The sequence below is a fragment of the Bos mutus genome, chromosome 9, assembly GCF_027580195.1.
Source record: "Bos mutus isolate GX-2022 chromosome 9, NWIPB_WYAK_1.1, whole genome shotgun sequence".
NCBI classification, from domain to species: domain Eukaryota; kingdom Metazoa; phylum Chordata; class Mammalia; order Artiodactyla; family Bovidae; genus Bos; species Bos mutus.
The window spans coordinates 54,623,950-54,696,038 of record NC_091625.1 but is presented as its reverse complement, the minus strand read 5'-3'; positions in this window follow the sequence as shown (position 1 = coordinate 54,696,038).

The window sequence follows — 72,089 nt, the reverse complement described above, 5'->3', positions numbered from 1 at the left end:
TGCAGTGCACGGTTTCACATTGTGGTGGCTTCTCTTGTTGCGGAGCACAGGTCCTAGGTACACGGACTTCAGTAGTTGCAGCACACAGGCCCTATAGCAGGAGGGCTCAGAAGTTACGGTGGTTAGGCTTAGCTTTGTGGCATGTGGAATCTTCAGGGACCAGGTACCTGTGTCCCTTGCTTTGGCAGGAGGATTCCATTCCACTGTGCCACTAGAGACATCCTAATTTTGCTCTTTAAATAAATCCATTATTTGTCTCTAAATTTGATTAGAAGAAAACATAAAAGAAACAGGTAAAAATTGCACATAATATTTCCTGCACACTAAACACAATTATTTCACTTTTGTTCTAAGAATCTTTTAGAAATCCCATTTATATCTATCCCAAGCCTTTATCGTTTGCCAGGTTGATCATGTAACTCTGAGCAGAATATGGTTTTCTTTCTTTCTTTCTTTTTAAACAGAGCACTTTTCTAAGCACAGAGTCATAAAAATGATTGTTCTGTCCTAAAAAAAAATAATAATAATTTTATATGTATTTCAACAAGAGAAAGGAGCATACAAATTTTGCAAAATAGCTACTAAAGCAATCTTTCAAATACACTAAACCCATAAAGTACAACAGAAACAAATTTGAGTAGCAGATCAATATATTTAATATATTCTGGAGCCTCAAATTACCACTTTATTTTTAAAATCTCTATAATGGAATTAACAAGGAAATAGAACCCCTCTTCCCTAGGGGCCCTCTGAAATTGTTCAAGAATTATCATTTAATTAGACTCACCTCTGCAGTTAATTGGGCATCCCTGATGGCTCAGAGGGTAAAGGATTCACCTAGACAAGAGTTCGATCCCTTAGTGGGAAAGATCCCCTGGAGGAGGAAATGGCAACACATTCCAGTATTCTTTTCTGAAAAAAAAAAAACCCCATGGACAAAGCCTGGCCAGCTACGGTCCAAAGGGTCACAAACAATTGGGCATGACTAAGTGACTTAGCACTCACACTGCAGTTAACACAGTGTTAAGAGCCCAATATGTTGAAGTTAGCATTTATCCTTTGTTCTTTTATTTTTATAAACAAGTATCTTTCAACCAGATTTTTGTCTATCCATTAGATTTCTAGTATGTGTGTGCACACGTGTGCTCAGTCTTGTCTACCCCATGGACTATAGGCCACCAGGCTCCTCTCTCCATGGAATTTTCCAGGCAAGAATAGCGGAGTGGGTTGCCATTTCTTACTATGTATTATTATGTAGGCAATTAAAAAAAATAATCTGATGACTTAGGCCTAAATAAGTCAGTGAAATAGACTCAAGCTTATTAATAGAAGTTTCTTAGTCCATTTGACCCAACAGCAGGTCACAAGTGCCTTTAAAAATGACTTCTTATTCACTGTCAATCATCACAGTAATTACTAAACTAGGACAAATAAAGTGGGAAATGTTACAAGTGAAACCAGAAGTGAAACTCAAATTGTGCTTTAACTTTTAATACATATTCCATATCATTTAAAACTACATTTGTTTTTAAAAAATCATCTGGGACGACCCAGAGGGATGGTATGGGGAGGGAGGAGGGAGGAGGGTCCAGGATGGGGAATACATGTATACCTGTGGCGGATTCATTTTGATATTTGGCAAAAGTAATACAATTATATAAAGTTTAAAAATAAAATAAAATTTTAAAAATTTAGTAAACCTGGAGAATTAATCTAATTAAAATGAAAAGTTTCAGCCTCCAATAAAATATCAATGAACTTAAAAAAAAAAAATCATCAATGGCATCTGCAGGAGAGCTATTTTGCTAGTGTAAATTTCAAGGGAGCTGATGAATTTTGTTTATAGTAATTATATTTTTAGCATGCCACTTCTGAAAGAAAATAGATGATAAGCCATTGAGTACTAAAATCTTTCATTAAATTGTTTTCCCTCAATTTATAACTACTGGTACCACTAGAGGGCAGGCTTTACATTGTAATGAAACTCACTTTTGCATTTATTGTAATCCACTTTAAGTGTTTTAAAATTATAGTTTTGAGAGTAGAAATCTGACACAGTGTAACTTCCTTTTCTTTGAGAGGTAAATTAAGCTAAAGTCATATTTTACAAATATTACTTAAATGAGCTACTCAAATGCAGAGATGTTAAAACTTTTGACATAACAGATTTTTTAGGAACAGTGTTAGATAAATGTGATATATGTGATTCTATATCTTCATAAAAGTATGTTCAATACTAAATAAATGCTGTTTTCTAATGGTTAGTTCACAAATCAATTAGTGATTGAATTAATATTTGTGTTCAATTGGTTCTGTATCCTTAATAAAGCAGAAGAAATTCACCCTGAAATTTTAGCAATTGGGTTTAAGCAAAAATCTTTGTAATGACACAGAGTTCCTCAGTCATCAAAAAAAAACTTTGAAAAACAACAATTCATGGGGTTCATCATAAAATGCGTTATATATGGCATGACATTTCTATTTAACTGTGAAAATATTGTAGTGAGAATTGACAGTCAAAATAATCTTTGCACAAGGTGTGTATATGCCAACCTATATTAGACAGAGTGCCTGATGAACTATGGATGGAGGTTCATCACATTGGACAGGAGACATTCCCATGGAAAAGAAATGCAAAAAAGCAAAATGGCTGTCTGGGGAGGCCTTACAAATAGCTGTGAAAGAGCAGCAAAAAGCAAAGGAGAAAAGGAAAGATATAAGCATCTGAATGCAGAGTTCCAAACAATACCAAGGAGAGATAAGAAAGCCTTCCTCAGCAATCAGTGCAAAGAAATAGAGGAAAACAACAGAACGGGAAACACTAGAGATCTCTTCAAGAAAATTAGATACCAAGGGAACATTTCATGCAAAGATTGGCTCAATAAAGGACAGAAATGCTATGGACCTAACAGAAGCAGAAGATATTAAGAAGAGGTGACAAGAATACACAGAAGAACTGTACAAAAAAGATCTTCATGACTCAGATAATCACGATGATGTGCTGACTGACCTAGAGCCAGACATCCTGGAATATGAAGTCAAGTGGGCCTGAGAAAGCATCACTATGAACAAAGCTAGTGGAGGTGATGGAATTCCAACTGAGCTATTTCAAATCCTGAAAGATGATGCTGTGAAAGTGCTGCACTCAATATGCCAGCAAATTTGGAAAACTCAGCAGTGGCCACAGGACTGGAAAAGGTCAGTTTTCATTCCAATCCCAAAGAAAGGCAATGCCAAAGAATGCTCAAACTACCGCACAGTTGCACTCATCTCACATGCTACTAAAGTGATGCTCAAAATTCTCCAAGCCAGGCTTCAGCAATATGTGAACCGTGAACTTCCTGACGTTCAAGCTGGTTTTAGCAAAGGTAGAGGAACCAGAGATCAAATTGCCAACATCTGGTGGATCATGGAAAAATCAAGAGAGTTCCAGAAAAACATCTATATCTGCTTTATTGACTATGGCAAAGCCATTGACTATGGCAAAGCCTTTGACTGTGTGGATCACAATAAACTACGGAAAATTCTGAAAGAGATGGGAATACCAGACCACCTGACCTGCCTCTTAAGAAAGCTGTATGCAGGTCAGGAAGCAACAGTTAGAACTGGACATGAAACAACAGACTGGTTCCAAATAGGAAGAGGAGTTCGTCAAGGCTGTATATTGTCACCCTGCTTATTTAACTTCTATGCAGAGTACATCATGAGAAACACTGGGCTGGAAGAAGCACAAGCTGGAATCTAGATTGCCAGGAGAAATATCAATAACCTCAGATATTGAGATGACACCACCCTTATGACAAAAAGTGAAGAGGAACTAAAAAGCCTCTTGATGAAAGTGAAAGTGGAGAGTGAAAAAGTTGGCTTAAAGCTCAGCATTCCAAAAACTAAGATCATGGCATCTGGTCCCATCACTTCATGGCAAATAAATGGTGGAACAGTGGAAACAGTGGTAGACTTTATTTTTGGAGCTCCAAAATCACTGCAGATGTTGATTGCAGCCATGAAATTAAAAGACACTTGCTCCTCAGAAGGAAAGTTACGACCAAGCTAGACAGCATATTAAAAAGCAGAGACATTACTTTGCCAACAAAGGTCCGTCTAGTCAAAGCTATGGTTTTTCCAGTGGTCATGTATGGATGTGAAAGTTGGACTGTGAAGAAAGCTGAGCACCAAAGAATTGATGCTTTTGAACTGTGATGTTGGAGAAGACTCTTGAGAGTCCCTTGGACTGCAAGGAGACCCAACCAGTCCATCCTAAAGGAGATTAGTCCTGGATCTTCATTGGAAGGACTGATGCTGAAGCTGAAACTCCAATACTTTGGCCATATCATGCAAAGAGTTGACTCATTGGAAAAGACCTTTATGCTGGGAGGGACTGAGGGCAGGAGGAGAAGAGGACAACAGAGGATGGGATGGCTGGAGGTCATCACCGACTGGATGGACATGAGTTTGGGTAAGCTCCGGGAGTTGGTGATGGACAGGGAGGTCTGGCACGCTGCAAATTATGGGGTTGCAAAGAGTCGGACACGATTGAGCAACTGAACTGAACTGAACTGACTAACGTATATCCTCTAGTTCCTTCTTAGTTTATTTCCTGTGTTCTGCTGCTCAGGAAAAATGGACCACTGATGATCACGTTGCATATACCATACTTGATAATTGGGAATGGTTATTGAGCACTTGGTCTTCCCTGGTGGCTAGGACAGTAAAGAATCTTCTTGCAATTCAGAAGACCTAGGTTTGATCCCTGAGTTGGGAAGATCCCCTGGAAAAGGCAACAGCTACCCATTCTAGTATTCTTGCCTGGAGAATTCCATGGATAGAGGAGCCTGGCAGGTGACAGTCCATGGGGTCGCAAAGAGTCAGCCATGACTGAGCGACTTTCACACACATGCGTTGAGCACTTAACATTTAAATAACATAACTTAGTAAAAGGCACACAGTTTGTGACTGGTAAGGCTTAGATACCCTACTACTGATACCAGTCACCTTTCAAGACAGACTTATTTTTTTTCAAATAAATGTTGAAGGTCCAAGTAACTACCAACAAAGAAATGCAAGGTACTTGAATCATTAAAGTATAGTCTGAAGAGGGATGCAAAGAAACATAGGAAAACAATAGAATGGGAAAGACTAGAGATCTCTTCAAGAAAATTAGAGATACCAAGGGAATATTTCATGTAAACATGGGCACAATAAAGGACAAAAATGGTATGGACCTAAAGAAGCAGAAGATATTAAGAAGAGGTGGCAAGAATACACAGAACTATAGAGAAAAGATCTTCATGACCCAGATAAGCACAATGGTGTGATCACTCGCCTAGAGCCAGACATCCTAGAATCAGAAGTCAAGTGAGTCTTAGGAAGCATCACTATGAACAAAGCTAGTGAAGATGATGGAATTCCAGTTGAGCTATTTCAAATCCTGAAAGATGATGCTGTGAAAGTGCTGCACTTATTATGCCAGCAAATTTGGAAAACTCAGCAGAGGTCACAGGACTGGATTTCATTCCAATCCCAAAGAAAGGCAATGCCAAAGAATGCTCAAACTACGGCACAACTCATCTCACATAGTAGTAACGTAATGCTCAAAATTCTCCAAGCTAGGCTTCAATAGTACATGAACCATGAACTTCCAGATATTCCAGCTGGTTTTAGAAAAGGCAGAGGAACCAGAGATCAAATTGCCACCATCCACTGGATCATCAAAAAAGCAAGAGAGTTCCAGAAAAATAACTATTTTTGCTTTATTTACTATGCCAAAGCTTTTGTGTGAATCACAACGAACTGTGGAATATTCTTAAGGAGATGGGAATACCTACAACCTGACCTGCCTCCTGAGAAATCTGTATGCAGGAAAGGAAGCAACAGTTAGAACTGGACATGGAACAATGGATTGGTTCCAAATCAGGAAAGGGGTATGTCAAGGCAGTATATTGTCACCCTGTTTATTTAACTTATATGCAGAGTACATCATGAGGAACGCTGGGCTAGATGAAGCATAAGCTGGAATCAAGATTCCTGGGAGAAATATCAATAACCTCAGATATGCAGATGACACCACCCTTATGGCAGAAAGTGAAGAAGAATTAAAGAGCCTCTTGATGAAAGTGAAAGAAGAGAGTGAAAAAATTGGCTTAAAACTCAACATTCCAAAAACTAAGATCATGGCATCTGATCCCATTGCTTCATGGCAAATAGATGGGGAAACAACAGAAACACTGACTGACTATTTTGGGGGGCTCCGAATTCATTGCAGATGGTGACTGCAGCCATGAAATTAAAAGACGCTTGCTCCTGGAGAGAAAAGTTATGATCAACCTAGACAGCATATTAAAAAACAGAAACATTACATTGCCAACAAAGTTCCATCTGTCCAAAGCTATATTTTTTCCTGTAGTCATGTATGGATGAGAGAGTTGGACTATAAGGAAGGCTAAGCACCGAAGAATTGATGCTTTTGAACTGTGGTGTTGGAAAAGACTGTTGAGAGTCACTTGGACAGCAAGGAGACCCAACCAGTCCATCCTAAAGGAAATCAGTCCTGAATATTCATTGGAAGGACTGATGCTGAGGCTGAAACTCCAATACTTTGGCCACCTGATGTGAAGAACTGACTCATTTTAAAATACCCTGATGCTGGGAAAGATAGAAGGCAGGAAGAGAAGGGGATGACAGAGGATCAGATGGTTTGATGGCATCACTGACTCAATTAACTTTTTTGAGTAAACTCCAGAATTGGTGATGGACAGGGAGGCCTGGCATGCTGCAGTCCATGGATCGCAAAGAGTCGGACACAACTGAGAGACTAAACTGAAGAGAAGGGAGTGCCCAGGTATACTTAAGTTACAATCTGAAAGTATAATCTCCTTGGTAACTTGAGATATATCAGATATGCCTACCTAAACTTAAGTCCCTTTTAATATTTTAATGGAATTATACTACCTGAGCTAGATAAATGAAATAGATACAGATTCAATATTGTCAGATATATTAATAAATAATCTTCTCATTAAACTTCAATATTGGGGACCCACTGTGGTAGACTAATTGCACTAAAGTTCCCAGTTCACAGGCTTCTTGAGTCTGTGTCATTGGCAGTTTGACTGGGCTATTGCCATTTGATCACGTCTAGGCTGATCTTTGTGAATGAGCTTTTTGGTAGACTCATAAAGTGAGATACTTGGAGGAAAGCCAGAAACAAGCCCCCAAAGCAGAGCTGTCTGACCTTCAGTGTAGAGCCCTGAGGGGGTTAGCTGTGCGCAGCAGGTATGGAGAATAATGGTCCCCCAAGGATTGTAATTCCTAGAAGCTGGGGATAGGTAAGTGACACCTACATGACACAAAAGATGGCTCAGATGTGATTAGATTATGAATCTTAAAACTGGGAGATTATTCTGGATTATCTGGGTAGGTCCAATGTAATCACATTAGACCAACATGTGGTCAACACCAAAATCAAATTGATTATGTTCTTTGTAGCCAAAGATGGAGAAGCTCTATACAGTCAACAAAAACAAGACCGGGAGCTGACTGTGGCTCAGATCATGAACTCCTTAATACCAAATTCAGACTTAAATTGAAGAAAGTAGGGAAAACCACTAGACCATTCAGGTATGACCTAAATCAAATCCCTTATGATTATACAGTGGAAGTGAGAAATAGATTTAAGGGCCTAGATCTGATAGATAGAGTGCCTGATGAATTATGGAATGAGGTTCGTGACATTGTACAGGAGACAGGGATCAAGAACATCCCCATGGAAAAGAAATGCAAAAAAGCAAATGGCTGTCTGGGGAAGCCTTACAAATAGCTGTGAAAAGAAGCGAAGCGAAAAGCAAAGGAGAAAAGGAAAGATATAAGCATCTGAATGCAAAGTTCCAAAGAATAGCAAGAAGAGATAAGAAAGCCTTCCTCAGTGATCAATGCAAAGAAATAGAGGAAAACAACAGAATGGGAAAGACTAGAGATCTCTTCAAGAAAATTAGAGATACCAACGGAACATTTCATGCAAAGATGGGCTCAACAAAGGACAGAAATGCTATGGACCTAACAGAAGCAGAAGATATTAAGAAGAGGTGACAAGAATACACAGAAGAACTGTACAAAAAAGATCTTCACCAACCAGATAATCATGATGATGTTCTGACTGACCTAGAGCCAGACATCCTGGAATATGAAGTCAAGTGGGCCTGAGAAAGCATCACTATGAACAAAGCTAGTGGAGGTGATGGAATTCCAACTGAGCTATTTCAAATCCTGAAAGATGATGCTGTGAAAGTGCTGCACTCAATATGCCAGCAAATTTGGAAAACTCAGCAGTGGCCACAGGACTGGAAAAGGTCAGTTTTCATTCCAATCCCAAAGAAAGGCAATGCCAAAGAATGCTCAAACTACCGCACAGTTGTACTCATCTCACATGCTACTAAAGTGATGCTCAAAATTCTCCAAGCCAGGTTCCAGCAATATGTGAACCGTGAACTTCCTGATGTTCAAGCTGGTTTTAGCAAAGGCAGAGGAACCAGAGATCAAATTGCCAACATCTGGTGGATCATGGAAAAATCAAGAGAGTTCCAGAAAAACATCTATATCTGCTTTATTGACTATGGCAAAGCCTTTGACTGTGTGGATCACAATAAACTGTGGAAAATTCTGAAAGAAATGGGAATACCAGACCACCTGACCCGCCTCTTAAGAAAGCTGTATGCAGGTCAGGAAGCAACAGTTAGAACTGGACATGGAACAACAGACTGGTTCCAAATAGGAAAAGGAGTATGTCAAGGCTGTATATTGTCACTCTGCTTATTTAACTTCTATGCAGAGTACATCATGAGAAACGCTGGGCTGGAAGAAGCACAAGCTGGAATCTAGATTGCCAGGAGAAATATCAATAACCGGATATGCAGGTGACACCACCCTTATTGCAGAAAGTGAAGAGAAACTAAAAAGCCTCTTGATGAAAGTGAAAGTGGAGAGTGAAAAAGTTGGCTTAAAGCTCAACATTCAGAAAACGAAGATCATAGCATCCAGTCTCATCACTTCATGGGAAATAGATGGGGAAACAGTGGTAACAGCATCAGACTTTATTTTTTGGGCTCCAAAATCACTGCAGATGGTGACGGCAGCCATGAAATTAAAAGACGCTTACTCCTTGGAAGGAAAGTTATGACCAACCTAGAAAGCATATTCAAAAGCAGAGACATTACTTTGCCAACAAAGGTCCGTCAAATCAAGGCTATGGTTTTTCCTGTGGTCATGTATGGATGTGAGAGTTGGACTGTGAAGAAGGCTGAGCGCCGAAGAATTGATGCTTTTGAACTGTGGTGTTGGAGAAGACTCTTGAGAATCCCTTGGACTCCAAGGAGATCCAACCAGTCCATTCTGAAGGAGATCAGCCCTGGGATTTCTTTGGAAGGAATGATGCTAAAGCTGAAACTCCAGTACTTTGGCCACCTCATGCGAAGAGTTGACTCATTGGAAAAGACTCTGATGCTGGGAGGGATTGGGGGCAGGAGGAGAAGGGGACGACAGAGGATAGATGGCTGGATGGCATCACTGACTCAATGGATGTGAGTCTGAGTGAACTCTGGGAGTTGGTGATGGACAGGGAGGCCTGGCGTGCTGCAATTCATGGGGTCACAAAGAGTCAGACACGACTGAGCGACTGAACTGAACTGAATGTAATCACAAGGGCTCTTAGAAGAGATAGGCAGGAAGGCAGGGGAAGCAAAGAAAAAGATAGTTTCCAGGATACTACACAGCTTTGAAGATATAAGAAGTGACCATGATTTCAAGAATGCAGATGGGATCTAGAATTTGGAAGAGGAAGGAAACAGATGGTCCCCTAGAGCTTCCAGGAGGAAGACAGGTGTGCTGGCACTTTCATTTTAGCCCTGTTAGACCCGTAATGGACTTCTGACCACCAAAACTATAAAATAACAATCTGTGTGTTTTATGCCACTAAATTTGTGGTTAACTATTGCAACAGCAGTAAGGAACTGGTATACATCCTTAAGCACAGCCTGTGGATTCATGAGTTAAATAAGTAGTTGTTAATTTGATTTGAATTGTGTCTAGAGTGTTTTACTACCTCGTTGCTAACAGATATTCTCTTTGAAGTAGAGATTTTGTTATCTACGTATAGAAACATCCCAACTATTTTAGAAGGTGAGGTGCTGGGAGCCAGCACGGTCCCAGACAAGGTCATGTGGAGCAGACCTGACGGGCAAGGCGGATCAGGACTCAAGGGACTCTCTGGATCTGCTTGAGCATCTACCCTGAAACCAAAGTCTGTCTGTCTACTGTTTACTATATTATGCCTTTCACCAACTCTTCTGACATCAACAGGGGTCTATCCCCAACCACCTTTCTCTGAAAAATATCAACTTAGGGCTCTAGTTAATAAGTCTCCTGGGCATGAAAGGAGTATTTCAATTCAAACTTCTGTTGGCATTCTAGCTTGCTTGGCAGGTCTGTCCATACTTTTGCAACTAATGCACGTGATTGTTCACAACTTCCCAAACATGAAAGGCACGGGAAGCCTAAAGCATTCTAAAAGTCCTGATGGGCATAGAGCCCTTTGAGGGGTGAAAAATTATTAGATAATACTGGCGAGGGGCTTCATTGTTGAGCCAATGCTTGCTGCCAAGTCTCCCTATCCCTTACCCATTGTGTGCCTGGGAGTGCATTAGTTAATATAGTTAGAATGTAGAAAAACAAGTACTAGCCTTGACATTAGCAACATAAGACCTTTGAGTTAATAAGTTCTTTTTTGTTGTAACCCACTGCACCTTTGCTCCATAAGAAAGTAACTTTATTTAGTACTTTCTGAGGGTGACACTGATTGGAAAAATAAAGAAAAAACACTTTAAAGGAAAAACAAGTTTTCTGGTTGACCAACTTTTATCAGAAAAGGGCCATAAAATGTTAACAGGCCTCCAAGCCAGAAGATAATGACAAGACCCTTGTAAGTGGAAAGGTATGCAGAAAACATCCTGGTTTCGATAAGGGTTAAACAGATGTATTGTTGAGCTGACTCTGCATGACTCTACATCTTTCACTTCTGGAAATGTGTAACTCAAAGTATAAAAGATCTTTTTGAAAATAAAGCTGCAGACCCTGTTCCACCTAAGCCTGGTCTCCCCGTGTAATTCTTTTTTTCTTTCTTTCTCTCTCTCTCTTTTTTCAGGCTGATCCCCTGGAGTGCAGAGGCTCTCTGAGTTCACTTTCCTGCTCGGGCTTCTAAGACCCTCTCGAGAAACCGCTCTGTGTTTTCACCCCATCGAGAGGGCACCTGAGGCCTCCGTGAACAAAGTCCTGTGTCAGGGGCTTTACTGGCTTTCTGTGTAAACCAAGGAATATCAGCCTCTTTCTCTCTCCTTTACTTTCTCTCTCGCCGATGCTGTTCATCCTGAGGGTATCCCTGGATCCTGCTGGGGCTGGACCCCAGCAGTGAGGCATATGTTTGGAACCAAATATAAAATGTTTGCAGAGCAGGCACATGAGGAAGATAAGGAAAAAGAAGAGGAGGAAGAGAGTAAGCTTTATTACCAGCATTTTTTCTTTGCTGAATATCTTTCAAAATGGGCACACTATTTTTATTAATTCATAAAAAAAACATAATCTGAATGTTTCATTGCAAAAGAAGAACCTAAAATACAAATATAATATATGTTCCCCAGCTAAAAATGAGAGATCTGGAAACTGGATATGAGTCCTATTAATAATGGGGTTTATTACTCTCTAAACCATAGTTCTAAGAAAAATATAATATGACTTTAATATCATAAAACTAAGAATTTTTTGCAGTCAGTGTACAGTGTTATAGTAAGTCTGTGACCTTAGAGATTTATATGAAATTCTGTGCTTTAGAAATATGTGTTTTCCAATGAATGCTTACCTCTGTCAGAAATAATGTAATTATCGTGCAATAGCAGAATCAGAAAAATTTGTATCTGCTTTGCTTTGAATATCTATGTAAATAGTACTGAGTGTTAGAAAAAAGATAATGTTATAAAAGAAAAATTTCTGATTTTAAGACTAATGGTTTCTTTCAAGCCTTTCCTAAAGCCATTTTCATCAGAAACACTAATTCCAAGCATGAAAAAAGAAATACTAGGGTATACAGTAGAGTACCACTAGAGAAAATTTCACCTAGTTTTTGCTGTTGAATATATATGGCCTACATGCCATAAACAGGCATTGCAAAACACAACTAATTGTGATTTCCCTTATCTTTTCACAGAGTACTTCCCTCTTATAAATGTCTCCCTGAAAGAAACACTTAGCTTTGAACTGATATTTAATCATAAAGCACTGTTTCTAAGAGGAAAAAATTAAAGTAAGCAAATGAAATTAATATTAGTAGTATATTTCAGTTAATGTAATACATCTAAAAATTATTTCAAAAGGTAAACAACAAGAATTTATTATTTCCATTATTTTTGTACTGTCTTTACAGTATATCCAATTAAATGTTTATCTTACATTTATTTTATGTCTCAGTTCAGACAAGCCACATTTAATAGCTCAATAATCACATGTTGCCAGTAGCTACCATATTAGATATCCCATTTCTAAAGAGAAATTGTGAAAAAGAAAAGATATTTTGATATCACTTGGTAAATAAGGGAATTGAAAAAGAATTAGGAAACATCCTAATTGCTTTTGGGACTGTATTCCAGAGCTACTGAATTAAAAATCTACAACTGTCAGATCTAGAAATTGTAATTTTAAAAAACTCTCCAGATGTGCCTTTTCTTCAAGGCACTTGGTTTTGGAAACTACTGACATTGTGTTAAAAGGATTGTAGATTATAACTGGTTAACAATGTAGCAAAGATTCTAGAGTTGTATATCATTCAGGTTATGGAGACCTTGATTTAAAATCAGATTCATTGAATTATTGCCAGTAAAACTTGACCAAGTTATTTTGCCTTACTTCTTTAGCCTTGTTCGTTGAGATTGAGTATCTCATATAATTATTAATGGGATTAAATGAAACAATATCTTTGCATAAAGAGCATTGCAGAGTAACAAACAAGTATGGGTTTTACTAATTATAATATGGTGCTAATAAGCCCAAGTACCAGAATTTCATCCTCAAATGGGCCACTGTTCTATAATCCCTCTATAACCTCAAATGTTATTTCTAACTCTATGTTTCCTGAAGTACTGTCAGTATTAGACTACTTGGGTTGCCATTAAAAAAAAAAAAAAGGCTAGGTAGCTTAAAAACAGAATTAATTTTTCCACAGTTCTGAAGGCTACTGGTCCAAAATTAAGGTTCCATCAGGGTTGGTTTCTGGTGAGACATCTATTCCTGGCTTGTAGACAGCTCATTTCTGGTATGTTTTTAATAAGGCCCCTTTTCTCAGACAGAGCATTCTCTTGATGAAAGTGAAAAAGGAGAGTGAAAAAGTTGGCTTAAAGCTTAACATTCAGAAAACCAAGACCATGGCATCCGGTCCCATCACTTCATGGCAAATGGAGAGGGAAACAGTGGCTGACTTTATTTTTCTGGGCTCCAAAATCACTGCAGATGGTGATTGCAGCCATGAAATTAAAAGATACTTACTCCTTGGAAGGAAAGTTATGACCAACCTAGATAGCATATTAAAAAGCAGAGACATTACTTTGTCAACAAAGGTCCATCTAGTCAAGGCTATTGTTTTTCCAGTGGTCATGTATAGATGTGAGAGTTGGACTATAAAGAAAGCTGAGCTCAGAAGAATTGATGCTTTTGAACTGTGGTGTTGGAGAAGACTCTTGAGAGTCCCTTGGACTTCAAGGAGATCAAACTACTCCATCCTAAAGGAGATCCATCCTGAGTGTTCATTGGAAGGACTGATGTTGAAGCTGAAACTCCAATACTTTGGCCACCTGATGTGAAGAGCTGACTCACTTGAAAATACCCTGATGCTGGGAAAGATTGAGGGCAGAAGGAGAAGGGAAGGGCAGAGGATGAGATGGTTGGATGGCATCACCGACTCAATGGACATGGGTTTGGGTGGACTCCAGGAATTGGTGATGAACAGGGAGGCCTGGCGTGGTGCAGTTCATTGGGTCGCAAAGAGTCAGACACGACTGAGTGACTGAACTGAACTGAACTGAATCCTATTTTTATAAGAACATAGCCCTATTGGATTAGACCTCTGCCCTTCTGACATTATTTTACCTTAATTATCCTTTTAATGTTCTGTATCCAAATACAGTTACATTGATGGTTAGGGCTTCATCATATGAATTAGAGGGGAAACAGTTTACATCATAACAATGCCATTGATTAGTATCAGTGCGTACTTAATTTCCCAGACACACGTCTGCAAGCTTTCTGCCCAGAATAAAATTAAGTCTGCTTCAAGATTCAAACTTCCTCCTTGCACCATCTCTAAGCAAAGCAAGACTATACTCTAAATGCAATGCCTCTAGTCTACATTCATGTGCCTTGGAGATCACTTTAGCCACTAGACTTCATGAAAATATTGGCCATAAGCTTCCACAGTTGCTCAAGAAAGACTGCTAACTCACAAATAAAAGAAATTTCAGATAAAACTCTTTCTATTCATGAGATTAGGTTCTAAACAAATACATAAAACTGATTCACCAGGGGGATAGCTTTTCATTGATAGCAGCTATATTTTACTGTGAAGTTAGGTATTTGAGTTTTATAATCTTTTGAAATAACCAAGTGCTTCATCAAATCTTGAATGTGTACTATTGTGATAGTAAGAGAAATGTGTTTCAGCCAATTTTTTATGTAATATAGGATTGCTAACTTGAGGGAATGGTCAAATTTTAGTCCAATGAGAAAAGCATTTTGATCTTGTTTCCAATATTCTATTCCAAACTTCCAGTCCATATATCGTACTTAACATTTCTTTGCCCTCCTTTTTATCCCTCATCTCTATTTTGGATACCCAGGCTTATCCTTCTTGCTTTCCTTCCTACTGTGATTAAATTCTATACATTATAATGTTCCCTCTTAATTTGACAGCAGGCACCCACAACCTCTTCTATTTATTACTTGCCAAATGTTAGTAATGACTTCCTTCTCTAGCCCAAGCACAGGAATCACTTGTTTTCAAACAAGAAATGAGGCAAATACACCAGGTCAAAATGTGGTCTAGAATCTAACCCAAGTGGTATTCTTCTTAATTACATTCTCTACTAAAGATAATATTACAATACTTTATATAAAATCACAATTTTCTTGAAGCTTTTATAAAATTTGGTCTTTTCTTCATAAGCTAAAACCTTACTAAAATAACCTTATATTTCTATAACAAAACAGTTGTATTTATTACTTGTCAAATGTTAGTGATGACTTCCTTCTCTAGCCTCAGCATGGAAATAAATAAATAAATGCCAACTGTTTTGTCTTTAATCAGATGTCATTTCAAGGGAAGGAGGTGCTCTTGGCCCTTTTATTACTCTATGAAGGACATATGATTGACAATAATTATTTACAGTCATGATTAATGTAGTTTGGCCAGGTTTAATGCAAACCTGGCCAAACTCTTGTTTAGTTGTAATGTTAAATTTCAAAGACCAATTTTAAAGAAATGTTTCTCAGAACTGGTAAACATTACAAATTCCTCTTGCTCTGTGATGTGTGTGAAATTTATCTGTTTGAGGGGGTGTCCAGAACTCAAGTGGGCTTCTATAGAAAATTATGTTTTAAAACAAATATTCAATTACCATAATTATCCCCAAACAGTTTAAGAAACATTTAAATGTATCTTACAATTTAAGTATTTTGTGACATTTAAGGTGACTCAGTAGTAAAGAATACATGGCTGCCAATGCAGGAGACACAAGTTTGATCTCTGAATTGGGAAGATCCCTTGGAGGAGGGCATGGCAACCCACTCCAGTATTTTTGCCTGGAAAATCCCGTGGACAGATGAGCCTGGCAGGCTACAATCCATGGGGTTACAGAGTCGGACACAACTGAGCACACATGGACGCATAAGACATTTAATGATTTCCTAGAAAATCCTGCTTTTTTCATCTGACCTGAGGATTCTCAAATGTAGGTACCAGAGAAAAACTGTGCTGGGGTTCATCCCTACCCCAAACGAGGCTTAACCCCAGTGCTGAACTAAACAGAATGACTCAGGCTTCTATTTCCCCAAATTTAACATTGTCTAGACCAGTCCTGGGTGTTCATTGGAAGGACTGATGCTGAGGCCGAAACTCCAATACTTTGGCCACCTCATGTGAAGAGTTGACTCATTGGAAAAGACCCTGATGCTGGGAGGGATTGGGGGCAGGAGGATAAAGGGACGACAGAGGATGAGATGGCTGGATGGCATCACCAAGTTGATGTACATGAGTTTGGGTAAACTCCGGGAGTTGGTGATGGATAGGGAGGCCTGGCATGCTGCGATTCATGGGGTCACAAACAGTCAGACATGACTGAGCGACTGAACTGAACTGAACTGATGACCACTTCTGCCTATTCATTGATAAAATACCTGATAATAGTTTTTTTTTAAAGGAATTAAATTTGTATTTTCATGATAATTTCATGATAATCATAGGTTGGGAAGATCCCCTGGAGAAGGGAATGGCTACCCACTCCAGTATTCTGGCCTGGAGAATTCTGTGGACTGTATAGTCCATGAGATCACAAAGAGTTGGACATGACTGAGTGACTTTCTTTGGGCTTCCCTGGTGGCTCAGATGGTAAAGAATCCACCTGCAATGTGGGAGACCTGGGTTTGATCCCTGGGTTGGGAAGATCCCCCGGAGGAGGGCATGGCAACCCACTCCAGTATTCTTGCCTGGAGAATCCCCATGGACAGAGAAGCCTGGTGGGCTACCATGCATGGGGTCTCAAAGAGTTGGACACAACTAAGCAACTAAACATCAATATCAATATGATGATTACTGATATAATTAGTATGCTACCCAGCATTGTTACTCTTTTTAGATTTTTTTTCCATTTTTGTAAGTGAAATTAGCCATTTTGGATACATATGAATAGATTCTCTTATTGTAACAGTTTGATCATATATCTTTTATAATAGTTTAATAATTACTCACTGAAACATAAAAAGTATAAATAAAAGATATGTCAGTCTTCCATAAGCTACATGAATAGGCTAGTCATTCTTTAAAAATAATGCATAAACTTTTATTTGAGGAATTTTGCAAGAGGTAAAAAAAGTTAATTTTTGTTATTCATGGTAAGGCTATGAAATATATCAGAAATTTAACAGAAATGTTGATACATCAGAAGAACTGCATCAGAAGTATAAGAGGAAAACAGTCTGGCACACCAACACATTTTTGTTCATAGTATAAATTTGTTCAGAGTATTACATATATTCAGGTGCCTAATATATTGGAAAAGATGGAGTGCCTAAGTTTTCACCAAGTACAGAAAATTTTTGCTGTCCTTGCTGTTGTTTTTGCCCTTTTTAATCTTGAGATAAGACTAGTAAATTGAGAAAGTGGTCAAGTTGTAGGTCAATCTAAAAGGTACAAGAGAGAGAAGACAGACAAAAAAAGTCTGTGATTAAGCTGTAGTAGTTTAAAAATAATTGAGTATGATTTATCATAATCATTATTTTTGATTAACTGAAGCAACATGAACACAATGAACAATGAAATAATATCCTAAGCGGCTTTGAACAGTCCACAAATGAACCTGTTTTTGATGAAACTCTGAGTGAAATGTATCTGTACCCCCAAATTAATAAATGATAGATGTTTCAGAATAAATTAGATAAGATCATTGGTTATGTATTACTGTCAAGAGTCTTTAAAATCAATTACTACTAGCTTCTCTTACTAGAAGCAGACTACACAAACTGATCCTGATTACGTTGATTAACTATAATTGCTCAAAATATTATTCCGTATAAATTTCATGATGATTTCATCAATACAAAATACATTTTTTCTTTTTACTAGCAGTCTTTATGGTGATGACTAGAGGTCTCTTTCTCAAAAGATATGGATAAAAATAAAATGAAAGTGACTCACTAGAATTGATTCAATCACCCAGTGTAGCAGTACTCTCAAGAAAAGATCTAAAAGATTTAAAGGGACTTTTTACACAAACAAATTACTTGTATTTTTAAAAAATCAGTACATACCTAAAATAATATATTCCTTTTCAAGGATATAAAGAGAAACACAGAGCTAACAATAAAGTCCTCTAGTCCTATTATGGACTGTAGTCCACAAGGTTCCTCTGTCCATGAAATTCTCCAGGCAAGAATACTGGAGTGGGTAGCTATTCTCTTCTCCAAGGCATCCTCCCAACTCAAGGATCAAACATGAGTCTCCTGCATATAGGCAGATTCTTTACCTTCTGAGACACCAGAGAAGCCTGGTCCTATTGTAGTTACCAATTGACTTACAGATGGCAAAACTGATATACTTCATTCTAAGGCTCTCTCTCTATTCTTTTTTTGGGAGGATAGAAGGGTTCCTAGGAACTTTATTTTTCAATGTAGTATTTACATGTTACTTAAATATCACATGCCTGTTTATACTTAACCAGTAAATGTCATTTAATATAAAAAAATGAGAGTATAAATCAGATAAACCATTTATTTTTTTAACATTTGTTAATCATTCAAGAACTATTTATTGACCCTTTACTTTGTGGTAGGCACTATTCTTGAAGAATATCTGTGGAAAGGAAAATAAACATTAAATTGCTTGCATTTTTATTTATCTTTTCTCCTTTATTAACTCATTCCTCAGGTTATGGTTCAAAAGGAGTGAAAATCATCCCCAAGAAAATCAATCTGTAGACCTCATGACTCTGATATAATAATGGCAGCCACCTGAATATAAATTCGGATTATTATTCAGATCTTTATTATGCTCTTTACTCCTTTTGAACCATAACCTAAGGTCTGTCCTTTTTCCTGTTGAGCATCATAAGTCACTCTATTTGAGGGATGACTAGCAACACCCCCATCTTCTTGCTTTCAGTTAAAATCTTTCCACTCTGTAGTCCTGTAAAATTTATTAGGATTCATACAAAGCTGATAGCTGCTGGCAAGATGACTGATGAAAGCACAGTTCTTCAGCTTAAAATTTACCTTCAATGGAAAATATATATTCCCACCTGAATATTTGTTTTTAAAGATTATCAAAGAAAATAATTGCTATATTTTTGCATTCTGGGCCAGAAGGATCTAAAAATGATAGTAACATCATTGTTATCTTTAGCAAATTCAGTTTTGTTAGGCTGGCAGAGTTCTTTTCCTTGGATTCCCTATGATAGAAATAAGAGCTTATCTTTTCTGTAAATAATATTCTCTTTAGACCTAAAGATTCATCTGGCAAGTTCTAGATAGAAAAGAAAAATAGTCTGGATTTTCTTTGCAACTTGAAAATTACACTTAAAGTTAAATCTAAACAGCAATATGCCATTCAAGCAACAGGATAGCAGGTGGCTCTTGACAAGCATAATTGCCTTTTATGGTTCTGAAATTAATAGGGAAACAAGAAGGCAGCCAAGATAAATGTGCCTATTACAAGAAACCCTTTGAAAAATGTGGGAATTTCTTAAATCTTAATTTCTAATGGACCAACAAAAAATAATTACTTATTTTTATAACATTAAGTTTTCTAATTTTGAGAAAATTTTATGAAGAATATTATTCATTAGAAATAATACCTTTGCAGAAAAAAAAGTCCCTAGAAAGTAAACATTAATGATAAATGCTTTTGAGCTAATGTGTACTTTAATACTAAGCACAATTTACATTAGAACTGCTAATGACCTTGAACCAAAGACCACAAGAAACATACCTGTAATTGAACAAATTTGTATGCATTGACTCTTCACAATGACAGAGAAAAAACACAATGGGAGCTGTGGGGTATTTCAGTAAAAACGTGTTAGTAGGACTTGGTATAGTATTGGGATTCATGTAAGGTGCTTTGGGAGAGGGTTCAGGTAGTAATGGGGCTTTGATCTGGAATGGATACTGTCAGGAAGGAGTGGAGAAGAAAAGAAATAGGCTTTTACTGTGACTGGAAAAGAGGCAAAAGTTATTCATATTCGCCATTACTTAGAGATCTTCCATCATTTTTATGATTTGGATGGTATATGAGTTGTGTGTGTGTGTGTGTGTGTTTGCACATTGATCATGTGTTTACCATGATCCAGCATGGTAATATGATGACCTTCTTTGTGAAATTGTTAATGTTAAATAAGAAAACATCACAGCCCAGCTCTAAGTGCCAGGAAGAGCCCTTCCGGCAAGGTCTGTTTTTTTCTTTCTCAGAAAAAATTGCTTCATCGAAAAGACTCTTTAATACTCCAAGTGATATGTTTGAGCAATTAAAAATGTTGTCACAATTATCACTTAACAACTTTCAATTATCTGGTATGCTTTTCAGACTCTTGTAAGAATTTTATTTGGGTGATTTACATAGTATAAAAATGTAGAAACATTAGTCTTTAATTATACTAGTAAATAAGTATTTGCATGCTATAAAATATTAACAGCTTTATTTATGTATGATTGGCATATAATAGGTTGCACATATTAAACATACCACTTGAGTACATTTGACATGTGCATATACCTATGAGATTATCTCCACAAAAAATACATCCTTCATCTCCATAAGTATAATCATATTTTAAAAATATTTCCTTAAAAGAAGTATCCAGCTAATAAATCTCACCATATTGATTTTATTTCTTCTATTCCTCTCATTTCTTGAGTTTAGTTTCTCCCCAACAAAACAGGCTAGAAGAATAGAGCTCCAAATATGAAAATCACTGAAAGATGAAGTCAACTGTATGAGTTGATAGCATAAATTCACCCACCAGCCAGAATATGATTTTCCTCTTAAGCTAAGTAGAGAACAATTTCAATTTATCTTCTTAGTTACAAGTGTCAGAAATTGTCTTTGACTGATTTAAGCAGAACAGGATTTTGGATAGTTCTCAGAATCACCTGGAAGGCTGGAGAACCAGGTTCAGAAATTGGTCTGGAGCCAGGGAGACTGAACAGGGGCCAAGCCCACTGAAAAAAATGTACCAAAAATGTACCTCACCTGGTGAGGACAAGATGTTACTGCTCCTCAAGACTGGGTGATGCTGAGCATGTCTGGTCACCCACCAGTATTGCCTCCACACATTTCAAGCCCATTGGAAAATCTGAAATTGTTAGACCTGGGGATTCAGTTTTTCCACTAACTTCACCCACCACCCACCACCATCACCATCATTCACCACCACCTTGCTTTTCTCCATCAAAGTTCAGGACAGGTGCATTGGAGTAGCCAAGCCAAGTTTGGGTGATTGTGCTCTGGCTTCAGAGGGACAGTGGGAAAAGTGAGCCTGCATCATTTTTAGCCTTGAGTATGGGTTGCAAGTTCTGCTATTTACCAAGTGATAAAGTGATTTATCTTACAATAGAAATGATAAATGGGGAGTAGACCATAGAGAACAGATACTATATGGTAGTTTTCCACTAGAATTTAAAATATGGTCATGTACAGATTAACTGGACAGCTATTTTAGAAGCTATTTTACAAACTGCAGTCTGTAATTTCCCATCAAATCATCACCTCTCAGGGAGTGACTACGGAGAGTAAGCCAAGGTTTCAATATCTGAAAGGATAAAGCAAAAACCCAGTAGCATAAGTTTTACAAACCTGGTGGTTACACTCAAAGTAGTTGCTGAATAGGATGCTTGCTTCCTGAAATCTTGCAATCTCCTCAGGTAAGTAGGAAAATAGACCAGGACCTGTGGGATCTGTGGTTCATCCAAGTCACTGTGCCAGCTAAGTAGAGACTCAATGTTTTCTATCTTGTCTCCCATCCTTTGGCACAGTAATATGTTCCCTACCCAACTACCCCTCACTCTCAGCTCATAAGGATTTTGTAGCCCATATGTCACAAGGTACTATATGGCCATCATCATATTTCATTTCTCCACTGCTTTAGAGCCTTATTTATCACAAGCAGGAAGCATCTGCATCTCAGAAATGAAGGCACATGGGTCTACAGTAAGGATTTATATCTACTTTCAAAATGATAGAAAGACTTAGTTATTAAATGCTCCACTCCATCATGCCTGAAGGTGCTATTTTGTTTCTCCTTCTGAATTGTCTAGCAAATTTGACTGAGGCCAAATCTGCAGGTAAGATAAACAGTGGGTCCAGCTGTGAGAACTGGAGAAGACAAGGTAGGTTGAAGAGTAGACTGAAAGTAGCAAAGCTTTCCACACTCTAAAGGAGTCACCAGCAGTTGAACCCAGCAACTGCCACTGGGCCTACTGAGAGATGCCAGAATTGAGGTCCACCCAATTCCACTCTATCCCTGTGAGCGGACCATTGTTCGTGGACAAAGACTAGTTTCTTTTTAAGCGATGAGGAGCAGGAGAAGAATAGTCCCTTTCTATTCAAAGAGAGATTGGAATATGACTTGAAGAAAAAATGATCATAGATACTGGAATTTTCTTCAAGAGGGAAGGGCAGAGAATCTTACTCCCTACTGGGATGTCTGCTTAGACAGCAGAGTTGCTAAATTTTCTGTGTCACACATAGTACAGAAGAAAAGAAAACTGGAATCAGTTGGTCTGATGGGAAACTGCCAGATGGAAAGAGAATCAGGACCTCACTCTTAAATTCCCAGCTCCCACTGAAATGTGAGTCCATCATGTCTCCAGAGGACAGAAAAAATGAAATGCCAAGACTACACTGCAGGGCAAACAAGGAGATATAGATATCATAGGAGGTATTGTGAGGACAGTGCACGGAGTTCAGCGGGGAGAGGTAGCTGGTCTGGTCAGGGCTCCTGGGAGATTTGCATGGGAAACAAGTCACTCATCGGTGCAGCACATTGGAGCCATCTCCATTTCATGACCGAGCAAAATGAACTACAATGGCAATTAAAGTCAACCAAGAAAAGATGTTGGTAATTTTCTCTCTCTATCAAAAAAACACTGGAGAATCTAGCCCCAAAGAGATAATACAATCTGTGGAATTAGATGAGGAGCCTGCAGGCAGTTTACAGAAAGCTGTGTTCTAAGGGCAGAATTGAAGCTTTTAAAGAGTATGAAGAAAGAGATAACATCTAAGGAGCTACAGTGGAGACCACTTAGTGAGTCACACTAGTAACTTCCAGGAGGGCCTTTAGATACAGAGGGCTTCTTTAGAATCTCTAATCATCCTCTCTTGTTTTTCTCTGGTAAACCTATAAGAGATTCTCCGCTCTTTTGATGTTTTCTATTATTGTAAACTTCTTTTTGTGTCATAAATCCCTTTGCAGACATGATCAATGAGTTAAAGTTTTTGTTTAGATAAAGATTCCTTTATGCAAATACATTTTTTGGATACCATTTAGGAGTAGTTCACAGATGCCTTAAGGATCTTTGTGGAATATTTATGAATTCTCAGACCCAGCTCAGGAAGATCATATCTATTTCTTTTCTAAAATGCTCTGAATGCACAGTTTTGTTTTGTTTTTTCTGTCCCTGGCAGGAGAAATAGGAAGATGATTGACCTGTTTTTTTTTTTTTTTTTTCTTTTTTATGTCATAATGTGTACAAAATTACTCCCTCTCTCTAGAACACTTTGGCCAGCTCTCCATGCATAACTACCTGTTACTAATTTCTTAAGGGTTTGCTCAGCATCCCTACTGTCCCTATTAATGAGACAGGTAAACAGTAAATTATTTCACAATAAAAACTTGGGAAATGAGTCAATGAAGAGCTGAGTAAAGACACCACTCATCTGGTATAATTTAACTTGCATTCTTAAGTATGTAATAGTGCTTTTCTCTATTAGTAAATTATAATATTCTATATATTAACAAAAGCTTTTCAGAGTCTCTCCTCTTTTGGCATTTTTTTTCATACCCTGAGGGATATGATCTGAGCTCAGATCCAGATTTGGGATGCTCACTTTCTTCCAGATTTATTGCTGCTGCTGTGTTCTGCTTTACCAGTTGTGTGCCCCTCCTGCCTTGATTATAGGGTTCTGCACTGTCTCGACCATTATCTGCCTGTATAAATAGCACCTGTGTTGCCACTGGAGCTCCCATACACTGCATCTTTCTTCTTCTGTGCCCCATTCATTCTTATTCTCACACAAATGGAGATTTCATACCATCTAATCTACAATCTCACTTTTGGGAAAGGAGGCAGATATGTGGTACTACAGGTATATTCTGATTGTCTTCCCAGTATCATTTCCCTCCTTATATCACCAGTCATATTATGGTTATTATCTGAGAAGTTCTCTCTCTCCCATTATCAGAAGGGCATTTTGGGTGGGATTCTCCTTTTCTCTGACTTTAAGAGTGGACAGAGTTTTGCTAACAGAATTTTGTGAAGAGAATGCACTGGTCATATTAAACCACCTCTTCCAAAACACAAGAGAAGACTCTACACATGGACATCACCATATGGTCTATACCAAAATCAGATTGATTATATTCTTTGCAGCCAAAGATGGTGAGGCTCTATACAGTCAACAAAAACAAGACTGGTAGTTGACTGTGGCTCAGATCATGAGCTCCTTATTACCAAATTCAGACTTAAATTGAAGAAAGTGGGGAAAACCACTAGACCATTCAGATATGACCTAAATCAAATTCCTTACAATTATACTGTGGAAGTGACAAATAGATTCAAAGGATTAGATCTGATAGAGTGCCTGAAGAACTATGGATGGAGGTTCATGACATTGTACAAGAGGCAGTGATAAAGACCATCCCCAAGAAAAAGAAAAGCAAAATGCTGTCTGAGGAGGCCTTACAAATCGCTGAGAAAAGAAGACAAGCTAAAGGCCAAGAGAAAAGGTAAGATATACCCATTTCAATGCAGATTTCCAAAGAATAGCAAGGAGAGATAAGAAAGCCTTCCTCAATGATTAGTGCAAAGAAATAGAGGAAAATAATAGAATGGGAAAGACTAGAGATCTCTTCAAGAAAATTAGAGATACCAAGGGAATATTTCATGCAAAGATGGGCACAATAAAGGACAGAAATGGTATGGACCTAACAGAAGCAGAAGATACTAAGAAGAGGTGGCAAGAATACACAAAAGAACTATACAAAAAAAGATCTTCATGACCCAGATAATCATGATGGTGTGATCACTCACCTAGAGTCAGACATCCTGGAATGTGAAGTTAACTGGGCCTTAGGAAGCATCACTACAAACAAAGCTAGTGGAGGCAATGGAATTCCAATTGAGGTATTTCATATCCTAAAAGATGATGCTATGAAAGTGATGCACTCAAGATGCCAGCAAATTTGGAAAACTCAGCAGTGGCCACAGGACTGGAAAAGGTCAGTTTTCATTCCAATCGCAAAGAAAGACAATGCCAAAGAATGCTCAAACTATTGCACAATTGCAGTCATCTCATACTCTAGCAAAGCAATGTTCAAAATTCTCCAAGCCAGGCTTCAATAGTATGTGAACCATGAACTTGCAGATGTTCAAGCTGGATTTAGAAAAGGCAGAGAAACCAGAGATCAAATTGCCAACATCCACTGGATCATAAAAAAAGTGACACAGTTTCAGAAAAACATCTATTTCTGTTTTTGACTATATGATTCTTTCACTGACTACACCAAAGCCTTTGACCATGTGGATGACAACAAACTGTGGAAAGTTCTTATAGATGAGAATACCAGACCACCTGATCTGCCTCCTGAGAAATCTGTATGAAGGTCAAGAAGCAACAGTTAGAACTGTACATGGAACAACAGACTGGTTCCAAATCAGGAAAGGTTCGCTGTCCCCTTCTCCTCCCACTTTCAATCTTTCCCAGCATCAGGGTCTTTTCCAATAAGTCAGTTCTTCGCATCAGGTGGCAAAAGTATTGGAGTTTCAGCTACACCATCAGTCCTTCCAATGAATATTTAGGACTGATTTCCTTTAGGATTGACTGGTTGGATCTTCTTGCAGTCCAAGAGACTCTCAAGCATCTTCTCCAACACCATGGTTCAAAAGCATCAGTTCTTCAGTGCTCAGCTTTCTTTATAGTCCAATTCTCACATCCATACATGACTCCTGGAAAAACCATGTTTGCTATGACTAGTGCATTCTCTTGACAAAACTGAAGAGTGGGCCTTTACTGGTATATGCCAACTTTGCCCATCTCATTCCCTTTCACCCATAGGGTCACCTGATCTAGTAAGGAGAAATGTATTAAAAGAAATCTCATGCATTTGAGAGGAGCCACTGGGAAAGATTCTCTGTTTTTCTTGAGATGGTATAATGTGTTGTAAAAAGGGTGGAATTGTAGTCACTTTGCAACCTCATTCAAAAACACTAGAGCTTTGAGGGACTACCAAAGAGGGGGCCCTAAAAAGGTAACTAGATCTCATTTTCTTAGAAATAAGACCTATTGTTAACCTGAGTTTGAAAAAAAAAATACCTTATAATTTAATCTTACTTGAAGTGTTTATTATTTTGGTATTAACTTTAGTCTTTTATCACGAAAACAATCCAAAACCAAGGACTTGGATCATCTGGAGCTTTTATATCTTAGGTAAATAATAAGTCTCTAGGGTTCAGATCTTAGAGGAAAAAATAATATAGTAATCAGGAACCAGAAATCAAATTGCCAACATCCACTGGATCATGGGAAAAGCAAGAGAGTTCCAGAAAAACATCTATTTCTTCTTTATTGACTATGCCAAAGCCTTTGACTGTGTGGATCACAATAAACTGTGGAAAATTATGAAAGAGATGGGAATACCAGACCACCTGGCCTCCCTCTTGAGAAAGCTGTATGCAGGTCAGGAAGCAACAGTTAGAATTGGACATGAAACAACAGACCGGTTCCAAATAGGAAAAGGAGTTCGTCAAGGCTGTATATTGTCACCCTGCTTATTTAACTTATATGCAGAGTACATCATGAGAAATGCTGGACTGGAAGAAACACAAGCTGGAATCAAGATTGCCGGGAGAAATATCAATAACCTCAGATATGCAGATGACACCACCCTTATGGCAGAAAGTGAAGAGGAACTAAGAAGCCTCTTGATGAAAGTGAAAGAGGAGAGTGAAAAAGTTGGCTTAAAGCTCAACATTCAGAAAATTAAGATTATGGAATCTGGTCCCATCACTTCATGGGAAATAGATGGGGGAACAGTGGAAACAGTGTCAGACTTTATTTTTGGGGGGCTCCAAAATCACTGCAGATGTTGACTGCAGCCATGAAATTAAAAGATGCTTACTCCTTGGAAGGAAAGTTATGACCAACCTAGATAGCATATTCAAAAGCAGAGACATTACTTTGCCAACAAAGGTCTGTCTAGTCAAGGCTATGGTTTTTCCAGTGGTCATGTATGGATATGACAGTTGGACTGTGAAGAAGGCTGATCGCCGAAGAATTGATGCTTTTGAACTGTGGTGTTGGAGAAGACTCTTGAGAGTCCCTTGGACTGCAAGGAGATCCAACCAGTCCATTCTGAAGGAGATCAGCCCTGGGATTTCTTTGGAAGGAATGATGCTAAAGCTGAAACTCCAGTACTTTGGCCACCTCATGCGAAGAGTTGACGCATTGGAAAAGACTCTGATGCTGGGAGGGATTGAGGGCAGGAGGAGAAGGGGATGACAGAGGATGAGATGGCTGGATGGCATCACTGACTCGATGGACGTGAGTCTGAGTGAACTCCGGAAGATGGTGATGGACAGGGAGGCCTGGCGTGCTGCGATTCATGGGGTCACAAAGAGTCGGACATGACTGAGCGACTGAAATGAACTGAACTGAATCAGAAATCAGAGGAGGAAAATGAGAAATTTTGTAATAAAAATAGGCTTCAGTAAATCTAGAGTCTATTTGAGTGAGATTTTAATATCAAGAACGGTTCATTAATTTGATCTCTAGTAGAAAAGCTTAATATATGAGAAGTCAGAGAAATGAATCAAGCCTTACAATTGTATGAATGGGAATAATAACTGCTACCATATTGATATGGTTTTGTTAACTTGTGCATTAGGATGCTATTTTAAGTATTAATAATAGGTGCTAAGAAGTTTAACACAAGAAGAGGATTAATTTAATAGTAACTGTAGCATCAAGAGAATTTAGGAGCACATATGCAGCTGGACCACAGGAACAAACCAGAACCAAGAACCTATTAGGATTCTGTTCTATTAGCTTTAGATCTTTCTGTATGTCTGCTTCATTCCTCTCTTTTCTCCATGCTGACTGCTTTCTTCCTAATTCTAAGCCCTTGGGAAGGTGATTCTAGTTGACTCAGTTCAATCTTGAGGCTCAATCTGAGTCAATTAACTAATGACATGAAGTGAAAAGAAAGAAAGTGAAATCGCTCAGTTGTGTCTGACTTTTTGTGACCCCATGGACCGGAGCCTGCCAGGCTCCTCTATCCATGGGATTTCCCAGGCAAGAATACTGGAATGGATTGCCATATCCTTCTCCAGGGGATCATCCCAACCCAGGGATCAAACACAGGTCTCCCAAATTGCAGGCAGACTCCTTACCATCTGAGCCCCAAGGGAAGTGAAATTGTTACCAAACCATGGGTCCACTTGCCCATGCTTAGTAAAGTCAATCTATTGACAGTGGGTTTTGTGAAGGAAAGTACAGCACTTATTACAGAGTGCCCAAGTCCAGGTAGCTACTGTTTAAAAGGCCTGAACTCCCCCAAAGGCTTTCAGGGACAGCTTTTTAAAGGCACAGTGAGGGAGGGGGATTGTGGGGTTTGTGATCAAGCTATGGACATTCTCCTGATTACTTGGTAGTGAGATAATCGGGAGTCAGAATCATCAGCCTTCTGAATTTAACTGGTCTTAGGGTCTACTTACTTGTGGGCAGCATAGAGTTAAATTTTCCCACCTAGTTAGGGCTTTAGTATCTGCAAAGTAGCTCAAAAGATACAGCTAGGAATATTATCTACAGTCTTTGAGGAGGATCTCAAGGTCCTGACTTAGTTTAATGGTTAAAGTATTATTACTATTTTATTACTATTTTTGTCTTACTTGACAGTTTTCCTTTCTCATTTCTCTGATTAAATTTATTCTTTGAAGCTTGGAGAAGCCTGGGAGACTAAAGTTTTTCTACAGACAAGAGGCAGGCGAAGGATATGGTAGCTGAGGGTGGGAGTGGCGAGTGGAGAGATGGGGGTGGTATCTATTCCAGAAAGGCTCCATAGGGTCCTGCTTGATCATAGAATGACAGTTTTTGAATATACACTGCATATTTAAGGAGTTGATGTCCTGGCACTTTCCATAAAAGGCGGAAAGTTAATCCAACCGACTACAATCAGATAAGAACAGTCTATTATGGGAATCATGAACTGTACAGTTACATTGCTGGGGGATTGCTTTTCTCTTTCTATACTGTGATATCTAGTTGTTGGCTCTCACTTCTGCTCCCACCACATAACTTTTCTCTCTTGTTGCTCTAGTCATGAAAGTAAAGGCATACAAAGGTTTTTGTCTCTGTTTTTCTCTGGTTTAATGCTGGAATTACGTAAGTTCAGAGTCAGCACTCTCAGGGGGCATGTAAACTGTGATGGTAGCTTATATACAAACACCACAAAGGATATTCCTAGATATGTCAGATATTAATATGTCATTTTTGTATAACCCATTTTCCAAAAGCTTAACACTGTATTTCACATGATAGCATTCTCCTGTTAAATGATACCTTGTTAAGTGTGTGTCATATATAATAACAAGGCTGAAAAAAAAATGATTTTCTTCATTTTCAATTTGTTTTCCTCTTAATCTCAAAGTCATTTTCTTGTTAAATTATCTCATTTCTGACTACATATTTGAAGCACCTAGTTTACAATACACATCAGAACCTAAGCTGGAGATTTCTCCTTCTTCTCCTTTTTACAAGGTGAAGTCCTAAATTGGTTGACCTGATTTGACTCTTTTATACCACTTTGCTGTTCATTCTACTGGTCAAAAAAAATGATACAATTTGCTGCCGAACTCAATCTTCACAAACTGTTTTTTCAAGCCCCAGCAATTCTTAATGGTCAAATCATAAACACCAGAAAATAGGAGTTTAAAATAGAAATGCTGACAAGCCCTTAACTACAGTACATTGAATGATGCTGCCATAATGCACTATATTAGATGTACTTTTCAGAGCTTATTGCCAGTGGTGAGTCTATAAATTCCTGAATTAAACCTCAACTGCTCACAGCTTATACTTTTAAATTAAATTTTTCACTTCATGCTCTCCTTAGAGAAATCTAAGCTTCAGAAGCTGGTGTACATAGGCAAATAAAAATAGGATAAACTAAACTACTTATATCAGGTCTGAAATATATTCCTATCATGTTGCTACTACACAAAATGGTGTATTTAGCTTACCAACTATGTGTTCGGGCACTTCATATTCAAGAGTTGTGGCCATTTTTAATAAATAAAGGAAGAACAGCAGGAGGACTACTGAGCAAGTGTCCTATGAAACTAGAGGCTTTATAAATTTTTGAAACTATCTGTTTGTTTTTTAAATATTTTCATATATTCTGCTTTCCCCACTGTTTAAGATGTGAAATGAGGCCAGTGTTTCCACTTTGTATTCAAATTGGTAGCAATTCTCCCTATAAATGTAACAGAATCAATTTTGTTTAGAATCCATACAACTCATTACTAGGACAGAGTCATTTTGGAGAATGTGACTTCATTTAGTTGGTCTTGACATGTTAATAGGTAATCTTTGTTTAATCAAATAAAGATGGTTAGTTCACATTATTGCTTAAGGATTCTGAATGTGATGATTAGAGAGTGTGAACGGCATGATGAATGTTCTTCCTGGACTACTTAAACAAGATTTATTGAGTTTTTTTATTTTCATATCTTTTATAACTTCAACTAGAATTTCATCTGAAAACTCATCTACTGTGGACTTCAAAAAAAATCAAGAATGCACTGCATGGAAAATCTTCATTTACTTATTCTTATAAATCTCTCAGAGACACATAATATTTTTTCACTTTCATCTGTGGTCTTAAGCAAGTAGTCAAAAACCAAAACAAACATTCATGTTGAACAAATCCAAATGGATAGATAAAAGCATGGGTGTGTGTATGTTCAGTCACTAAGTCGTGTCCAACTCCTTGTGACCCCATGGACTATAGCCCATCAGGCTTCCCTGTCCATTGGATTTCCCAGGCAAGAATACTGGAGTGAGTGGACCTTCTCAACCCAGGGATCAAGCCTATGTCTCCTGTATGGGCAGGTGTGTTCTTTATCACTGAGCCACCAAGGAAACCCATATATAAAAGCATAATACTTGAATATTTAGGGAAAATGATTTAAAGATTTTATGATCAAAAGATTTTAGGAAAATTTTAAAAAATCACTTGTTCAAGTCATGTCAACATTTTCCATATCAATAAAAGGTATAAAGTATTATTAACTTGTTTCCTTTCAAATACAATAGACTTTCAAATAAAAGTCTTTCAAATGAAAACAGTTAAAAACTAAATATGAAATGGAAATGAAACAAACTGAGTAAAAAAATCACCAAACATATAGCAATTTTGTTTTTTTAAACTGACTTTCCTATGTGGCACTTAGACTCTAAAATAATTTTTATTAAGTATGCTCTGGTAATTTTCTTAAATGATAGTAACTATTGTGTAGGAGCAGATGTCCAAATAAATAAGCATTATTCAGGGACAACATTCTCAGTCAGGATATGCCAATGAGATCCAAAGTTGGTTCACAAGCATTAAATCTGTGGGCTCCTGAAGGCAAAATGCCAACATCAAAAGTGTCCCCTGGAGAACAAACACATTAATTTAGTTGGAATGTTATAAGGACAGTATTAGATATAGAGTCATTGAGGGACCATCCATCATCCATGTGTAGAACAGTTAGTTCAATGGCTTGAAATTTTGCAAATTTTATTTCACAGTTTAAGCTTCTGTCTTCCAGGTTGGAGATAATATGATTAAGCTGAATCCCAGTTTAAACTGGGTAAAATAAAGAAGTAGATTGAAAACATTATCACCCAAAATGATGTTTGTCATTTCACTTTGTAAATGATGCTTAAGATACATACCACAGTGTTAAACTATGTATCACCTATCCCTTTATATATATTTTTATTAAGAAAATAGATATTTGACAAATAAAACCTTTACTGATTTAGCTATAGCCTCAGTTTCAGGAAATCTCGGGAATTTTGCCTACGTGAATTTCTTCCTATACCTAGAGAACATTCAGCTTCCTTAGAAAGGCCAATGCTAAAAGCATCCTGCCCCACTTGTATTTCCTTGATATGAAAGGAACAAGGCTTGATAAAAGGATACATTTTCATCTATCTCTTGTTGTTGTTGATGTTCAGTCACAAATCATGTCCAACTCTTTGTGACCCTATGGAATCAGCATGCCAGGCCTCCCTGTCCCTTATCTCCTGGAGTTTGCCCAAGTTCATATCCATTGAATCAGTGATACTATCCAACTGTCTCTCTCTTCTCCTCCTGCTTTAACTCTTCCTAGCATCAAGGTCTCTTCCAATGAATCAGCTGTTTGCATAAGGTGGCCAAAGTATTAGAGCTTCACCATCAGTCCTTCCATTGAGTATTTAGAGTTGATTTCCTTTAGGATTGACTGGTTTGATTTTCTTGCTGTCCAAGGGACTCTCAAGAGTCTTCTAAAGCACCACAATTCAGTGCTCAGCCTTCTTTATGATCTAACTCTCATATCCATACATGACTACTGAAAAGACCATAGCTTTGACCATACGAACCTTTGTTGGCAAGATGATGTCTTTACTTTTTAATACACTATCTCTACTATCCTTTTAATAGACTATTTTGTTGACTCTTTTATATTCTCCCTATAAATGTGGTAGTAATAGTGATGTCTTCAAAATGAACGCATAATATCCTTATGCACAGGCTCAGGACTCTTCAGTGTTCTCTTCATGTTTTCTTATTCAGTCAATCTATTCTCCAGTCCAGAGGTAAAAAACACCTTTTATGTAAAGGGTCAAATAATGAATATTATAGATTTTCTGAGCCATATGGACTTTGTCACCACTACTCAACTCTGTCATTTTAGAGCCTTAACAATACTTAAAGGAATGGGGGTCACTGTGTTCCAACAAAATTTTATTTATAAAAACAAGAGATGAACTATTGCTGTTGGCTGATCCCTGTGTTAGTTCATAGATTTAACCATCATTTCTTCAAGTATTTATCTGTAGTTCTGAATTCTTCTTCCTCACTTCTAGATCCACATTCCAATCTCAATAAATACTACACCTGGATGCCAGATATTACAGCATACTCCATTCAGTTCAGTTGATTTGCTCAGTCATGTCCAACTCTTCGCATCCCCATGGGCTGTAGCACGCCAAGCTTCCCTGGCCATCACCAACTCCCAGAGCTTGCTCAAATTCATGTCCATTGATTTGGTGATGCTGTCCAACAATCTCATCCTTTGTTATTCCCTTCTCCTCCTGCTTTCAATCTTTCCTAGAATAGGGGTCTTTTCCAATGAGTCAGTTCTTTGCATCAGGTAGCCAAAGTATTGAAGTTTCAGCTTCAGCATCAATCCTTCCAATGAATATCCAGGACTGATTTCCTTTAGGACTTACTGGTTGGACTCCTCGCAGTCCAAGGGACTCTCAAGAGTCTTCTCCAAACTACAGTTCAAAAGCATCAATTCTTCGGCTACAGTGTACTCCATATATGTTATTCCACTTGATCCTAATCCTAACTGAGTGTTTATTTTGTAGAGACTCTAAGCAGTTTATGCAATCCTGTAGCTAGAAATATATTTGAACACAAATTTATCTAATCCCAAATCTCATGCTTGTATCACCTTACTCAGTGAACTCTTACAGAATGAATTTCATATTCCTTCACCAGGCTCTCCCTTCACTTCACAACCTTGTTCAGGACTCAGCCCTTGTGTTTAACCTGGAGTAGCCTTTCAGGTGGTCTACAGAAATAATCTGTTCAGCCAAAAGTAATTTCAGAATAATTCAAATGTGGCAGGACAAAAACACAACTCAAAAACTCTTTCCTGAATATGGTCTATTGGTCTATTTGGCAGGCAAAGATGGATTGATGGTTAAAGAAGAAAACAAGGGTCAGAGCATGTCCAGGTTTTCCCATGAGAGCTATTTCTCTCAAACCCTGAGTAAAACTTCCCAGATTGGGTCAAGCAGCAGAAAGAATCACCAGGAGACACCCCCAACACTTCTTTCCGAATTTTACTGACCAAAAGCACATTACTGCAAATTACATCAAATGGTTGCTATTACATTTATACTGATTCAACTCTACACATCTAATACGGGCCTTTGTTGCGTAAGATTCTCAGTACTGTATGGGCATACACCAGCACCACACTCATAGTACTACTGCTTCCTCTTTGCTCCTGTTCATCTCAAATCCATGGAATTCAGCTTCCAATTTGAGACTTTTAATCTTTCTTCACACTTTTCTTTCTACTCTTTAATCATAAAATTACCTCACCTGTTCCCTGTCTGAGGAGGATGTACCTCAGAATTTCTGAAGGAAGATAAGAAGTTGTGTGGTGTCAGAGGCCTCTCAGCAGCGGGAGGGGAAGATTTCCACATGTTTATGCATCAGTGATCTTCAGCCAGATTCCTAAGTTTCTTTGCCTCATTATAGTTTTCTGTGTCTCCCAAAAACCTGTATGAGGGAGAAGCCACACAGGACCCTTGCATTCCCTAAATATGAAATGGCCTTGAAGGTTCCATGCTTCCTTGCTCATCCCGGATACCTTCCAGAATCTGCCCCACTCATCTTCTCTAAGTATGGAAATCCTCTGCTCTTATTACGATGTAAGTTCCATGAAGGTCTTGAGTTCTCATGTTCACTCTATCTGCAGTGCCACAATCAGCGCTGATACATATCATGGGCATGATTATAATTCAGTAACAAGATATGAAACAGTTTCAAATAATAAAGGACAATAATTATTAATATTAGTGAAAATGAAGTCTCTCAGTCGTGCCCAACTCTTTGCGACCCCATGGACAGTAGCATGCACCAAGCTCCTCCTTCCATAGGATTTTCCAGGCAAGAGTACTGGAGTGGGTTGCCATTTCCTTCTCCAGGGAATCTTCCCGACCCAGGGATCAAACCCAGGTCTCCCATATCATAGACAGACGCTTTACCATCTGAGCCACCAGGGAAGTCCTTAATAAATATTAAGTAATAACTAGTTTCAGTGTTCCAGTACCTATATTCCATTAATCCTCTTAATGATTATGCAAGGTAGGTATTATTATCTCATAAAGAAAGAAGTCTAAAGAGGTTAATTTGCAAATGGCAACTAAATGGTGAAAATAGGATTTGAAGCCTGAAGCTCACACCAGACCCATATCCACATTGAGACATCTCCAATTTCTAATACATAACTCAACACTTCTATAGTTTTCTTCTTGAGGTGAGTCTTCCCTCCACTACTATGGCAACAAACAACAACTTTATAAACATTTTATTTATTTTAATTTTATTATTATTATTTTTATACTTTACAATATTGTATTAGTTTTGCCATACATCAACATGCATCAGCCATGGGTATACATGTGTTCCCCATTCTGAACCCCCCTCCCACTTCCCTCCCCATACCATCCCTCTGGGTCATCCCAGTGCACCAGCCCCAAGCTTCCTGTATCCTGCATCAAACCTGGACTGGCAATTCGTTTCTTATATGATATTATACATGTTTTAATGCCATTCTCCCAAATCATCCCCCTCCCTCTCCCACAGAGTCCAAAAGACTGTTCTATACATCTGTGTCTCTTTTGCTGTCTCGTATACAGGGTTATTGCTACCATCTTTCTAAATTCCATATATATGCGTTAGTATACTGTATTGGTCTTTTTCTTTCTGGCTTACTTCACTCTGTATAATAGGCTCCAGTTCATCCACCTAATTAGAACTGATTCAAATGTATTCTTTTAATGGCTGATTAATACTCCATTGTGTATAGGTACCACAGCTGTCTTATCCACTCATCTGCTGATGGACATCTAGGTTGCTTCCATGTCCTGGCTATTATAAACAGTGCTGCGATGAACACTGGGATACATGTGTCTCTTTCCTTCTGGTTTCCTCAGTGTGTATGCCCAGCAGTGGGATTGCTGGGTTGTATGGCAGTTCTATTTCCAGCTTTTTAAGGAATCTCCACACTGTTCTCCATAGTGGCTGTACTAGTTTGCATTCCCACCAACAGTGTAAGAGGGTTCCCTTTTCTCCACACCTTCTCCAGCATTTATTGCTTGTAGACTTTTGGATCGCAGCCATTCTGATTGGCGTGAAATGGCACCTCATAGTGGTTTTGATTTGCATTTCTCTGATAATGAGTGATGTTGAGCATCTTTTCATGTGTTTGTTAGCCATCTGTATGTCTTCTTTGGCAACTCCTGCAGCTCAATTCCAGAAAAATAAATGACCCAATCGAAAAATGGGCCAAAGAACTAAATAGACATTTCTCCAAATAACTTCTTTGATAAAATGGTCAGGATTAACTAATTATCAGTCAGGATTTACAGTTTCAAATAAGAAACTCCATGCTAGTTAATATTAGGTGAAATGAAGTTATTAGAAAGATTGCATTATTCCACAGAATCAGCACAAAGGATAAAAACCGAAACAGAAAACTGGAAAGAGCTTAAGTTGTGTAGAGAGCAAGAGCTACAGCTAAAGGGACTAGGATCCAAAAGGAACATGGCACAGGTCGCCTTGCTGCCCCTGCTGACATTTGCACAGTGGCAGGTACCAGACCTGAACACACCACTTCCCAGCATCAACTGCACCAGATGCCACTTCTGCTGCTCTCACTAGAATGAACTCTAAGCTCTGTCATGCATCTTTGCATCACTTGTCCCTTACTTAGAGCCCTCGATAGGAGTATCACGCATTTTAGCTTATGCCCAAGCTCTGGCTCCCAGCAGCTGTGGGAGTCAGTCAGGGGCTTACTTTTCAGCTGCCCTAGCTGCTGCTGCTGCTGCTGCTGCTGCTAAGTAGCTTCAGTCGTGTCCGACTCTGTGCGACCCCATAGACAGTGGCCCACCAGGCTCCCCTGTCCCTGGGATTCTCCAGGCAAGAACACTAGAGTGGGTTGTCATTTCCTTCTCCAATGCATGAAGGTGAAAAGTGAAAGTGAATTTGCTCAGTCGTGTCTGACTCTTCGTGACCCCATGGACTGCAGCCTACCAGGCTTCCCCGTCCCTGGGATTCTCCAGGCAAGAACACTGGAGTGGGTTGCCATTTCCTTCTCCAATGCATGAAAGGGAAAAGTGAAAGTGAAATCTCTCAGTCGTGTCCGACTCTTCGAAACCCCATGGTCTGCAGCCTACTAGGCTCCTCTGTCCATGGGATTTTCCAGGCAAGAGTACTGGAGTGGGGTGCCATTGCCTTCTCCTCAGCTGCCCTAGAAGTCCCCTCAAATGGGCAGGCTATCTGGAGAAACAGTGGTAAATGACAAATGACCACCACAGGGCACATTTTCTACTAATGTCAGTCTGAGACTAAGTACCAGAGAGTTGCAAGCTTGTATCCTGTAAATCCTCTTTCTCATCATATTGACTCTGAAGCAGTCAGCCTACTTCTCTTTCCATTTTACATTTATTTCTTTGCAGTTTTGGGATATACCTCTCCTCCATGGATTGACTTTGGGGAAGAGCATATAAGTGTCCTTCCCAGCTACCAAATCATCTCCATCTTTTTGGTTTTAGTATTTTGAATATCCTCAATCTGAAGAAATGGAGACCCAAAAAAAGGAAGTCGGGAATTTACAGTATATCTGGAAGTCTTATCAAGTTCTTGTTGATCTAATTTTTAATCTAGAATACCTGATTCCCTCACCAGATCACATCCAGAAGGCTCATTACAGGAAGCAGGAAAACAATCAGATGGCTTGTACTTTAACTGAGAAGATATTTTCATTTCTAAATCTGACCTGAGCATCAGCCCTTTCCAGTAGCAATTTCTCAATCTTTTCTTAGGGCTTGACTTCTATCTTGTTTGTTACCTCATCTTCTTAAATAGAAAATATTCTGTCTATTGAATTTATTCCTACACTGCAGGGTGCTTTGCCCTGAATATTCAGATGTCTCACTCATGTCTCTTCATGGCCTCTCTACTAGTCCCTGGGGTCCATGACCCCCTCCCTCTGCCCACCTCTTATTGAGAAGAATGTCCTGTGATCTGAGGCTACTCTGTTTCAGTCCTCCTCCTATGAATCTACTACAGTCTCCATCACACTGTTGGGAAGACAGTTGGCTTTAAACTCTATAAGTCATACTTTTCTTCTGTGCACTTTTTCTTTTGTTTGTTTCTTTAGGTCCTTTACATTAGTTGTCACACACTGTTAGCCTTTAGTGGATCCTGGTATTTTTATACCTAAGGCTTTCATTCTTCCTGTACTAAGGGCTATGTAAGCCAATCAGAAGACTAAGTGCTCTGTATTCCTTTAATAGAGTTTCTAGACAGTGTCTTCCTATTTCAGAGCTACTCATTTCCTATACACCCTACCATTCATTTTCCATTTCCTGTTCACATTATTTTAGTTCACAGTCAATTAATTAGAACACCCTGAGGGAAAGAATCATTCCTAGTTTAGCCACCAGCTCAATCTGTCCCCCCAGGGTTCTCTGAAATGGCTCTCATTTAAATGTCTCATTTACCAACTATAACCAATGCTTCAGTTCTGTTAATTTTTTAGTTGCTATTTTTTATAGCCAAAATAAAATGGCATAAAGATCCATATACATAATTTTCACCAACAGGAAAAAGGGTCAATTTAAGAAAATTTTTCCTATCACCTGGGCTTCCCTTTTGTCTCAGCTGGTAAAGAATCTGCCTGCAATGTGGAAGACCTGGGTTTGATCCCTGGGTTGGGAAGATCCCCTGGAGAAGGGAAAGGCTACCAACTCCAGTATTCTGGCCTGGAGAATTCTATGGACTGTATAGTCGATGGGGTCGCAAAGAGTTGGATACGACTGAGCAACTTTCATTTTCACTTTCCACATTTCCACCTAGCAATTTGTTGTTCCACATTATAGGTACTAAATAAATATGTAATTTGAATTGAAGCAGCATGATGCTTCCAGTTCATTCCAGTTTATTTACAATCCAAACTAAGAAAAGAGTTTTGACTTAAAATGGTTCTTGCAATCTTAGGCTCTGCCAGTCTAAAAATATTCAGAGAATAATGAAGGGCTCTAGTGATTGAGACTTTCCTACTTCCTAGCACTATACATTTTAATTAAAAGAATGGATACACATGGCCACCTTTCTTTTAACCTATGTTTTAATTATGTTAACATTACTCTCTTTAATTAGGAATTGTGTTCAGTTTATAAAACTAAATGAATGTTTTAAGAAAGTTATCCTCAGAAGTCTAGCTTACCTCTGCTTGACAGAGGTAATTAGAGCATCCCCATTCCACCCCAAAGCTTAAATCAACCTCTAGGATAAAATATATTCAGAAGTGTTTTTCTCTTATTATTTCATGCTGGTAATTCTTTATCATATTTTCAATGGAAACAGATACAGAGCCACCTTGAAGTTTAACCAACCAACCAATGATACATTTAGCTGGAATCAATAGAGAAAAAATAGGTCACCCATGTTGTTTCATAATTATACTATAGATTTTCTTTCCTATAAATTATCAACACATCTAGCATAAAAGTAAATTCTCCATGGAAGACTTTACAGATGATCAGTGATGACATTAATAAATAGCTCAGGTGAGATATATTATGTTAAAATAAGAACCCAGTTCCAGAAAGGTTACAAATCTAATCGATAACTTGCTGAAAGAAAATTTATTAGAGAGGATCTACAATAATTCATACAAAAATAAAGAAAAGCACATATTAAATGAGACAGCTAAAATTAATGTTTGATTTCTGCTCTATGAAAGCACTAAACTGGTATTACTGAAACTCTACACCATTGTCTAAATACTTGCTTTTGTTATCCAAATTAAGTCAATTCAGAGCATTACTGAAATTAAGTGGTTATCTGGTGTAGATAAAGTGCATTTACAAGAAAAATTCAGTCCACAATGCTGGATTAGGCAGACTTCCTGTTGTCCCCACTCAAAGCACTCCATGGTGACTCTTGCAAGGAGGGAAAAAACATGAATAAATATCACAATTTCTAGGCTCAATACTCCTTTTTCTCTGAATACTTAGTGCACAGTTCTTATTCAGTTTCACAAATCTAGAATTTTAGAACCTCAACCTTTGAGAGAATATATGACATAACCCCATGTACAGCAATCCAAACAAATGCAGATAAATCCTTATTTATCTTTCCCATATCAGCCAATTAAAGAAAGAGAGTAGAAACCGAGAACATTCATGCATATTTTCCCAGCCAACTCATAGATTCTGAAAAGCTTTAAATACTGGAATATGAATCTTAAGTGAGTTAACTGTTTTTCAGAGTATTGGTTTGTAAATAAGCATATTGAACCTTAATTTTTCTTGCAATATATTAGAATGCCTATTAACACCTCTGTATTTATTCTTATCATGATTGCAGTTATTAATAATGACTCTAAAACCCAGAGAATTCAATTTATTAATCAAAGAGAAGCTTTTGTTGTTATATATTTAGAGTTGTCATTTTCATGGCATTCTAATTCCTTGGAAATGTATAATTTTATACTAGCATGATACAGTGACTCTCCCTTGACCAGAATATTGGATTTTTTAATAAACTCTGCTCCCTTAACTTTGCAGACAGCAATGTGTTTGCTTTTATGACATTCTGCTTAATTTAGCCATAGAAAGTGTTGAATCTCCAGTCTCAGTTTTATGTCTCGCAGATTTATGCTACACTTGCCTCATTGATTAGAAAAAATAAAACAAATAAAATGCAGCTCCATAGCAGCAGGAGCTTAGGGTACTCATTTTCAGCTGAGAGTTGATAATTAGGCTACATCCGTTCAAGCACATAACTAAAGGTAAGATGATTCACCTCAGACAAAACTATTCTGGAGCAATTTCATTTCTAATTATGAATCCTGATAGAATATGCTTGTACCTAATCTGTGATGGAATATAATCTCTTGGGAAATAAGGAAACAAAGATATTAAAATCACATTTTTAAGTTAAACTTTAGAAATAATTTCTGTTTACAAATGTGTTTTATAAGTATGAATGAGTTATTTGCAAAAAGACAAAACTCTTTAAAAGGAAAATAACTGTATTTCCCAAGATCTTGACTGAGAGAGAGGGCTACTATATGCTGATACACATGTAGCTGTAGATATGGATGTGGAAGCAGATGTGGCAGAGATAAAAGCAGGGACAGAGGCAGAAGTAGAGACCAGGATGGAGAAAAAGCAGCTTAAAAAAAAATGAAGTATATTTGATTTACAATATTGTGTTAATTTCTGCTGTATAGAAAAGTGATTATATATATATATATATATTTTTTTCATTCTTTGTCATATTCTTTTTAATTATGGTTTATCACAGGATATTGAATACAGTGCCCTGTGCCATACAGTAGGACCTTGTTGTTTATCCATTCTCTTTGTTACATCCACTAATCTCAAACTCCCAATCCATCCCTCTCCCACCCTCCAACCCCCTGGCAACCACGAGTTTGTCTCTATGTCTGTGAGTCTGTTTCTGTTTCATGGATATGTTCATTTGTTTCGCATTTTAGATTCCACATCTAAGTGATATCATATGGTATTTGTCTTTCTCTGAGAAAGAACAAGTTGTATTCAAAGATTTCTTAATACTTACATATTCTCCAGCTTAAGCTTTCCTGGTTAGCTGTTAAATGAAGATAGTTTATATACTTTAGAATTGTCATTCCAATCATCAGGTCATTGAAGTGGTGAATTTAAATGTCATAAATTAAGTTGCTTATTTCATGAACAACTTATTCCATGTCCAGTACAGTTCAGTTCAGTCACTCAGTTGTTTCCAACTCTTTGTGACCCCATGAACTGCAGCATGCCAGGCCTCCCTGTCCATCACCAACTCCCAGAGTCCACCAAACCCATTTTCATTGGATCAGTGATACCATCCAACCATCTCATCCTCTGTCGTCCCCTTCTCCTCCTGCCCTCAATCTTTCCCAGCACCACGGTCTTTTCAAATGAGTCAGCTTTTCTCATCAGGTGGCCTTAGTATCAGAGTTTCAGCTTCAACATCACTTCTTCCAATGAACACCCAGGACTAATCTCTTTTAGGATGGACTGGTTGGATCTCCTTGTAGTCCAACGAACTCTCAAGAGTCTTCTCCAACACCGCAGTTCAAAAGCATCAATTCTTTGGCACTCAGCTTTCTTTATAGTCCAACTCTCACATCCATACGTGACCACTAGAAAAACCATAGCCTTGACTAGATGGACCTTTGTTGACAAAGTAATGTCTCTGCTTTTCAATATGCTGTCTAGGTTGGCCATAACTTTCCTTCCAAGGAGTAAGCGTCTTTTAAATTCATGGGCTGCAATCACCATCTGCAGTGATTTTGGAGCCCAGAAAAATAAAGTCATGTAAGAAGCTCATATACTTAAGCAAAATTGGCTCAGTCCATTTATTGTTGAATCAGCTTATAGTGTAACACACTTGTCTTGATCCAATTATATATATACAATTGATGTTTTAGATGCTGAATAGAATTAGTGGTGATGCATTTTTAGATGTCTTTCTGTGTTCATGAAACTCCAGTAAAACCAAACAAGTAGAATTGACTCTAATTATGACACAAATAATGTTAATAGTTAGCTTTTTATTAAGTTCAGTGTCAGAATCAGAATGTGATTGGAATTTGGTTCTGAATCCTCTGAATAAGGGGATTTTCCACTCAAAAGACTAAACATAATATTGGATCTGTTTCTTAAGAAATCAATTTCCAATTTCACTTATTAAATGGATTTACTTATTGAATGTATTCAAAAGTGCCTCACATTCATATATTTTAGGTTCTTGTGTTCCTAAATACAATGTGATCAGAGTTATAAGAGAAATACCCTACTGATCAAGTTGCATGTCAGTGCCAGTTAAAATTTGAATTATCAATGAAACTCATTTATGAGAACTTTAAGATGCCTTAATATGCTTGAACCAATGTGATTCAACTTAAAAGAGTTGTCCAAAATAGTTACATCTCTAAAGTGACTATTTGTGGAATAATTTGGAAAAGATTATTGCAATGTTTCCCAAATTCTTGAGATTCAGAGGAAAATCATTCCAGTGAAACACTCCATGAAAGAAAAAAGTTCAACGTGCAAATATATTCTGCTAACTCTCTCAGTTTATGTCCCTTCTTGGAGAATCAAAGTATAGATTAGAGTATTAAAAACTTTGAGAAATCCCTGTTCAAGAGAGAGTTGTATATAATTGTTAAGTTTTGTTTAACTCAGAATTTCTTAAAAGCTTATTTTGGATATAGATAGTGCCATGTGCTCAGTCCCATGCAATTCTTTGTAACTTCATGGACTGTAGCCCCCCAGACTCCTCTGTCCATAGGACTTCCCAGGCAAGAATACTGGAGTGGATCGCCATTTCCTTCTCCAGGGCATCTTTCTGACCCAGGGATTTACCCCATGTGTGGTGTGTCTCCTGCATTGCAGGCAAATTCTTTACCTACTGAGCCATAAGGGAAGCCCAAGAGATATGTTCAGTGTAAAATATTTTAATATTCAGAAAAACTATTTATCTGCAGAACATACTTTGAAAACGCTGGCTTATTGAAATGTTTTGTTTCTACTCTACACAAGATTAGAGTTTCTTAAGCTTAACTGCCTGATGCTTAAAGTTCATATTTTGTAATTTCAGACACCAGTCTGTAACCTGAAGTCCGTATACTGCATGGATTCAGTAAATGCTCGAAAAATTGTATGAAAAAATGTGGATATATCTCCCAGGGAGACAGAAAATAACCATCACATTATTGAGTCCACGATCTAAATGTTAAGTAGACTTAATCTAGTAATGTTAAAAATCTGTTTCAAAAGTGAGAGTTTTTAAAATGCACTATTTTAAATGCTTATGAGAGGAAACAATGGTGTATGTAGTTAAGTCAGTGTCTTTAATAACTGATACTATGAACAAAAAGTAAATTTGCATCAATCGCATTCATGCATTGTAGACAGTAGCAGGAATTGCACCTGCTTCCTAGTTCATGCTATCACCTCAGATTATGCTTCAAGAGAACCACTGCATCTTCATTGAATCCCTCTTGCTTTCCTGCTGTGACTAATTCTCTTTCACCCTGTTACACAAGGAAATGTCCTTTCTGTGTTCCTACTGCAATGTTCAAATGAGAGCCTCCCTCCAGAATTGAGCTGAGCAGGGCTGATCCTGCCAGTTTATAAAATGGATGAAGACTGTCCTGGTCAATGAGAGAAAATAGGGTTTTTTTTTGTTTGTTTGTTTTTTAATTGCAGTAAGAAATATGAATGCCTCCAATGCTGTACCTGTTCTCAAGAAAATAAATAAAAATATTAAGTGTGTGAGGAAAATAATCACCTGCAAATGAAAAGTAGGGTCTCTATAGGTTTTTCCTTCTCACATTCTGATTTAAAGAAATCTTATTCATGGGGCAGAGATAAAGATCCACAGCATTTCTTGTTTTCTTCTTTTACAACTTGATAGCAAAATCCAGGAATTGTTATTATGTTTTAGCTTTGCTTGGTTAGATTGTGAAAGGAGAAAGGCTTGTCAGTAACATCACTTTTGATTTTATAGCTTTAGGCATGAAGCACTTATTTCACAGAAGTCAAGGGGAAGTTATTTGTCAAAAGCAAAATGATACATGTAAGAGACTTAGTTACTTGATACTTACTCATTTTTAAAATTTTAAATGTTATTTTTTCTTGGTCAGAAAGCAACCAAGTGCCTTTTGGGGAATAAGGATTATGTGGTCCCTGGTTGAATTGAAACAAACTACCTCTCTACTGGAAGTAAGAAGATTTGAAATTTGACAAATATACAAATGGGAAAGGTGATTAATTTGTTAACATGACTACTAGGCAAATTTTAGGTGCTTGCCTAAAATAGGAAAATACAAATAGGAAAAAATAATCTATCTCCTCTAGGCCCCCTGAAAGTAGTGAGCCTAGTATAATAATAACAAATACATACCATGTGTTTTCTTAAAATAATTTGTTTCCCAAGGAATTAAGAACTTATCACATACACATACAACTTACACATACACACAACACACAAACATAAACACACACACATGCACAAAGTTGTTTTTATTTAGTTCAATTATAGTATTTTTAGCACAGCAATCCAGATACAGTGATTTTCCAAAATGTTAAGTAATTACTAATTCATGGCCTAATACCAAATTGCAATCTATGCTTAATAATTTGCACTGAGAATTTACTGTGTGTAAATGAAACTAATTCTTGTATATTTTGGCAGTTCCCTCTTAGAGTTACTCAGACATCTTAATATTCAAAAGCATTTCATATATAACATGACACTGCTATTCACCATGCAATACCATTAGAATAGAGTCTAAAACAGATGACCTTAATGATAATCAAGCTTTTTTCAGACTTTAGGAGATGAATGTATTGCCTACATTATCAAAAAACTGCAGTGAATCTAGAAATTCTGAGTCTGAGATTGCATTTTAAAGTATGGTAGGTAAACCTAGTAAAGTTTATGTGAACTGATAATGCTCTCCATATCACAAACTTTGCCTGTTCATGCTCAGATTTCAAATGTTAGAGACTCAGGAACACAACAGATAGTGAGAGGAAATATGGATTGTTTTGCTAAAGTAATTCTATCAAATTCACATCTTTTTTTTTTAATTTCATAACATATAAGGTACCTTCTACCCCAAATATTTTAGAGTGTGGCTATTTTTAAACATTAATTGACTTTCTTGATGCTTCTGTTCTCCTTTGGGTAAGACTCATAAGTAGATGGAGATATTCAGCAACTACAGGCACTGCAGGTTTTGAGAAGGCTGGTGAATTCACCCTTTACTTTCTTCCTAATGTTTGAAATCCAGTCATTAGAATCTTAGTCTTTAAGTTTTGATTTAATAACATAAATCTCTCTCTGTGACTCATTGGAAGCAAGTGTGATAATCTACTTTCTCCTGTGATAGTATTTTAAAGTGTCAGTCTCAGATATTTTAAAAGGAAATACCAAAAGAAAACAAAATACTGCAGACCAGCAAAGGGGAATCAACTGATACAAATTTTGCACAATTCAGAACTATGTCTGAACCTGAAAAAAAATGCTGCCACCAACTGCTTGTTTTCTGTAGTCTACAAGCTACAACTAGAACAAAGCTAAGTGATACAATTACATAGACAATATAAATTATATATATATATATGTACAAATGCATATATCTGCATATACATATATTTATACATCAGTACACATATATTAGAGATTATTAGGGCAATATGAGAATGGGTGCTTATTTAGATATTAGATTTAGATGTATATATGTGTATAAAGGAAAACATTTCCCCTTAAAATTCAATTACATCCATCTGCCTTGCTCTTAATACTCTAATCTGCAGGAAAATGAATCAAAATTGCCAAACCATTTTCTCTTCATGCCCAGAAAGACCACAAGTGCTAACTCTTTTTGCAAATTTCTCTACATTATTATGATCAGAGGCACTTGAGACACTATTGCAACCAACCCTTGTCTCACAGGTCCTTAGAGAACATAGTAACTATTTTACACAATTAAATATCTGTTAGATGCAAACTGCTATTTCAAAAGACGATTAAATATATATTTAAATAGCATAAATAGTATGCTATTTAAGTAACATAAATGCATAGGTACAAGATAACCAATGAAGCTGTCAGTGCATTGGGGAATATACGTTATGTCTGCTTTAGTCTCAATATAAGTATGCATAATTCATCTTTGAATTTCAGTGCTCACATCTTAAAGTCTATTAATTGGAAAATGTTAAGTCAAAATTCATATATTCACTACACATTAGAGGATTCACTAAATAATCTCAAACTAAGTTGAGAGAGACAAAGTGAAAATTACAGTATCCCATAATTTAAAAGCCAGAAGAGCAGCAGTTGTAAATCATGCTTCTTGAGGCCCGCAATTAATGCGATACTGGAAGAACACCCTTTCACCTTAAATTCTGGGAGTTCTGAACCTTTCCTCTGTATGTGAAGCAGTAGAGGTGTTTTAGTCTTGTCTTACAGTCAAACTGCATGATAAAATAGTGATTTATAGTTCTCAAGAGATGCAAACACTAAAGAGAATAAATGAGTATACAATTTAGTAAGTCTTAGTATCTTGACTTTATATTACTAGCAAGTTGCTTTTAGACACAAGGAATTAGATTTTGAACCTAATTTCTAAGGAGTTAATAATCAAGAGGAGAATTCAGAGAGAAATTGAGAAATCTATCATTCATGGGGAAAGGAGAAAATCAGTATAACTTGATGAGGAAAAAATGAATACACAGTGAAAAAAATCATGGGAAAAAAGGAGTCAGAGTATTATTAATTTCCAAGAAAGATAAATGCTTCACATGGTTACTCCCAATGCTTAACAGAAATCATTCTTCTCATTATTCTAACAGCACTATTAAAATGGTTTAACAAAAGAAAACATAGACTCAGTTCAGTTCAGTTCAGTCGCTCAGTCGTGTCCGACTCTTTGCGACCCCATGAATTGCAGCACGCCAGGCCTCCCTGTCCATCACCAACTCCTGGAGTTTACTCAAACTCACGTCCATCCAGCCATCTCATCCTCTGTCATCCCCTTCTCCTCCTGCCCCCAATCCCTCCCAGCATCAGAGTCTTTTCCAATGAGTCAACACCGCACATGAGGTGGCCAAAGTACTGGAGTTTCAGCTTTAGCATCAGTCCTTCCAAAGAACACCCAGGACTGATCTCCTTCAGAATGGACTGGTTGGATCTCCTTGCAGTCCAAGGGACTCTCAAGAGTCTTCTCCAATACCACAGTTCAAAAGCATCAATTCTTTGGCACTCAGCTTTCTTCATAGACTAGATATTCATAAAGGTCAAAACTCAAAATTTATCAAAGTAACTTTTTTTAAAAATTTGAGGTAAAAGAGAATTTTGATGAAATATCTAGGAATGTGGAAACAATTACTTTGTTTCTATTTAAGGTGTACTTTAAGAAAAGCCTGTTTATAAGTCTGGTATCATTTGTATTTGGTATAATTTGTAGGTAAAAACAGTTTCTAAGGTGTCTGAAAAGCATTTTATCCATACTTTAAGAAATGTATTTAAAAAGTGAACTTTTTTTGTTCAAGGAGTACTGTGCTACAAAGTTAGCACAATGGAAAATAAATGTCATGCTTCAAAGGTTCCTCTATTTTTGACGGAGAAGAACTAATTAAATGAGATTTCCTTCAGTGTACACAAGAATCTTGGTGTTTTCACTTAAACCAGATGTAGAGTTATTTCTCATTGCCTCCACTGCCAATTCAAACAAATCTGTTTTTTATAAGTTTACTCAAATAAGCTATATTCATAGAAAAGAATTCAGTAAAAACTCCTTTTCATAATAACTTTCAATATTCTGAGATTTATTGGTACATTTTGAAGGTAGTTTGGGTGAGGCAGGAATCATAAGGATATTAGCATAACAGCTAGGAAAACAAACACTAGCGAATTTCTAATCGAGCATTCTCATGAATTCATTTCCAAGAAAGTTATGAGTTTCTGTTAGTAAACATAGTGACCAGTTTTCTACATAAAAGACACTCAAAAAGTGACCTAGTGTAACCCATTATTTTCCATGTGAGGAAACTGAGGCTTGAGGAAGTAATATAATTTGCCCAAACTTGCCATCCTGCAGAATGGGTACTTGAATCTGAGCTAATTCTTAGACTGGTGCTTCTGGTATAAAAAGCTGGAGTTTGGCTTAGCTTTGTAGATGCCCTGCTACTGCTGCTGCTAAGTCGCTTCAGTCGTGTCCAGACATGACTTATTCTCTCATCTTTGTAACTTTCAAGTTAGCCTAGTTAGAATACTTTCTTCTTTTCTTTGATCTTCATTTCCCTTTGGACCTCCATTTAGTTAAGTTTGTTAAAAGGTCTTTTTTAAAAGTTTCTTAATATCATTGTTAAAAGGGGCATAATATACACACAGATAAAGCAATAAAATGTAAAATCCTACATGTGTTTAAAATTTAAGAAGATGTGTAGCAAAGATACAGGGTCTTTCAACAGTTTTTTATTAGATCACAGTGTCTTTCAACAGTTTTTTTTTTTTTATTAGATCCCATAAGATTAATTTGGTGTAGCAAAGCCTAGATTGTTTTTCTTAATCATTAAGTGGTTAGTATTTACAAGATGCCTATAAAGAGTCACATATTTTTTAGCCTTCTTTTCACACTTATGCACTCACTTGTAAAGTATTTAATTTTTAGTACCTAATGAAAACATAAATCTAGTCTTAAACACATATTACATTCCCACATTGAAGAAAACATTGCAGATTTTAAATTTACAAGTCTCCATCTAATGTGCCAGTTTAAGGTAAAGATACTCAAGTCTTTTCAGATACTAAAAAGTTGTACATATCACTAGTTAAGTGGCAAAAAGAGAAAGGGAATAAATAAAGCACTCCTGCATTTTGAAATCACTTCTATTTGCTAGTAATATAAATAAAGCACTGAGAGTATAGGAAATAAGGACAATATAAGAAGGGATAAACTGCCTGAAATGATGAGCTCAAGGGTGATATACCATCAAATAACAACAAAACAGAGCAATCTTTGAATCTGAGTTTTGATACAGCACTTGGGAAAAGCCTTAGCACTGAGGACTCGGGGTGTCATAAGGAAACAGAGCAATCACAACTGGAGGCAATTTTCTTGCCATTCATTCTAGTTGAAGCTATAGGCAAAGGACAACTTGACAAATTTAGAAAGAAGCAGTAAAATCTACTGAAGCAGCTAAATGGTCTGCTAAAAGACGCTGGACACTGCCTAAAATGAAGCTATAAAAAGAGAAGTCTTCCTAAATCATCTTGCAGTAGAGTTTGAAATAAACATGTTTTACTAAGTTCGCCTGAATTGTCTACCTATACAGTTTCAACACCCCATCTTTTTGTTTTTTGTTTTTGTTTTTTTTTTTTTTTTTTGATGTGGACCATGTGCTTCTGTTTTATGCTTTGTTTTTTTGGCCATGAGGCATGTGGAATCTTAGCTGCCCGATGAGGAATTGAACCCTCAACCCTGCATTGGAAGGCAAAGTCTTAACCACTGAACAGCCAGAGAAGTCCCAGCACACCATTCTTTAGATTCTCATGCTGGTATTTGGTGATCTTAGGCTATATGGTTTATTATTGTTTTGGTTTGTTTGTGGAGTTTTTACTTCTCTACATAAATTTATTTCTAAAAAGTTATTTCTATTGTTTTAGAATATTGATTTTCAGAGAATGGAATATTAAAAGAAATTCTGTATATTGAGTCACGTTAAGTTAAATTTTGCTTCTTCTCTTTCTAAAGAAGAATAAAGATATTGTGCTCTAATTATATTATGTTTAAAATGTAATTGTCTGGTAAGTTGAGACAAATATAGTGATGTATTAACTAAATGCAGTAAAGATAAACTCCAAAATCTCATTTGACTTAAGCCAGTAGTACTTATTTCTTTATGACACTGTCCTTTCATATGATCCTTCAGGGACTCAGATTTCCATCTTGTGTCTCTGCCTTTTTCTTGGGCTTTGAGATACTCAGTTTGACTAATAGATATGGAAAGAAATTATGAGAAATGCATACAAGCATACTCACTTCTTACACATTTCTTGATGGTCTGAAAATAACACACATCAGTACCCATTACCTTACATTGACTGAAACTAATCACAAGTCCCCATTTAGAGGTAAGGGTGTGGTGGTCGGTGCTGGGAAACAGCAAATCACTTCCTAGAGCAAAATTATTTAATGGAAGGAGGTGCAAATATTAAATCTCTAATAATTACTGTCATACCTAAAATAAATTTTATAAAGAAATTTTATTTAATATTTATTAAATATATGTTCCACAATCTTCCCTAAATTCATATCTGAATCAACTATTATTTTCTCCCTGACCCATGGGTACAAAAGTTAGGCCAGTGTTATGGCAGCAGCTTTCCTATAGACAATCTACTCTCCTCACAGATCACAATACTTTTCATTTGCCTGGAAAATCCCATGGATGGAGAAGCCTGGTAGGCTATAGTCCATGGGGTGGCAAAGAGTCAGACATGACTCAGCAACTTCATTTTTCACTTGTAGCATTCTCTAACCTATCTAGCTCACATTAACTCATCCTTCCTTTCTTTTATGCAATTTTATACTGCCAACAATGGCACCCCACTCCAGTACTCTTGCCTGGAAAATCCCATGGACAGAGGAGCCTGGTAGGCTAAGAGTTGGACACAACTGAGCGACTTCACTTTCACTTTTCACCTTCATGCCTTGGAGAAGGAAATGGCAACCCACTCCAGTGTTCTTGCCTGGAGAACCCCAGGGACGGGGAAGCCTGGTGGGCCGCTGTCTGTGGGGTCGCACAGAGTCGGACACGACTGAAGCGACTTAGCAGCAGTAGCAGCAGCATACTGCCAACACTTACCCATTTGTCTAGTGATGAGAGAGTCTGGCTAAACATGCTGCATCACCCATACTCTAGGAAATGTCATGCATTGGACCTTTGACCACCTCCTGGCCCACAGGGAGATCAAGTGATACCCAAGCCACTGTTGACATTTCCTTAAGTTACATTGCTCCTGTTCCAATGGGAACAATTGACTCTGGCCATACCACTGTGGTCTTTAAAACTATCTGTGTTGTTTTCAACTTTTACAACCTTCTGAAGAATCAACAAATATGTCCTTTTATTGTAAACTCCATTCAACAATGGAATGATAATCAAGGAATTCGGTGGACCTTCCATGGTCCCTAGTATCACAGGGCTCTAGTATTGTTGAGCTTTGGGACAGCTTCCTCAAAGTAGACACAGTATAGTTCTGACTCTATCTTTCTTATCGCTTCTTGGTCCACAACCATTAGGAAGGTAGTTGATCATTAAATGTGATTTTTCACAAAAACAGATTATCTTGTCTTGGATGCCAGCTGAGTAGTTATTAAGACAGAAGGGATGGGGGGTTATATAGATCTAATATGAAACTTTGGGATTCTACCTTGACTATTTCTGAGCATAATGATTATTTCTTTCTCCTAATGGCCACTCTAGGCCAGCTTGGTTTATAGCGAATTGGTTCAAGGATCCTGGGGACAAAATTTCTATAAGCTGACTTCATTCTGATGCTTGATATCCTATTGATTCTGCATGTGAGCTCAGTCACTCTTTGTGACCCTATGCACTGTAGCCTGCCAGGCTTCTCTCTCCATGGGATTATCCTGGCAAGAGTGGAGTGGGTTACTGTCTCCTTCTCCAGGGGATCTTCCCGACCCAGGGATCAAACTGCGGTTCCTGCACTGGCAGGCAGATTCTTTACCACTGAGCTGCCTATTGATTATAGCCTTAAGTAAAAGGAATAGAAAATAAATTTAACACATTGTCACAATTCCTGCCAGTAAGATGAATCAGAGTAGCTGACAGACTAATGTGTGTGTGTGTGGGAACATTTGTCAGAAGCTGGGATGGTGTAAAAATAGTCATTATTATTGGAAAATAATTCTCCCTATGTCTCTTGAATTTTTGCCTATCTTGTGAGTAAAGCACTGGATAATACTTTTTCCAAATCATCTTTTCTAAGACATTTGTATAGGTAACAGTCTTTGAAGATATAGTGTCTCCCTCTAAAGCAAAAAGCAGGTTTTCTCACAGCTGTGAAAGAAAAGATAGATTGTGTCCCCTTGCAGCTGAGAACAGATGTGTTTATTACTGTTTATGAAAGACGGGTTCCTTAAACTCAGAGAAATGACACCAACTGTGAGTGCAGGTGTCATCTTGCCCTCTTCATGTCACGTTCTGGGGATCAAAGCTTGAAGAAATTAATCCAAATATGCTTACACAATCAGCCTTCCATATCCCCAGGTTCCACATCTGATGATTCAACCAACCATGAATCAAAAGTATTTGGAAAAAAATTCCAGAAAGCCCCCAAAAAGCAAACTTGAATTTGCCACTCACTGATGATTATTTACATAACATTTACATTGTATTAGGTATTATAGTTAATCTAAAGATTATTTAAATAAATGGGAGAGTATGCATAGGCTATATGCAAACATGCCCTCTTATATAAGGAACTTGAGCATCCACAGATTTTGGTATCCACGGGGTCCTGGGACCAGTTCCCCACGGATGCCTAGGAATGACTATACTCTGGCAATCCTATTATTGTAAATAGTAAACTGTCCTTTGTCATTGACTCCTACCAGCATCCATGAAGCTTGCTTGGGCAGGCAAAATTGTTATCATGCAAATAAGATAAAATCTCAGACTCTCTGGAGTTCTTGACGCTAAGTGGCAAATCTAGGAATCCAGCTAGTCCCTCTGAGCAGCACTCATTCCACTAGAACATTTTACCTTTTGATTCAGTTTTTAAGAAGAATTTTATGATGATTTGAGGGTTTGCATAGTCTGAGTTAATTTCCAAATATCTTACTTTCTTTATATACAACATTAATTGAATTCTTATACTTTGCTGGCTCTACTTCCATATTTACATACAAAATTTCTGTAGTGTCCTTAAAGTAATTACTAAATACAGCAGTACCAGTGATGTTGCCAGAGCAACAGCAAAAGAGCCATTTTCTTTTTCTACCAGAATGATGACAGATGCATCTGCTATAGACTCCTGGACAGGGTAGATAAAAAGATTCAAGTTAAACTAAGGCTGAATATATGCATACCCTATGTTGCAATAATTCCATTCCCTGATATACTAAACACAAATGAGTACATCTATACATGAAGTGACACAAACAAGACTGCTCTTAGCAACTTTAAGCATAAAAATAAAAATTTGGCAACATTATTTAAGACAAAAATATCATAACTAAGTAGACATTAGTATATATTATTCTTTTGGTTTTCTTTTTTATTGGAGTCTAATTGCTATGCAGTGTTATTTTCTGCTGTACAGTGAAATGAATCAGCTTCATGTATACATATGTCTTCTCCCCCTTGGACCTTCCTCACACTCCCTTCCCATCCAACCCCTCTAGGTAATCATAGAATACTGAGATGAGCCTCTGTGCTATATAGAAGGTTCCCATCAGCTAGCTGTTTTACACATTGTTCTGTATATATGTCACTCCTAATCTCCCAGTTTGTCCCACCAACAGTGTCATAACATACAGGAAAAAAGAAAGAACAAAAAAGAAACAAAATGAACTAGTGCTACATGCAACAACTCGGGTGAAACTTACAGGGTTTTGTGTTGAATGAGATATCAAACAAAAGTTAAATTCTATCTGATTCTCCATATATATACAGTTCAAAACAAAAAGAAAAAAAAAAAAACAAACAATCCATGACAGTAAAGTAAGAATAATGGTTATACTTGTGGGATAAGAAAGGCTAATGACTAAGAGAAAGGACAAGGAGGAACTAGGGTTTCAGTAATTTCTACATCTTGATCTGAGTGGTGGTTACACAACTGTATTCTCTTTGGAAAAAATTCATTGAGTTATATACTTCATGTATTTCCAAGTATAGGTACTCAGATAATTTATGTTACAATAAACTAGGTATCTTACTACTTAGGTATCTTATGCTATATGTATGAGATAATAAAAATTATACCAAAATTAATAAGCAAAATTTAATAAGCAGACTGATACATCTATGCTATTATATGTGTCAATATGTAATAGTTCCTTTGTTCTTCTGAGAGAAATTGTAGGATTGCTGGCAATATGAATTGTAAAGTATAAACTCCAGAGGAAAACATATATAATTTTCAAAACACAGAATTAATGATCACAATATATAGGATTTAATAATTACCAAGTAAAAATGTTAATTAAAAGAGGATAAATGTGATTATTATAAAAATATTGTTATATTTAGCTTATATATATTATGTGTGCTATGTACTGAGTCATGTCTGATTCTTTGCAACTCCATGGACTATAGCCCATCAGGTTTCTGTGTCCATATGTGGCCTTTTTGATGCCACATAGCTTTCTGCTCTAATAGAAAAAAAAATCTGTCTTTTATTCAACCAAATAAGAAAATTTAAAACATACACTTACTCAGCTGATTCTTAAGCCATTCTACAAGTTCTTAAAATATTTTATAACTGTTATTTCCATCACTTAAAAAACCACTTTAGGAGCAAGCTGAATTTGAAATAATCTATTTCAATGCAATAGAGTCATCCCCAGTTCAGAATATTTAGTTACTACTTCATACATAATTAGTAAGAAATCAACATTGTTTAATATCCTGATACTATTTAAATTCTCTTTAATGTCACCTGGACATCTTTTCCTCTGGATCAGTCATCACATCCTTCCTAACTTGTAGCCCATGTTCTAGCTAAATTTAACACTTCACTGTTTCCCATATCTCCCCCATTTTCCTTTCTTCTTTTTTTAACTGGAGCATAGTTGATTTGCAGTGCTGTGTTAGTTTCAGATATACAGCAAAATGAATATATTAACACATATATCCATTCTTTTCTAGATGATCTTCCTATATAGGTTATTACAGAGATTTGAGTAGAGTTGCCTGCTATACAGTAGGTCCTTATTAGTGATCTATTATATATATGTAGCAGTGTGTATATGTTAGGTGCATATGTTAATCCCAATGTCCTAAATTACCCCTCTCCCCTTGCCTTTGTTAACCATGTTTGTTTTCTACATCTGTAATTCTCATTCTGTTTTGTAAATAACTTCATTTGTACCATTTTTCAGATTCCATATGTAAGTGATATCATGATATTTGTCTCTGTCTGACTTAGTTCACTTAATATGATAACCTCTAGGTCCATTCATATTGTGGCAAATGACATTATTCCATTCTTTTTATGTCTGAGTAGTATTCCATCGTGTATATATGTGTCTGTATGTATGTGTGTGTACAACTTCTTTATCTGTTCTTTTGCTGATGGACAGTTAGTATGCTTCTATGTCTTGGCTATTGTAAATAGTGCTTCAGTGACATTGGGGTGCATGAATCTCTTCAAATTATGGTTTTCTTTGGATATATGCCCAGTAGTGGGACTGTTGGGTTATATGGTAGATTTATTTCTAGGTTTTTTTTTTTTTTTTAAGGAATCTCCATACTATTCTCCATAATGGCTACATCAGATTACATTCCCACCAATAGTGGAGGAGGTTTCCCTTTTCTCCATATCCTCCCTAGCATTTACTTTTTGTAGACTTTTTGATGGTGGCCATTCTAAGCAACCCCAAGGATGGGTGAGCCTGGTGGGCTGTTGTCTCTGGGGTCGCACAGAGTCAGACACGACTGAAGCGACTTAGCAGTAGCAGCATTCTAAGCAACAGTAAAGAAACAGCCTGCCAGTGCAGGAGACATGAGACATGGATTTGATCCCCAGGTCAGGAAGGTACCTTAGAGAAGGGTATGGCAACCCACTCCAGTATTCTTGCCTGGAGAATCCCATAGACAGAAAAGCCTAGTGGGCTGTGTATGCTCTATAGGGTCACGAAGAGTCAGACATGACTGAAATGACAGCATGCACGCACATTCTGAGCAGCATGAGGTCATACTTCATTGTAGTTTTAAATTGCATTTCTCTAATAACTAGTGACATTAAGCAACTTTTTATGTGATTTCTGATATTTGTATGTCTTCTTTAGAGAGATATCTATTTAGGTCTTCTGTCTATTTTTTCACTGGGTTGTTTTGTTTTGTTTTTTAATATTGAGCTGCAAGAGCTGTTTGTATATTTTGGAGACTAGCGTTTTATCAGTTGCTTCTTTTACAATTATTTTCTTCCATTGAGTATGGTCTTTTTATGTTGTTTATTGTTTCCTTTGCTGTGCAAAAGCTTTTAAGTTTAATTAGGTCCCATTTGTTTACTTATTTTTCCCATTAGTCTAGTAGGTGGGTCAAAGAGGATCTTGCCATGATTTATGTTAAAAAGTGTAGTGCCTATGTTTTCCTCTAAGCTTTATAGTTCTGGCCTTACACTTAAGTCTTTAATCCATTTTTAGTTTATTTTTGTGTATTGTATTAGAGAGTGTTCTGATTTCATTTGTTTACATACAGCTGTCCAGTTTTCCTAGCACCACTTATTGAAGAGACTGTCTTTTCTCCATTGTATATTCTTGCCTCCTTTATCATGGATTAGGTGACCATAGGTCCATGGGTATCTCTGGACTTTCTATCCTATTCCATTGGTCTATATTTCTGTTTTTTTACATTACCATTTTGTTTTGATGACTATATTATCTGAAATCTGAGAGTCTGATTCCTAAAGCTCTGTTTTTGTTTCTCAAGATGGCTTTGGCTATTCAGGGTCCTTTGTGATTCCATACAAAATTTTTTTTGTGCTAATTCTGTGAAAAACGTGATTGGTAATTTGATAAAGATTGAACTGAATCTGTAGATTGCTTTGAGTAGTATAGTCATTTTGACAATATTGATTCTTCCAATCCAAGAACATGGTTTATCTCCCCATCTGTTTATGTCATCTTTGATTTGTTTCATCACCACCTCATAATTTTTTAAGTACAGGTCTTTTGCCTCCTTAGGTACATTTATTCCTAGGTATTTTATTCTTTTTGATGTGAGTGGGATTGCCATTTTATTTCTGGTTGTTTCCTTTAATGGAAAAACTCTCGCATCTCTGTCTATTGACATCACATCCATTTTTTTAAAAACTCAAGTGAAACACCCTTTCTTTTATAAAGTTTTCTTTGACTTTTGGTCAATACATATTCTTCCTGTGAATTCCATAATACTTCATAAATTGTGCCACAATTTATGTAACAAGCTGTGTAACAAGCTATTACTGGGATCTTCCAGGTAATCACATATGTCAAGTCTCACCAAGCAGAGGCAAAACAGTGTGTTTCTTAAAAGCCATGGTGCATATAAAAGGGAGAGCTCTGACCAAAAAGAGTGATCTGATTAGGTTCACACTTTGGATCCTTACTTATCAAGATTTCATTTCTAATGCTAAGTAGTACTCAGGGCAAATCCAGCCTCCCAAATGGAAAGAGATCCAGCTATACATTGTCTATTCTTCCTCCCTCATTCCAATTAGTTTCACTAACAGCATGAATTCAAGGGCTCTTCTGATCCTTCATGAAGTCTTTCTAGTTAGGCACCACAGTAATTCAGTTGTGTGTTTACTTGTCCCTTCTAGACTTGATGTACAAACTGCTTCATAAGATATTCTGGCATGGCATCTAGATCCACATTATCAAATTTTAACACATACATCAAATACATTGCCCTTCTTAATGATATATATTCCAAATTATGCTTCATATATATTTGAACATCTAAAATTTCTGAGAGTTCCTAAATTTATTTCAGCAAGGTTTCCTTTGTCCCTATACCTAATTCAAGTGTGTTCTGTTTTTTGGTCCCACACTGGTCATTGTGTTAACCATATTGATATTTTCCACAAATTACTAATTACTGTTCTAGGGATGTGTCTTTCATACTTTTGATGAAGCACTGAAGACTGTGGGGGAAGCACATATTCCACTGCTCAGTCCTTCATCATTTTCATCTATCCAGCATGCTTCTTCCCCAAACACAGCTCCTGCCATGTGACCTTCTTCACCAAGATCACCACCCTAAGAAATGCAGTCCAGTTTCCCCAGGTGGCATCTGCACTTGAGTGAGCAGCCCTACTGGGTCACCTGTCCTTATCCTCTCCCTAAAGATGCCAGTGATAAGCACTGTTCTACATCTTCTTATACTGATGCTAATGTTTCTTTAAAAACAGAGTCAGAGTCAGATTGCCTGGGTTTAAATCCCAATTATGAACTGTGTGACTAGAACAAATCATTTAAGTTCTCTGGTTTTCAATCTCCCCATCTCTGAAAGAGAAATAATAAAAATAACCACTTAAAAGGAGGTCATAGGAATTAGGATAATTGTTGTTCATGAAGCACTCAGAACAGTGCCTAGCTAATAACAGTGGTTATGTAAGTGCCATATATTATTGCTATTGGTAAAATTATTGATTCACTCCTTGATAACTAACAGTATGATCTGCTAAAGCTCCATTACACTCACCTCCACTACCTTTATAACTATATAAGCTCTCAGATCCTTATTCATAGTAGACCATATTAGACATATGTATGTATATAATACATACACACATACATATTTATATACACACATATTTTAAAATGTAATATGTTTTATGTGTGTGTGTGAGTATGTGCATTTACATATAAACATATGTGTTATGTGTGTATGTGCATATTCTTTTTCTGGTCAAATGTATTGGAAATTTCAGCTTGGAACAGATTACTAACACAGCACATTAGAAGCCGTTAAAGTAAATGGCTATAGTGAAATGAGATGGTAAGAACACTTTAGTGATTAGAAACCCCTTTTGGAAAAAGAAATGAGCTTTGAGAAAATAAATAAATGAGCTTTGGTAGAAAATGAGAGGCTAAGTGTTGGTTAGGGGGAGGTTTGTTACATAGAAGAATGCTCCACATGGGAACAGAAGAGGGTTTCCTCAGAACTGATTGAGGGGTGAGAGAGGAGATAGTTACAGGTGCTGACATAGGGACAGTGAGCTCGTACTCAGCAGTTTGAATTTTTCCTTCCACCTGAACTTTAAATCTTTATAAAACTCTGTCCCCACACCCTACCACCTCCACCACACACACAGCTTTGTGCAAACTGATCCCATCCTTCCTGTCAAAAGTGAAGAATCTGGGCTTTCTGTGCAGACTGACAAGAGTGTTTGGATAAGAAAACCCTAGAAGCAGGAGTGCATAAGCTACCAGGAACTCAGAGATATTATGGAGAGGCTCTGGACTTTGAACAATCAAAAAAATTAGCACATTCCTATTAAGAGACCTAAAACTGTTCAAGGAAAGGATCCCTGCTGATACTGGCCTGTAAGAAACTTAATTAAAAGAGTTAATGTCCCTTTTCTCAATGAATAGTGATATCTAATTCTGGCAGGGTAAATATCTATCAGTTTGCTCCCCATCAACTCTTTTCTTCTGGGCACTATTCATGATGAGTTCTGTGGACATAACCACATTAGCACAGGGTCACCTGGTCTCTGAGTTATGGCCTAGGTTAGAACTTAACCTTGAGAGTCTTTCCCCAAGGTTTTTAGAATTGAATTTGTGACCGTTTCTTTTCTTGGCTAAAATTAAGTGCTGAATTCAAGAGATCATAGTGAGATATATTCTGCCCCACAGAGCAAGAGGCTCCATGCTGAAGTAGAATGAAATATATATATTGAAAGTAGCAGCGAAAAGGGACAAGAAAGTCACCTGATCATGAGGCCCCTAACTCCAGGCACGCTTAGTCCAGCATTCTCCATGCTTGTCTTATATCGTAATACTCAACGCTCCCTTGATCCCCAGCTTACACAATTATTCCAGCCATGGGTCAAAACTAGATCAAATTGAATTTCTCTTTTTGTTTACAAAGTATCACAAACTCAAGAAATCACTACTAAGTGATATTTTACTAATATATATGTGAGGTTGTTCAGTCATGTCCGACTCTTTGCTAACCTGGTGGTGTAGCCCACCAGGTTCCTCTGTCCATGGGATTCTCCAGGCAAGAATACCAGTGGGTTGCCATTTCCTTCTCCAAATATATTATATATAGGCATATTTAAAATACTTAACCATAAAAATCATAGGAGCTACTTCATTATTTCCCAAATCACTATCCTTCCAAACAATGAATCTCTGGATAATAAGTGAATATTTCAAATAAAAACTCTGTGACCTATAAATCTATTGAATAGTAAAAAGAACATAAGAATGAGGAGAATTTTCGTATCTGTAACAAGGGTTGTTGAGAATAGTATTTAAACCCATGATTCTATAACATAGTTTTACTGTTCAAAAGAAAGTGATTTAGCCTACTGCAATTTGCCTTTATAATTTGAAGAGAATTATTTCAATGCTATGAATGAAAGTACAGAAGTACTTAAGTAAAAATGGAAATAGATAATGACCTTATTGTCATTGATTGAATTACCAGCACCGTTTCCATTACTAGTGTCAACTTTTATTGTGGAGTCATTCTGAAGAAATAAGCCATGATAATGTAATTTAATTCATCATCTTCACTATTTAGGTTCAATAACAGCAACCTTAGAAACAATCAAGGTTTAATATAAAAAACAATATTGAACATGAAGATAAGTTCATGATCACAGTAGACAACATCCTGAATTTGCAGTAGTTGAGATTAAATGTACTAAATTTTTGGAGAAGAGATTATGATTATGTAAATTGCTTCTTTCCATTATTCTATCTTGATATGTCTTAGAGACATCTTGTGAAGCAAAATTCATAAGATATTGTAAATCAGAAAAGGCCTATTTGCTAGTTATAATGAAGTAGCTCTCCCAAGAGAAGATACCATATTTTTCTTTTAAAGTGGGTATATATTTCTTCATATTTTACATGAGAAATATTTGTATATAAAGTTTGATGAACCATGTTTGCCAAAGCTGCCACTGCTGCTGCTGCTAAGTCCCTCATTAAACTTTAGTAATTCCTAATCTGTCCACAGTGAGGCAGCAATCTCCAGGAAAATGAAACAGTTTACGACATACAGTGCAAGTGACAATAGATTGCTCTATAAGATGGTCATCTTGGTTTGCTAGGTGTAACAGACAGGTAGGTATAACCAGCTTACATTTAAATAGCTAAAGCAACATATTTTCCTCATAACTGGACTTTAAAAAAATTATAGCAGAAGAAAAGATACATTTCTAATTGTAAATATGTTTTGTCTTTTTCCCAAATGAAGAAATTTTTAAAGCATAAAGCTTAAAATATCTTACACCAGGTTTAAAGAATGCCTGTCACTTTTGATGAATAAATAAATTTAGACAGTAATTTTCAAAAATTGTAGAAAATCCTAAGTCAATATTATTACCAAATAATTGGAAGGAAAAAAGAGGCTTGAAATGCATGGTGCTTAAAACTTTCTTAAAGTATATTTGGTTTTTGCTACAACGTGTCATCAGTTCTTTCTTGGATGAAAATATTTTATGAATAAAAATATCACCTATTATAAAAGAATAAGCTTAACTTTAGAATGTCATTGAATCTAGTGTTTTCAAAAGCTCTTTGCTGCTGCTGCTGCTGCTGCTAAGTCGCTTCAGTCGTGTCCGACTCCGTGTGACCCCATAGACGGCAGCCCACCAGGCTCCCCTGTCCCTGGGATTCTCCAGGCAAGAACACTGGAGTGGGTTGCCATTTCCTTCTCCAATGCATGAAAGTGAAAAGTGAAAGTGAAGTCGCTCAGTCGTGTCTAACTCCTAGTGACTCCATGGACTGCAGCCTACCAGGCTCCCCCTTCCATGGGATTTTCCAGGCAAGAGTATTGGAGTGGGGTGCCATTGCAAAAGCTCTTTGCCGTGTCTTTAAGATATGTATCAAAAAGCCCAAGTTCAGGAAGGAATTTTTAGAGAAAAGTTTATTCCATATAATAATTAATACCGTATAAAATATATATGACAATTTTAAGGGTACTTAACAATAATTGTGTAAGTATAATTTTCTCTATTAGAGAAAGAAAGCCAGAGAAAGAGGAAGGGGTTGGGAGGGAGAGAGAGAAAAGGAAAAAAGGATGGAGAGAGAGAGAGCTTACTGGTCAAACACTGTTCTCTATAGTGGCTGCACCAATTTACATTCTCACCAGCAGCGTATGAGGGATCCTTTTTCTCCATGTTCTCACCAACATTTATCATCTTTGGTTCCTCAAAAAATTAAAAATAAAACTATCAGATGATCCAGCAATCCTACTTCTGAGTATATAAATACGCATAAGCAAAGGAATTGAAATCAGGATCTTGAAGAGACTTCAAGACTGCACACCCACGTCTATTGCCGCATTATTCATAGTACTCAAGGCATGGTAGCAACCCAAATGTCCATCAAAGGATGATGGAAAAAGAAAAAGTGGTATATACACACAAAGGGATATTTTTCAACCTTAAAAAACAAGAAAGTTTGCAACAACATGGACAAATCTGGAAAGCGTTATGCAATGTAAAATAAGCCAGACACAGAAGGACAAATACTATATGCTATCACTTACATGAGAAATCTAAAATGAATGTCAAACTCTTAGAAGTGGAGAGTATGATGCTCTTTGCTAAGGGCTGAGGGGATGGAGAGATGGGAATGTATTAGCTTCAGTTACACAAGATCAATAAATGAATAAATATTATAATAAATAACATTGTATTATATACATGAAAATTTGCTGAGGTAATCTTATGTTAAACATTCTTACCACAAAATATAAGTATGTATATAATTTACTGCAATATATAATGAAAGGAGGAAGGAAGGGAGGGAGGGTGGAAGGGAAAGAGGATTGTTGGAAACTTGGAGATAATGGATAAGTTTGTGGCATAAAATCAGTGATAGTTTTACATGTATATACTTATCCCAAACTTACTAACTTGTATACAGCTTTTTTATGTCAGTTATACTTCCATAGGATCCCAAAATGTTGGACACAACTGAGACAACTTAGAACGCATGCCTGCATACTTCAGTAAAATGCACTTGTTTTTTAGTTCCAAGTGGTCAAAACTTCTTATTTGTTACTCATTTTGAGAATTTTCTGAGTAACTGGTACTCTTCAATCCACTTCTGAGGTTACATAATTCAGTAGAAGTTCTCCACGCTTTTCTGACTTTTTATTGTTGTCTTCTATTCATCTAAAGCCTCTGTACGTGATAATCACATAAACTGCCATTTCCGCTCCATCTCAATCCCAGGACTGAACCTGAATTAGTTCCTACTCCTGCCACCGCTGACCTATTCCAATTCCTATACATCTGTCTTTTTGATGAGTCTCAACATAACACATGGTCCACTGTATTTCTCATGCATTTTAATGTGTGTAAAATTTCTTAACAAATAAATAACCCCCAAGTCCATGTTGAAAAACTTTTCTGAAGCCAAAACATACCTGATACTAAAGACAAAAAGAACATGAATAAAAAATGTACAGACAAATCTCAAAGATTAAAAAGTAATTCAGTAAAACATTAGTAAGTAGAATTCAGCAATATAATAAGTACACTGAGCAAATGTAGCATTTCCTCCAGAAATGCAAAGCTATTTAATATTACAGAATCTGCTAACATGACGAAAACCTGTCAAAATCCTATAGTAAATCAAAGGCAGTATGAAGATAGCTGAAATGTAATATGTGTCCATTTAAGCCAAGAATAGGGCAACAGAATCTCTTGATTTAGTTAACATTGTTCTTTGTGTGTTAGCCAAGACTTGGAAAGAAACATCATTAATATTAACAGATGACATGACAAACCCGAAAGAATCAACCAATAAACTATTAAAAATTCAATCAAGAGTTTTCCAATATTTCAACATAAATCAGATAAAACTTAACACGAGGCTCTTTGATGATAGCAATAAATGTCAACTTTTGATGAATTAACATAATGAGAAACTTTAACATTAAACTTTACTGACAAATGTAAATTAAGATGTCAAGAAGTGAAATGAAAATAATTGATGCATTTATGTGTTGACCATCCCAACTAAAATCACTGTGAAACTTTAAAAAACTAGTTTTAGATAGTTTATTAAGCTGTAACTCAACAAGGCAATGAAGTGCATTTAGAAATAGACATGATGAGGGCTTCTTTTTCCCCAAATATTAACATTTATCACAGATAAGCAACAAGGTAAGTAACATGATTCTAGTACTAAAATGTACAAATAGATATTTAAACAGTTGTGAGAACCTTAAAGCAGACAATTATTAAAAATGTTGTATAGTTTTTTAAAAGAAATTTATTTGTATTAAAAAATAAGCTAAAAAGATTTAATGTGATTATATAGTATCTCTAAAGATATTCATTACAGACTGTTTCTCATGGAAAAATTAGAAAACCTAAAAATTCAGCAGCATATCAATTATAGTTTATTATCCAAAGATAAAATACCAAGTGATCATTAAATGAGATGAGTATTATACAATATATTATTAAGAAAAAATAAACTTATAAAGAATGCATCTAGTATTATCCCAATTTTAAGTATGATTATATACAAAAATTCTGGAATTATATATGTAAAAAATGGGTAAGACCCAGCTCTGCATATTGAGATTATTGATCATTTAGTTCCCTTTAAATGTTTCTGTATTTTTCCAGTTTATTTTACAGTGAGCTTAATACTTATGTAACCAGAAAAAATATTATTCATACATAGGAAACATCAAAACATATACTTTCATGTATGTTGAGATACATGTGATAATAATCATCATAATAAAAGGTATATTTTCTAGATTCTTCAGATTAGACACATTAGATCATCCCTAAAACAACTATGTGCTAATACTTAATGATATTTTAGTAGCATGATTTTACTTGGTAATCCTATGTATTCTATTCTATACATTAAGTGATTTATCTGGTATAAGGTTCATTTGCCTAACCTATGCAAAGATGTCAATGGTACAAAAGTTTAAGAAACTCTGAGCATTTTAGAGAATATATCCCATTTTATTTTATTTGAATTTTATATTTAATTATAATTAAACATGAAAGTAGCCCATTTAATTTTGAATGGCTAATGACACTGCATCACTGTTAAAGTACAAGTTATAAATTTAAGTAATGAACATTTCTGAAACTATATACTGGAAGTAATTGCAAGTTTTATATAAACATTTCTTTTCATATTCAAGGATGAAGTAACTTGGTTAAAAATTTTTAGCATGAAAAAATTTGAATGTTGACTATATTTGGTGAAGATTATTCTTAAATGAATATTTGTTTGTTTCCCTTTTTAAAGAATTTTGATGGGGCAATGATTTCTCAAAGCTAGAATGATATTTTCATCTTTGTGTGACTAAAATATTATTTACATGTCTTGAATGCTCTGAATTTAAGAGATCTCTACTTTAAAATAAAACTCTCCTGTCAATTTTGATTGCCTTCTTCAACTTATTTGGTAATGATATTCCTTATTATTATTGTCCATGTGATATAGATTTCTTTAGGAAAATCCTTCCCTTCCTCAGCCTACTCTCCTACTCCTGTACCAGTTGGTGCTGATACATAAACCATCTGCATCTGAATCCTCATCTCAGGCTCTGCTTCTGAGGAGGCCATCTTAAAATTTATTAAATATAAATAAATTAAAAATTTAGAAATAGAAAAATTAATAAATTTATTAAATAAATTTATATTTAAATATAAAGATAAATAAATGTTTATTAAATGCAAAAGATTTTGAAAATAAAAATAGAAAAATTTGTAAAAAAGAAAAGCGACAGCCTAAAATACTTAAAGACCTTAGAGAATACAAGGTGCTTAAAGCAAAAACAAAACAGGCAACAGCAGACTTTTGTTTGAAAGTGTCTTTATTTCACCATTTTTTTTAAATTTTTAATTCATTTTTTTGGATGGATGTAGAATTATTCTTGTTTCATGTTTCCTTCTCTTGTACTAACTTAAAGATGCTGTTCTGTCTCCCAGCCACCATGATTCCTAATGAGAGGTAGGGTATAAAATGCACAATTTGTTCTCACTATACAATCTATTTTTTTTCTTGGCTGTACTCACTTTTTCTCTTTTTCTTTGTGGTTCTGAATACAGAAAATTGTATTCTTAGGGTTGATTCCTTTGTTTCTAGCCTCCTGGTGGGGCATTGCATTTTGGGGTGTAGGTTCAACATTGCAGACAACATGCACTGGGGTGTCTGGTTATATACAGTCTTACCTTCAAAACACACAGACTTCCGTCAGGTGCCTTTCAGGTTTTGTGAGATTAGGTTTTATTCTTTGCTGAGAAGAGTTCATTTTGATTTGGAACTTAGTTTTTGGTGGTGACACTTACTTCAGGACAGGGTCCATAATCCAAAGGTTTGGCATTTCCAGGGCATAACTGAATGCTCAGAATTTTCAGCCTGGTTTCTTTACTATTGATAATTCAGCATTCCACTTTCCCCTTGCACAGTGTCACCTCTGATGGCACAAAACAGGTCTCAGCCCTTAACCAGAGAATCTCTAATAGAATTCATGGAGTTTCATAATTACCACAGCAGCCATTAGAACTTCAAACATCCATCAAAATGCATGAGCAAGATAACTAAGAATTGACAAGTAAGAGGCCTTCATCCTAACTGAATAATTTTTGAAATGTCACTGTTCAGAAATTCTGATTAATCATTTTTTCTTACATTATAAGACTGTAGCTTATGCTAATTTCTTAAATTACTAAAATATTCCACAGCAACCAATATGAAAATGCCCAGCCATAGCTGGAATTATGTAATAGTTTCTTTCCTTCCATGAAACTTTCCTCATTCCTCTCTAATTAAAAAAATAAAAATAAAAAAATGCTATACGAATACCCAATAGTGGTAGAGGATGATTTGAATTGTCATCTTCCCAGCCATTTCCCTAACATCAGCTACTGGTAGTAGTTAGTTTTGACTCAGATTTAAACTTCTATAATGAAGCAGAGATCTACACAAAAGATCACTTCCCATGGGCAGATCTCATCCTGTCTTGGCCCAAATTCCTGTGTAGGTTGTCTGTCTGGTCTTGTCTTTCTAATCTGTTATGTGAAACTGTGAGCAATAAAAAATATGGCTTAGAGAAATTAAATTTTAAATTTCTCTAAAATTTAATTTAGAGAAATTAAATTTTGGTATTTACAACTGCAGAGAGAAGCATTTTTCTCCCATATTAATTTGTATCCCTAGGATATGGCTCTCACTGGACATATTTTAACAGAAAAATATGTTAAACTGCATGTCATAAAAATCAGGGTTGACAACATTCATCATAACAATTAATCAGTACTTATTAAGCACCTACCATAGAACAGCACAGTATCAAGTCACAGGCTGTCCCTGTGGATAGATCTTGAAGTAGACAAGAACACTAAATTAAAAGCTAGGGCTTGGGAGATTTTGTTTTTTACTTTGTCATTGATAAGCTTGGTGGTTTAGGCATGTTGCTTACTACTTCTGAGTCTCAGCTTTTATATCTATATAATTAAACAAATAGATTTTGAGAGAATGAGGGGAAATTATGTATAGACGCCTCCTAGAAACAATTTTTTAGCTCATTCCAATAACTACAGTAACTTCATTCCAATAACTACAATAACTTCTTATTCTTCATGTTAGTGATTGGTTTAAGAGTTATTCATGCAACTGATCAAAGAAATATAAGGGGCTTCATTGAAGCTAATAAACTAAACATGAATTAAAAGTTCTGGAAATACCAACATAGTCTAGGTGTAACCAACATGGCCTTGGTACATAGTCAATTGACATGCAGCTTTTGATAACAGTGACTAGAGAGAGAGAGAGATAGATGAAAATTAAATGATGTTATATCATCTTTTTAGTGTCTGCCATGTATGCAAAAAAACAACAGTGTTAGTAATTTTTCTTTATGATAAAAGTATATATGTTTTTTCTTTATTTGACTGATTCTGGGAGGGATTGGGGGCAAGAGGAGAAGGGGACGACAGAGAATGAGATGGCTGGATGGCATCACTGACTCAATGGACACGGGTCTGGGTGAACTCCGGGAGTTGGTGATGGACAGGAAGGCCTGGTGTGCTGCAATTCATGGGGTTGCAAAGAGTTGGACACGACTGAGCAACTGATCTGATCTGATCTGATATATAAATTTATACTTAACCATAGATTCTCGGGTAAAAATTTTTAAAACATTGGCAATAAAGATATTTAAACTTGAAAAGAAATCCACTGAGATTAAACTAAATATTTCCCACTCCCAATAACAGGTTCTCATGCATACACTTGTGAGCTTTATAACTAAGATAGATAAATTTAAGAAAAATTCTTCCTATCACAAAGATGATCATATAATGATTACATCTTTTCTACTCACTGCTGCTGCTACTGCTAAGTCACTTCAGTCATGTCCAACTTTGTGCGACCCCATAGATGGCAGCCCACCAGGTTCCACCGTCCCTGGGATTCTCCAGGCAAGAACACTGGAGTGGGTTGCCATTTCCTTCTTCGATGCATGAAGGTGAAAAGTGAAAGTGAAGTTGCTCAGTCCTGTCCGACTCTGAGCAACCCCCTAGGTAGTAGCAAAAGTAACCAAATGACCTATAACTTATTGGCCTAAGTGACTTCCCTTCATGTATCCCTTCAGTGACAGAGGACCCTTTAATCGAGTGACTCCTCCATTCCCTAGGTCTTGTATGTTCTTTACTGCATTCTTTATATTTGGCTAATAGACACCAAGTGAAGGAAAAAAGGGGCGGGTGGGGGGGAGACTATGGGATCACACTGGAGGTTCTGGGGCCAGAGCTGAAAGTGGCATCCTGGTTTCCATTTGTCAGGAATGCCACACAGTTATGTCAACATAACTTTTAGAAATAAGGGGCTTTCTCTTTAAGAAACCATCTCTCAGTGTGGCTTAGCAGCTACCTACAATGCAAATGTACAAAATTTTCAAACTTACCATTTGTAACAACTCTAGAGCAGTACACATTCTCATTGGGATCCTGTCCATAAAGTGATGGGAAAGAATAATAATCTAAGGGACTAGAAAACTCTGACATCCTATTTTTCAGCATATCAAAGAATAATAGTTTGGGACTAAACTATCTCTAAATGAATATGTCAAATTCATTCAGTGCGTAGAGGAGCACTTGGTTTTTCCACAATGAGGAGTTGTCCATCACAGAGTTATAGTTGGTCTTCCAGGATCAGAGGTGAAGATAAATCTGCTAAAAGCATCACTGTTATAACAGGCGACCTTGAACAACACAGGTCTGAACTACACAGGTCCCCTTATACACAGATTTTCTTCACTAAACATGTACTATAGTTCTTCACTCTGTGGTTGGTTGACTCCATGGATGCAGGAGTTGCTGATATGGAGGGCCAACAGTAAAGCTGTACTGGGATTTTTGACTGCATTGAGAGTTGGCATCCCTAACCACCACATTGTTCAAGGGTCAGCTGTAGTATCTTTCAGTATTATTGGGTGAGAAAGAACATCTCTTTCTTAAAGACTCTCTATTTTTACTTTAGATCTTTATGGAAATCAGACTTTATGCAATGATGTCACAGTGATTAATTATGCTAATTTTTTAAGAATGGGCTTTCCGACATGCCTTTTGAAAGAGTCATCATTTTTCATCCAGGAACACAGAAATAATATGATAAACTCTAAATATAATCACATATTATTTTAACATCTTAATTAAAAACCTCAATGTTCCACAGACAGTCCATAAGTACCTAACTAATTAAGCACCTCACTATTAAGCATTAATGTGCTTGGTATGTACTTGGCAAAATAAGGTATAATCATTTGACATGGTGGCATAATCTTTCCTAAAATATAATTAAGTATTTTATTAGAGGATTGTTCAGGAATGATTAGGGTAGGAAAGAGATAGAACAAACAAACTGGATAATTTGATGAGTTGAATAAAAGGGCTATTTGCAAAGCATATACAGGTTCAAGTAAACCAAAAAGAGATAGTGCAGAACCTTTAAGGCTAGTAACATTGAAGATCTCATCATCCCTAAACCTGAAAGGACAAGTTATGCTTATTGAAACATGGACCAGATGACAATATGAAGAGGTCACCTAAAGGTCTTTATAGAGAGGCAAAGCTATGCTCAATTATTTGACAAGGATGGAGCCAAGGTAATCAATTCTATAACTGACTTTTCAGAAAAATATACCTTCTCAAATTCAACTACCTGCAGTTAAACTTTAAATATATCAAAAATTGTCTATTTTGGAAGGTCATTGTAGGTTTCAATGTTGTTATTTTTTAAAAATTAATTTCATATTCAAAATACAATTTCATGGTTTAATTTGAGATCGGATCCCACTCTCTTCTCACTCTTTCATCTCTTGATGGTGTCTCACACTGGCTCAGTCCTGACCTTGGGGAAATGTCCTAACCTCCCTCAGTCTCAGTTACCCTATTCATGAAAGCAAGTAATGGCATAAATTATCTTGTGAGACTGCGTAAGGAACAAATGAGGAACCACCGAAAAATCACTTAGGACATACCTTCCATACAGTAGACACTTAGAAAGGGCTGACTATTTTTGATACTTGGCTTTACAATTACAGCTCTCTGGTTTGCTTATCTGAGGTACTTAATTGAGTACATTTCCTTATCCAGTGTATTTTTTTTTAAGAGGTGCTCATGGATTCTATATTCCTTAACCACCTTGGTGTTTGTAAATGTCCACTTCATCTTTATCCTTGAGTCACTTTGAGGTTGAATTAATATTCCTTGCTCATACCTCCTATGATCTGAAACTATTGGCACATTACTACTGAGAAAGTCAGTTCCTAGGCAGGTTGATAAGGAGTCTAGGGGTTCCCAAGGAGAGAGGGGTCTGGAATTCTCAAGGAGGAAGAAAGGACAAACTTTTTCTTTCTCCACCTTCCTTAGGATTATATAACAATAATGTATCTTGCCTAAGGACAGTCTCTGGATTAAACCTTCTCTTATCTTAAAATGTAAATTATGGGAGTAGGTCTGGTGAGGTCTTTACAACCTCCAGACATTCTTTGGATTCACTGGAGAGTATATAACTTCATTGTTAACACTAGCAAGCAGGTACTCTTTCTGCCCCCTTCTGATGCCTATTTCAGAAGCTTTCTCTATATCCTTTATACTTTAATAAAACTTTATTACACAAAAGCTCTGAGCGATCAAGCCTCGTCTCTGGCCCCGGATTGAATTCTTCTCCTCTGGGGGCCAAGAATCCTGGTGTATTCACGTGATTCAACAACAACCTTTCACTACTTCATCTTCTTGCATTGAATGTTGCTGGGTGAAAGCTCTAAGCCAATTTGGTTGTCCCCAAACTAAGCAGAGGGGAACTCTTTTTCTATCTAAAAGTTTTCAGGATTTTTTCCTATCTCGATATTCATTAATTTATCCAGACTATTTATTATAGCTGGGCATTTTGAATATTTTCCTGCATACCAATGCCATATTTTCTCATGTAGATTGGGGATATGTCTT